Source organism: Esox lucius, chromosome 8, assembly GCF_011004845.1.
Source record: "Esox lucius isolate fEsoLuc1 chromosome 8, fEsoLuc1.pri, whole genome shotgun sequence".
NCBI lineage: Eukaryota > Metazoa > Chordata > Actinopteri > Esociformes > Esocidae > Esox > Esox lucius.
In genome coordinates this window covers 33,908,602-33,969,549 of record NC_047576.1, presented here as the reverse complement: position 1 = coordinate 33,969,549, position 60,948 = coordinate 33,908,602, and the positions used below count along the sequence as shown (strand labels likewise).

The 60,948-nt window shown below is 41.3% G+C and overlaps 3 protein-coding genes across 28 annotated transcripts in view; 2 read left to right on the top strand and 1 right to left on the bottom strand.

Moving 5' to 3' along the window:
- Positions 1-447: 447 nt before the first annotated feature.
- Positions 448-6,794, bottom strand: LOC105030687 (torsin-1A-interacting protein 2-like). 12 transcript variants are annotated; one of them, XM_020044291.2, is made up of 9 exons: positions 6,704-6,794; positions 6,327-6,442; positions 5,301-5,387; positions 4,812-4,874; positions 4,435-4,587; positions 2,456-2,614; positions 2,092-2,154; positions 1,805-1,888; positions 448-1,646 (listed from the first exon to the last, which is right to left on the bottom strand). In XM_020044291.2, the coding sequence occupies exons 2-9, from the start codon at positions 6,385-6,387 to the stop codon at positions 904-906; spliced, it is 1,413 nt and encodes a 470-aa protein (XP_019899850.1). In that variant the 5' UTR covers positions 6,388-6,442; positions 6,704-6,794; the 3' UTR covers positions 448-903. The 12 variants fall into 12 exon arrangements, with proteins under 12 accessions (XP_019899850.1, XP_019899852.1, XP_019899849.1 ...); XM_020044293.2 differs by having other exon boundaries at positions 6,327-6,410; positions 6,704-6,767; XM_020044290.2 differs by having other exon boundaries at positions 6,652-6,760.
- An 8,263-nt stretch (positions 6,795-15,057) lies between these two features.
- Positions 15,058-46,672, top strand: LOC105030685 (torsin-1A-interacting protein 2). Of its 5 annotated transcripts, none has more exons than XM_010904697.5 (9): positions 15,058-15,153; positions 16,119-16,223; positions 18,498-18,665; positions 21,739-21,843; positions 25,204-25,371; positions 43,309-43,440; positions 43,537-43,647; positions 43,740-43,790; positions 43,881-46,672. In XM_010904697.5, exons 1-9 carry the CDS (start codon positions 15,078-15,080, stop codon positions 44,681-44,683), a joined length of 1,719 nt encoding a protein of 572 aa, XP_010902999.1. In that variant the 5' UTR covers positions 15,058-15,077; the 3' UTR covers positions 44,684-46,672. The 5 variants fall into 5 exon arrangements, with proteins under 5 accessions (XP_010902999.1, XP_010902996.1, XP_010903000.1 ...); XM_010904694.5 differs by having other exon boundaries at positions 15,061-15,153; positions 43,525-43,647; positions 43,881-46,445; XM_010904695.5 differs by having other exon boundaries at positions 15,063-15,153; positions 21,742-21,843; positions 43,525-43,647; positions 43,881-46,445.
- Positions 46,673-60,329: 13,657 nt separating this feature from the next.
- Positions 60,330-60,948, top strand: part of LOC105030684 — a 24,187-nt gene continuing 23,568 nt past the window's right edge. For 6 of the 11 annotated variants that reach the window (XM_034293932.1, XM_034293929.1, XM_034293928.1 and 3 more), the window contains exon 1: positions 60,339-60,502. In XM_034293932.1, the coding sequence (XP_034149823.1) occupies positions 60,433-60,502 (70 nt within the window). In that variant the 5' untranslated portion in view covers positions 60,339-60,432. Of the gene's footprint in view, positions 60,503-60,948 lie in introns of all 11 variants that reach the window. The other 5 variants (XM_034293935.1, XM_034293934.1, XM_034293931.1 and 2 more) reach the window with 3 other exon arrangements.

Here is a 60,948-nt window from a genome sequence, read left to right as displayed (position 1 = left end):
AGTCAGGAAGGATAAAGCAATGGTCTGTTGCCACCACCTGCAAAACCATTCCCTTTTTGGGGGTTGGCTTGCCGTTGCCTCTCCAGTACACCGGTTGTCACTTTAATTTGCACCAAAACAGGTGACATTGATTCAAAATCGCTTATGCTTCCTAACTGGACAGATTGATATCCCTGAAGTTTAATTGACTTGGTGTTATACTGTGATGATTACGTGTTCCCCTTTTTTGAGCAGTGTAAATGGAATTTACTTGATGACAGGCAAGTGGAGAGGGTCGAAGGGCTGTCGGATTTCATATTAGCACATGCACTTAAATAAAAAATAAACATTTGATTAAAAGCCTCAGATGACATTGTTAGCACCCATCATTTACAACTTTTCTGAAAAATAAGAATTTGTGGAATTTATATTGAACTTATATTCAATAAAAACAAGAAAATACAAAAATACACAAATAATTATTTATTTCCACTTAAGGCAGGCACATTGTTTGGACCTTGCTATTAAAATGATCAGATAGGCAACCTGTGTAGCTTATTTCTGACCAGAAAAACCCTGGTTATGAAACATGATACACACACTGGTAGGCTGCTGTCTCACATAGTAGTTGTACTCTTTTATAAACATCACCCATAGGAGGAATAATTAAAATAGCATATCATTTTAGAGTGAAAGAAGAGTAAAAATCACTCAGAAACACATCCATGATCAAACCACTTACAATTTACACATACACCGAAGTGTTTTTAAGATTGCAACTGTTGTTAAGTGACAATTATCTGTGGGTAGTCCTAGTGGACTAAATTACAGTGCTCTGCGCCCCAACACAGGGCCGCTCAACCCCAACACCTTAACAGATTTTGTAGTCGGAAGTGAAAAAGTTGGTATGGCCAAAACAGAGTTTTACACACAAACTCCCTTCTCTATACTTTTCTCTGCTGCCACCGGCAGGACAAGGTGGGAAATGCGACTCCACAATCCACTATACTTGTCCCGGTCCATCATGTCATAAGCGGCTGGTTGGCCAGAGGAGACAAACACGTCCTGGAGGTGGTCATCCACCATCTCTTCAACGGCACTCAATTTCAGGCTGGCTGAGAGGTCCTCCTCACCTGCCAGCATGACCGTGAAAATAATCAAAACCTCCTTGTAGGCAGAGTTCTCGTGGTCACAGTAGCGGTAGAATATGATCGTAGAGCTAGGGGGCAGGACTTCGAAGTGATGGATGACTGCAACGAGCTGGTCCCCCTCGAAGGCTTCCCGTAGCTGGCCGTCGATGTCTAGCTTCACCAGGTCGCTGTCCTGGCCGGCTTTGCTGGTTCCGTTAATGTGGAGGACAGAAGCGTTGAGGGCGGAGGCGAAGGCGAAGCCCAGGCGATTGGCCAGACAGTGCAGCGTCCTCTCCCCCCTGCGGCCCGCTGTCAACATCAGACTGACCGGTTCTGTGGGCTGGGCTGTCTGGAGGTGCCTCTCCAGGTGGATTCGGGTCCTCCTCCACAGCTCAGAGCGCTGGCCTGGGAACTTTTCTTTCACCTTCTCCATCTCTCGAAGGAAGATCTCAGTTCGGTTTAATACTTTGTCCTCAGGAGGAGATACTGGGCTGTACCACACTGCTAGCAGAACCACCAGAAATGTGCTGCCCAATACTGTAAAATATATATAGAACAAGCAGAAACAAGCTTAAGCTATTTTTGTTGTTGTAACTCCCAGAGGTTAACAGGTCACAGTAACTGTTCTGATTTAGCCCAGTTCATCACCAAATTAATTTCTATTAAATGTCAGAAGAGAGCAGAAAGGGTCTTACTTAGAAGTGTACTTTTCCCTGTGGTGAGGAATCTCTCACTGATCCCTATATGAATACTGTTGAACATGTTGTTCAATGCCATTTCTGAAACAGTGAGAAAAATAAAAGAATGAAAAGAGTAAACTAAGATTAGTAGTACAATTTCAAAATCTAGGTAGTTTTTTTTTTATTGAGATGACCTTAAGTCTTAATCTCTCCAACCTTGCTGTTATTGTTTGTCTTCACTGGTTGCACATTAATTCATGTTCTACAAGGTGGTTCAAGTTTATCTTCAGAATGCATCTCACCAGCATCTGGTTCACTGACTGGCACTTCTGTCACTGCAACAGAGGGCTTCGTCACCCCTTCTACTACAACAGGAAAAACAAAAACAGAAGATAAATAAATGGATCTGAATTGATGAAGCACAACAAACTAAAATATAAAATTCACTCTTTATTTTCCAATAACAGTCACTTATTTTATGGATAGCAATTTCAAAACCTTATGCTGAATGAACAAGCTAAGAAATCTCTTCATATAAAAATAATGAAACAAAATAATGAAGAGACTAAGCAAAAATCTGAGAATTATATGATTTTGAGTCATTAATACAGTTAAACAATTCCAAATTCGGGTTGTTTTTAGAAATCAGAGGGCCCATTGTCTTACCCTCTCCAATCTCGCTGTCATCATGGGCCTTCACTGGTTGCACATTAGTTAATACTGTGCAAGGTTGTTCAGGTTTATCTCCAGAATCCATCTCACCAGCATGTGGTTCACTGAATGGTACTTCTGTCGCTCCATAAGAGAGCTCTCTCTCCCTTTCTACTTCAACACGAAAAACAAAAACAGAAGATGAAAAAACAGATCAAGTGATGTAACATGTTTGGACCAATACTGATCAATTTCTTAACATGCACTTATATACACTGCTCCAAAAAATGAAGGGAACACGTAATCATCACAGTAAAACAACAAGTCAATGAAATATCAGGGATATCAATCTGTCCAGTTAGGAAGAATAAGCGATTGTGAATCGATATCACCTGTTTTGGTGAAAATTAAAGTGACAACAGGTGCACTGGAGAGGCAACAGTAAGACATTTCCGAAAAAGGGAATGGTTTTGCAGGTGGTGGCCACAGACAATTGCTCTCTCCTTATCCTTCATGACACATTCTTCTCGAGTTTTGCTAGTGTCCTTGTCACTACTAGTAGCATGAGGCAGTACCTGCAGCCCATTCAGGTTGCACAGGCAGTCCAGCTCCTCCAGGATGATACATCCATACGTGCCATCGCAAGGGTTTGCTGTGTCTTCCAGCACAGTCTTAAGGGCATGGAGGAGATACCAGGAGATGAGCCATTACACAAGGACAGCTGGACAGGGCCGTAGAAGGGCATCAACCTAGCAGCAGGACCGGTATGAGCTCCTTTGTGAGGAGGAACAGGAGGAGCAGAGCCAGAGCCCTACAAAATGTCCTTCAGCGGGTTACTGGTATGCATGTTTTCTGACTGTCAGAAACTGACTCCATGAGAGTGGTATGAGGGCCCAACTTCCTTTAGTGGGACCTGTGCTCACAGTCCAGCACTGTGCAGCCTGATTGGCATTAGCCAGAGAACACCAGAATTGGCAGGTCTGCCATTGGCGCTCCGTTCTCTTCAAAGATGAGAGCAGTTTCACAATAAGCACGAGACAAGTGAAAGGGTCTTGAGATGCACTGGTAAACATTATGCTGCCTGTGACATCATCCAGCATGACCGGTTTGGCGGTGGGTCAACACTACTGTTTGCGCCTTGGGGTTTAAGGCCGAGTGTTTCTGTAAAAACACTGTGACAACTAATGTTGTAAAAAGGGCTTTATAAATAAATTTGATTGATTGATGGATGGTCTGGGGAGGCATAGCCTTGGAAGGTCGCAGAAACCCTAACAGTACTCTGACTGCTTTTAGGTTGCGGGATGAAATCCTCAGACCCATCGCCAGATCTTACGCTGGTGCAGTGGGCCCTGGGTTCCTCCAGGTGCAGGACAATGGCCGGTCTCATGTGGCCAGAGTGTGTAGGAAGTTCCTGGATGAAGGCATTGACGCCATTGACTGGCCCTCATGTTCCCCAGATCTGAATCCAATTGAGAACCCCTGGGACTTTATGTATCAGTGCATCCAAAGCTGCCAAGTGGCACCACAGACTGTCCAGGAGCTCACTGGTGCCCTGATTGTGATGGCAATTCCATCGATCAGAACTCTTTAATGAATTTCCACAACATGATCCAGGCCTGGGAGGAGACCCCCGAGGACACCATCCACCGTCTCGTCAGGAGCCTAGACGTTGTCGGAGTGCATACAGGCACAATTTGTTCTCAACAAATTACACAATGTACAATAAAGATTTTGAGCTTTAATATATTCCGTTCATTGAGACCCAATGTGTGATTTAAGTGTTCCCTTAATTTTGTGAGCAGTGTGTATATTACAGTCATTTTCCATCTAGGGACATCATGTCTATATCCTCAAGCTAAATGAAACAAGCTATGCTGTTCATAAAAAAAATCCCCAAAAAAATCTGAGAACTGGACTAATTTTAGTCATTACTAGTTATTTATACAATTTGAAATCTAGGTTGGTTTTTGAATTCAGTTGACCTATAATCTTACCCTCTCCCACCTCACCATCATTATCCGTATTTGTTGGTTCCACATCAGTTAATGCTGTGCAAGGTTGTTCAGATTTATCCCCAGAATGTATCTCACACACTTGACTGACTGGCACTTTTTTCACTGCAACAAGGGGCTCTGTCTCCCCGTCTGCTACAACAGGCAAGAAAAAAAACAGAATATAAATAAATGGATCTGAATTGATGAAACACAAGATAGAAATAAGTCACAATTTATAAGTCATTTTTAATTGAGGGGCAACAATTCTACAGCATTACTCTAAATAAACAAGCTAAGAAAGCTCTTCCTAAAAAATACAAATGCAAAGACTAAACCAAAATCGAAGAATTGTATTCCATAATTATAATCTATCTCACCAGCATCTTGTCCACTGACTGGCAATTCAGTCACTACAAAAGTGAACTCTGCCTCCGCTTTTTCTAGGAAAATAGGAAGAATACAAACAGAAGAAAGCGCTGATGAACTGATAACCGAGACTGGAAGCACCTGCTGTCACTGTTTATAGCTGTGTTTGAATTGTATATCTTCACAATGAAGGCATGAAGACAAAACAATTGTCTGGGTATCCAAATGAATTAATAAAAACGGAAAACCAACTGAAACATGCAAAAACCTTCTGCAAATGTTAAATTGCATGGTCCATTTAAATCAATAAAATGTGCAAAATATTCAAATTTACATACCCCTCCTATCATTTTAAAATACGTCATTACCTCATTTAACAATAAAAATGTAGGACGTTTAGTTTTTTCCGTACATATCAACTCATCAAATCATAAACAAATACAGCTGACATATAATTAGGCACGCCTATACAAAGATCAAAAATAGTATTAGTTCCTCACTCTCACTATAATAGTGACAATCCTCATGTTCCTTGCTAGTTTCGGCTGGGCTTGCAGCAGGGGAGAGGTTATGCCCAGGCTCGGTGTCTGAAAAATTAGATCAACAGTATTTCATTATATTACGGTCAGCACTTACAAAAAAAAATTGTCACTGGCATATGTTATCAGGATGAACCAGGGTCATGTATTAACAGAGTCTAGCTAGGTTTTGGAATGGCTGCCTCATGATAATGACTTTATCGAAATATATTGGTTATGTAACAATACAGAGTGGCCCTGAAAATGTATGCTATAGATTACGGAGATAATGTGTATTCACATCTATAACCTATGATGTTGTAGTATCAACTAACTGCATATCAACTAACTGCATATCTAGACTTGGAAAGTTCTGAAGCATTGGTCAAACTCTCTCGCTCTACAGCAGATAGCTTTTGTTATTCTAAAGGCTGAAATATTTTTGCTTTTACAACCTTTTCTTGATTACAGCAGAAAGTTTGGATATGTCTCTATCATCCTAGTGCATCTGGATTTAAAAATATTATCCCACTCTTCCTTGCAGAAGAGTTCAAGTTAAGTCAGACAAAAAAAATTGTTCTGTGTGTGGATCAAAAAAAGGCTCCTTGCGGGACACGTGAAGGTAAGCCATTTCATGGCAGTGCCTGGGTGATGAGCTTCTACTTCCTGATCGAACTGTGCTCACTGGGATATCGAAATTTTGATATACCATGCCAAATTTATGGCCCAATGGTTAGTGCAATTTCTTTCAACTGTTTAAACTGGGAGGTTCCACAGCACCAGAGTTGAAGACTTTTGGAAGCAAAATATTTACGTTTATTTTTCGTGCAAATATTTCCTAACAAAAGAAAAATGTTGCCTAAGAATAAGTTCAGGTTTTTAAAATATCAAACAGCACGAACTATCAATGTATCATTTGTAATACAGTAGTATGAAATAATTTGTCAGGAGTATCTGAATACTTTTGGAAGGCAATGTAAATAACTCTGAGAGAAACCATTTACCTGCCTGGTCCTGAAAATTGTTGGGCGCTTTCGACTCCATTTCCCGACGTGACATTCACATACATCGAGTTATTGGATTCCAAATGTGCTATTGATGTCCAAGTACAGGAAATATATTAGCTAGTGCACACAAATACATTAACACACCATTACTGTTATTAGCTATGAATTGGCTGGCAAGCTATCAGAACTAGCTAACGTTAGCAATTTGGTGAGCTTCTACAGAATACAGTACATGTAAATAGCTGTATACTCAACCCGTTGAAACTACGATTTTAAATACACTCAAATAATTACTTGTATAAACACTGTAATGTTAGGTAGCGTACCTGGCCACCAACCATACCGAATTCCTCAGCTAAACCCTTGTTTGAAACGTACCTCTCAGTACTAACTAACCAGGAAACGGGGACAGACCATTCGCGTCTTGTCAGCACAACAACAAAGTATTTTATACTCACCAACCTTCAGAATAAATGTCCCCACGTAATATTAGAAAATTATATATAGAATAAAGATCCCGGTTCACTCTAGCGTGGGCCAGTTTCAATTTCCCACAACTAACCTTAAAAAAATAGTACCAAATGCAAAGAAGAGATGAGAAATGGTCAAACAAATGGCGAGGGAGTACTGCAAAGAATCCAAATACTAAAATATTAAAATAACATGAAACTAAATACTGCTAAGAATCCAAAACTGGCATAAAGAATACCCATATATGAAAAACGAATACATACATAAATTGATTGGTTCCAATTCAGATATTTGGAAACAAGAGCAATACAATATATTTTAGGTCAGAATAAATTGAGCAGGGCAATCCACCACTTTACCAAAACTGTACAAAAAGAAACTCGGTCTCAGCATAGAGTATCTCACAAAAGTGAGTACACCCCTCACATTCTTGCAAATATTTGATTATATCTTTTCATGTGGAAATGACACTACAATGTAAAGTAATAAGTGTACAGCTTGTCTAACAGTGTAAATTTGCCCCCCCAAAATAACTCAACACACAGCCATTAATGTCTAAACTGCTGGCAACCATAGTGAGTACACCCCTAAGTGAAAATGTCCAAATTGGGCCCAATTAGCCATTTTCCTTCCCCGGTGTCATGTAACTTGTTAATGTTACAAGGTCTCAGTTGTGAATGGGGAGCAGGTGTGTTCAATTTGGTGTTATCGCTCTCACACTACCTCATACTGGTCACTGGAAGTTCAACATGGCACATCATGGGAAAGAACTCTCTGAGGATCTGAAAAAATTATTGTTGCTCTACATAAAGACGGCCTAGGCTATAAGATTGCCAAGACCCTGAAACTGAGCTGCAGCATGGTGGCCAAGACCATACCGTGGTTTAACAGGACAGGTTCCACTCAGAACAGGCATCGCCATGGTCGACTAAAGAAGTTGAGTCAACATGCTCAGCGTCATATCCAGAGGTAGACGTATGAGTGCTGCCAGCATTGCTGCAGAGGTTGAAGGTGTGAGGGGGTCAGCCTGTCAGTGCTCAGACCATATATTTTCACTTAGGGGTGTACTCACTTTTGTTGCCAGCAGTTTAGACATTAATGGCTGTGTGTTGTGTTATTGAGGGGACAGCAAATTTACACTGTTATACAAGCATTACATTACATTGTAGCAAAGTGTTGTCATATGAAAAGATATAATCAAATATTGACAAAAATGTGAGGGGTGTACTCACTTTTGTGAGTTACTGTATATCTCCAAGTACATCGATGATGTTGTACCGAGGGTAAATGTTCGGACTTTCCCCAACCAAAAGCCCTGGTTTGATGGTAATGACCGTGCTAAGCTCAGAGTACGGTCCTCTGCCTATAGTTCCGGTGACCTACAGGCTTTGAGTAGGTCCAGACCTACGGAAGACCATCAGAGATGCCAAGAGACTACAAGGATACAGCTCTGAGCCGGTACGCATGTGGTGTGGACTGCGACACATCACAGACTATAAAGGGAGAAACAGCAATGATGCCCAGCCTGCCACCTCCCTCCCTGACGAGCTCAACACCTTCTATGCAGGTTGAGGTGACCAACACCATTCCTTCTGGAAGGCTTGCTGAGGACCAAGACGACTGCACGCTGTCCCTAACCAAGTCTGACGTGAGGAGAGCTTTTAAAATAGTGGACCATCAGAAGTCACCAGGGCCAGATGGCATTCCAGGTTTTCACCTACATATTCAACATCTCCCTGTCTGTCTGCAGTCCCTACCTGCTTCAAACAGACCACCATCGTCCCTGTACTGAATAAACCTTCCATCACCTGCCTGGCTGACTACCACCCTTTAGCACTGACCATCATAATAAAGTGCTTTGAGCGGCTGCACCCTTCCTGATATCTGCTCCACCCTTCCTGACATCTTGGACCCCTTTCAGGGTCAGTGCAACCTCACCTCCTCTGCACTGACCCTGAGCATCGGAGCCCCCCAAGTCCCTTCCTGTACTTCCCTGTTTTGGAGCTGCGTGGCCACAGTGAAAATTGCCCAAATATCACAATACTTCCAGAGGAGGCTCAAGAAGTTTGGTATGTCACCATATCACATACTTCTACAGGTGTACCATTGAGAGGATCCTCTCAGGCTGCATTACTGCATGGTATGGCAGCTGCTCCGCTTCGCAAGTCCCTCCAGAGGGTGGTCTGCGGAGCACATCATTGACTGCCATCTCCCCTCCGTGCAAGGAATCTACCATACACAATGCCTTAGGAAAGCACAGAACATCATCATAGACTGCAGCCACCTCAGGCTATGGTCTGTTTACACTGCTGCCATCAGGTAGATGCTACCCAAGTATTGGGGCACGCGTTTCCAAACTCACAGTTTTGTCCCTCAGGCCATAAGGCTCTTCAACCAGCAACACTGATATAAAAACCTTACAATAACCTGGTTGCATAAGTGTGCACACCCTCTTATAACTGCGGATGTGGCTGTGTTCAGAATTAACCAATCACATTCAAACTCATGTTAAATAGAAGTCATTACACACCTGCCATCATTTAAAGTGACTCTGATTAATCACAAATAAAGTTCAGCTGTTCTAGTAGGATTTTCCCTGACATTTTCTTAGTTGCATCTCAGAGCAAAAGCCATGGTCCGCAGAGAGCTTCCAAAGCAGAGGTGGGGGACTCGAGTCACATGACTTGACTCGAGTCTGACTCGAGTCACAATTTTCAGGACTTGTGACTTGCTTGATTAAAGTATGAAAATGACTTGACTTGACTTTGACTTGAGAACAAGTTACTTGAGACTTGACTTGACTTGAAGTGGAAGACTCGACAATGACTTGAACTTATAATAAACAAACAGCAATACAATTATTTTATATGTTGTGACATCAGCAGCACTAATCAGCGTATGTGCCTTTAACGCTGCACAATTCAAACCGCGCCAAACATGGCAGGCATTAACGTTAGTCGAGCTCCACAAATAGTATCGTTTGGATACAAGGACTTTGAACTGGACCGTGTGAATTAAAAAAGATTTGCCAGATGCAAAATATGCAACAACGTCAAATTTCATTCGTCATTTTAAGAACCACAAGGAAAGGTAAGAAAGTAATCTCTTTATATTCAGTTTCACTAGGATCTATAACGATTAAGTAATGGATTAATCTTTTGTTTACCTTAATTTGGCCTTGGTTGCATATTTTATTTTATTTTTTCTTGTTAGAAATGTGTATCATTACAGAATATCTGGTAAATAGATGTAAGGGAATTTGACTATAACACTGGCATAGCCTGAATTTTAATGTTGATGGGCATCTTAAAATGAGCGGGCATGTATATTATTACACGTAGGCCATAATGTCTGTATTAAATGTGCGCATTTTCAAGTGTTTGTGGACTGCGTGTGGAAACTAAAAAGCATTGTGCTTACACCATAACAGTTAACTTTACTGCATGAAAGGCTAACATGGAGGTGCCGATGTGATTAATAGCACCTAAACATTTCGAAGAGTTACAGCGTAATTACATATTAGGCAGTTTTTCAGTCACAATAATTAGTTTATAAGGTTGTTATTATTAGCCCTTATTACATGAATTGGCTGAATTCCAGTGCAGAATGCGTGTTATTTCTTGATAACAGACCGTTGCCATTAAAAACAGCGCGTTGCTATGGACGCAGCAGGATTCTAACCAGAGACGGAACGGACTATTTTCTTTAGAGGAAGCAATACAATCGTTTTAAAATCAATAAATTCCCTTTGAAATCAATATTTTGTGTCAAATTATTGATTTATTTGGTAGGTAGCCATGTAATAAGCGGGATAAGGTATAGCGAGGCGGTTGTTATAGCGAATACAACCCCTTCAGGCTGATTCAAGATCCTTCCGCTTCGTCCCCCCAAAAAATCGCACCAAGCGCACGTCAGAAACAGAGGACAGTGTGTGTGTGTGTTCATCTCTTCTCTGACTTGACTTGAAACTTATAAGGACTCGACTTGACTTGCTTAGGGTGAACCCTTGACTTGACTTGCTTGATTTATCTTAACTGTGACTTGAGACTTGACTCGAGACTTGATGGTTAAGACTTGAGACTTGCTTGGACTTGACCATGTGTGACTTGTCCCCATGTCTGTTCCAAAGCATCAGAAGCATCTCATTGTTGAAAGATATCAGTCAGGAGAAAGGTACAAAGGAATTTCCAAAGCATTAGATATACCATGGAACACAGTGAAGACAGTCATCATCAAGTGGAGAAAATATGGCACAACAGAGACATTACCAAGAACTCGACATCCCTCCAAAATTGATGAAAATACAAGGAGAACTGGTCAAGGAGGCTTCCAAGAGGCCTACAGCAACATTAAAGGAACTTCAGGAATTTCTGGCAAGTTCTGGCTGCGTGCTATATGTGACAACAATCTCCTGTATTCTTCATATGAACGGGCTATGGGGTAGGGTGGCAAGACGGAAGCCGTTTCTTACAAAGAAAAGCATTCAAGAAGTTGGCAAAAACAAACATCAAGTCTCCCAAAAGCATGTGGGAAAATGTGTTATGGTATAATGAAACCAAGGGTGAACTTTTTGGGCATAATTCCAAAAGGTATGTTTGGCGCAAAAACAACACTGCACATCACCCAAAGAACACCATAACCACAGTGAAGCATGGTGGTGGCAGCATCATGCTTTGGGGTTGTTTTTCTTCAGCTGGAACCAGGGCCTTAGTCAGGGTGGAGGGAATTATGAACAGTTCCAAATACCAGACAATTTTTGCACAAAACCTTCAGGCGTCCATTAAAGCTGAAGATGAAGTTCACCTTTCAGCGCAACAACGACCCAAAGCACAATCCAAATCCACAAAAGCATGGCTTCACCAGAAAATGTACGTTTTGGAATGGCCCAGCCAGAGCCCAGACCTGAATCCAATTGAACATCTGGGGGGTGATCTGAGGAGGGCTGTGCACAGGAGATCTGACAGATTTGGAGCGCTTTTGCAAAGAAGAGTGGGCAAATTTTAGGCACAAGCCTAAAATGTTCCCCACTCTCCTTCCCCTCTGGTTGTTTTGTTTTCATGCCTCATACCATGCAATGAGTTGACATGGATAGAAAAGAGAAGCTCTGAACTATTTTATCATTCACGAATGACCTCCCTATCTGTTTTTCTTCTAGTGTTATCCATATCAAAGCATGGTTGGACTGACGCCTTTAGGGTGCATTACAAAACACCATTCCCATTTGCTGCTGTCTTTTTAATACAAGATAGTTGTCAATAAGCCTCAAGATTAGCTAATTCTTTTGAAGGGTCTTTTTACAAAGTGGTCCTTCAAGATGATTGTGGTTTCCTGCTATTTAGATTCAACCTTGTCACAGTACATGTACAGTACAATGAAATGCATTTAGCATCTAATCAGAAGTGCAAATAGATGGCAGAAAAATTACAAGTATCTACAAGTTACCTGCTATTTATATGATGTTGCTCTTCTGGAGTTGCTGCAGAAAATCTGACATCCCACTTTTGGTCCAGAGTAGCCAGTGAACTCTGTCATGCTGCAGCACTGTCACATTGGGATTTCAATTACAGTTGTGCTCATAAGTTTGCATACCCTGGCAGAAATTGTGAAACTTTGGCATTGATTTTGAAAATATGACTGATCATGCAAACAAAAAATAAAAATTATTTTATTCAAAGATAGTGATCACATGAAGCCATTTAATATCACAGTTGTTTAGCTCCTTTTTAAATCATAATGATAACAGAAATCACCCAAATGGCCCTGATCAAAAGTTTACATAACCTTGAATGTTTGGCCTTGTTACAGACAGGTGAAAATGGCAATTAAAGGTGAATTTCCCACACCTGTGGCTGTTTTAATTGCAATTAGTGTCTGTGAATAAACAGTCAATGAGTTTGTTAGGTCTCCAGTGGGTGCACTGAGCAGGTACTGAGCCTCGAGGAGCAGAAAATAACTGTCAAAAGACCTGCGTAACAAGTAATGGAACTTGGATATAAAAAGATATCGAAAGTGTTGCAAATGCCAATCAGTACTGTGCACTCATTAAGAAGTGGACAATTCAGGGATCTCTTGATACCAAGGTCAGGTAGACCAAGAAAGATTTTAGCCAAAGCTGCCAGAAGAATTGTTTGGGATACAAGGAAAAACCCACAGGTAACCTCCGGTGAAATACAGACTGCTCTGGAAAAAGATGCCGTGGTTGTTTCAAGGAGCACAATGATAACACTTGAACAAAAATGAGCTGCATGGTCGAGTTGCCAGAAAGAAGCATTTACTGCACGCCAATGCCACAAAAAAGCCTGTTACAATATACCTGACAAAACATTGACACGCCTCACAGCTTCCTTTAGAGCCTAGAGTGAACTGTGAAGCATGGTGGTGGCTCACTGATGTTTTGGGGGTGTGTGAGCTCTAAAGGCACAGGGAATCTTGTGAAAATTGATGGCAAGATGAATGCAACATGTAAACAGAAAATACTGGGAGACAATTTACATTTGTTTGCACAAAAGCTGTGCATGGGATGCTCTTGGACTTTCTTGCTCGATAATGACCCTAAGCACAAGGCCAAGTTCACCCTCCAGCAGTTACAGCAGAAGGTTCTGGAGTGGCCATCAGTCTGACCATGATATCATCAAGCCATTCTGGAGTGATCTCAAACGTGATCTCAAAAAACCAGACTTTGCATGACCTGGAGGAATTTTGCTAAGACGAATGGCCAGCTATACCACCTGCAAGAATTCAGGGGGCTCATAGACAACTATTACAAAAGGCTACAGAGTTAAGAACTAAGGGTATGCAGACTTCTGAACAGGGGTCAGTTCATGGTGCCATTCAGTTATGACCTACAGTTGAATTTGAATCCCACAATAAATAAAATACATGTTTTGCCTGCTCACTCATGTTTATTTATTTTTTTACAAATGGTACACATATTACCAATTCTCAAAGGGTATGCAAACTTTTGAGCACAAGTGTCCAAAGCAAGCATTTGTCTGCTCAAATAGTTTACTGATGAGTTATTGATTTTTATTGTTTAATTATTTTCTTGATAGAGAAAACCTATTGTATTATAGCATTCTATCAAACTATTTAACATAGAATTGTATTCTTTTTTTATCATTTAGGTTATGTTTATAATGGCTATAAATCTTAGAGAAGTGGACAAAAGTACAAACATTTTAGATGTAAAATACATGTTTTGCCTGCTCACTCCAGTGTTTTTTAAATTATTTTTTTCACAAATGGTACATATTTACCAATTCTCAAAGGGTATGCAAACTTTTGAGCACAACTGTACACTCACTCTCTGCAGCCTGTTGTAGTGCTATGCCTTTTAACATTATGTAATGAACTCTGGGTGAGACACACAGCTTTTAAAAAATTAAGAGACCACTGCAAAATTCAGTTTCTCTGGTTTTACTTTTCATAGGTATGTGTTTGAGAAAAATTAACTGTTTTGTTTTGTTCTGTAACATCATTGTTTTGTTCTGTTTTGTTCTACACATCATTACTCACAAATTCCAAATTAAAGTAGTCAGTATTTATTTGTAGAAAATAACTGGTCAAAATAACCAAAAAAAAGATGTCCCTAGGAGCCTGTTTCAAGCCAATGTATGTTGCTTGACCTTGTTCTTATGAACCATCGTCTTTTCAGGATGGAAGCAACTTGACGCGCACTGTATCCCTCGCCAGTAAAGCCAGAATTGAACCCTTCTTTTCCTCACTCAAAGCTTTTCTTTTCAACTCTTTTGTCATGCTGAATAGTTTTTTTTTTAATTCAAATTACCTTTGAGGTACTACTTGCACTGTTTTTGCCATCAAGCTGGTCCTATTGCAGGAGGGTAGTGATGACCACAGCAGTGATTCTTATACTTTTCCTAGTTAAATTAGATTTGGTTCAGTTAATAATGTAATCAGTACCTCATTAAGTAAAATGAGGTGTGCCTGTGTTGGAATTTAACTGGAATGGAAGCCATACATGTAGAGATGCCGATTTAAGAAAAGTTAGGAGTGGCCTCTTAATTTTTTCCAGAGCTGTATAAATAGCCACTGTCATGCATAGCATAATACATAAAATGACTGCACTTTTCAGAATACTAACAAACAAATTCATTAGAAAAAGTTTTCAACAATTTATTAAGAGTAAAAAATGGCTTTGGTCTAATGTAGATACAGGATAGTCCCTCAAATACAGCGCAAATGTATATTTATTTCCAAAGATAAATTAACTGTGGTTAAGTATGTTATCATACATTCCTACACTATTGCTGATTTGTGAGCAATGTTTCCGACCTCCATTGTACCGTTCATCCTTTTTCTGGATCAAATTGATGCTCCACAAAATACCATCACGACTAGTAAGTGGCTTGACTTTTCCGACCTGGTCCCAGGTAAGATGGCGGCGCTATTGAGACGTCAGATAGAACTATTTATGTCCCATCTACGCTTTATATCTACCCTTTTGACATAGTGGAAGCGAAACTGTGTGGGCTGCGCGGTGCATTATGGTAAATAGTTATAGGGGGATCTCTGAATTACTGCGCTCTTCAGGGAAGTCCCGGTGCTCTAAATACAGAACTCCACTCATGCGCGTGGATCTCCTAGTGGACCAGTCTTTAGCTGGATAGCTAATTAACGACGACATTCCCGTTACAGTACCGGGTGTAGTATATACGGCAATCATGAATTCTGAGGTTTTACCAAACAACGCTGTACAACCAGCGAGAATGTTAACCAGGCAAACGAAAGGTTTGTCAGCCACAACGTCCCTCTTATCTTGCTAACTTAGTTACAGTTAGCTAGCTAACAGAATGTTAGCTCGATAACGTCGTGTTTTGACATGTTGCTAGCCAAGTATTAGCAATGTTATTATTCATATGGTACATATTCATTAGGTTGTTGAAGTTATATTTTTAGCTTTCACGTTTCATTAGTTCTTCACTAAGGAAAGGCACATTCAGCTTGGATTTAATACTAGCTAGCTAGCTAAAGTTTGGCTTACGTTAAACCTGGAGAGGTGTTCTAGCTAACTGTATTAATCAGTAGATAGATATAAAAGCATAGACATCGGCAATATCAACAATTTACTTCCATGTTTTGAGGCAATAGCACCGTTGTTTACATTTCTATTGTTTAGGTAAACAAGGTTATAATGTGGGATATGATGGTTGCCCTCAACTCATGAGGCCTTTGTACTAAAAACTACATTTTTCAAAAATCAATGGGTATATATCATTGATGTGTAAATGTACAGTTTGTAGCAACTAGGGATTTAAGCATTACTATTGTCACTAGTTGAACTTATTTTGTTTTCCTTCGCAAGCAATTGCATTTGAGGTAACACACCGAGCGCCACTGAAGAGGAGAAGGGAAAAGATCGTGTCTGTCAATGGCTCCGGAGAGAGAGCGGAATCATCAGAGAACCATGGTAAAAGTCTTTAGTAGGAGTGTCACTAATGATATTTTGGTAATCGAGTATATTGATCATTGTCAATAACACCTCTCTTTAAAACTCTGTTTTTAAAACTCTATTCCATAAAATGGTATAATACACTCACCTAAAGGATTATTAGGAACACCATACTAATACTGTGTTTGACCCCCTTTCGCCTTCGGAACTGCCTTAATTCTACGTGGCATTGATTCAACAAGGTGCTGAAAGCATTCTTTAGAAATGTTGGCCCATATTGATAAGATGGCATCTTGCAGTTGGAGATTTGTGGGAAGCACATCCAGGGCACGAAGCTCCCGTTCCACCACATCTCAAAGCTGCTCTATTGGGTTGAGATATGGTGACTGTGGGGGCCATTTCAGTATAGTGAACTCATTGTCATGTTCAAGAAACCAATTTGAAATGATTCAAGCTTTGTGACATGGTGCATTATCCTGCTGGAAGTAGCCATCAGAGGATGGGTACATGGTGGTCATATAAAGGGATGGACATGGTCAGAAACAATGCTCAGGTAGGCCGTGGCATTTAAACGATGCCCAATTGGCACTAAGGGGCCTAAAGTGTGCCAAGAAAACCTCCCCCACACCATTCTCCTCTGACCTCTTGGATCAACAAGGCATTTTCGCCCACAGGACTGCCGCATACTGGATGTTTTTCCCTTTTCACACCATTCTTTGTAAACCCTAGAAATGGTTGTGCGTGAAAATCCCAGTAACTGAGCAGATTGTGAAATACTCGGACCGGCCCGTCTGGAACCAACAACCATGCCACGCACAGAATTGCTTAAATCTCCTTTCTTTCCTATTCTGACATTGAGTTTGGACTTCAGGAGATTGCCTTGACCAGGACCACACCCCTAAATGCATTGAAGCAACTGCCATGTGATTGGTTGATTAGATAATTGCATTAATGAGAAATTGAACAGGTGTTCCTAATAATCCTTTAGGTGAGTGTATATCCTTTAAAACTTATTTCTGATGATGTAGTTAGTATCAAAACAAAATTTTTGTCTTTGCATAAATTTGTATTTAACACTGGTCATAAATGCAATTTCCATTTATTTATTTTTTATATGGCCCCAAGAAAAATATTTTTATACAAAATGTTACTTTTTATTTTCCAGGTGTAAAAGTGATAGTTCCAGCTATGTACATATTTGGGTGAAATGCAGCTTTTGTGGCTCGGGTCACATAGTTTCAATTTATGAATTTGGATGATGCTAATAATGAGGTGAATAATAACTTGTGGTGAAAAATAACTCCATGGGCCTTTAAGAACAATTAAAGGTAAGTGTTATTTCACCCAAATATGAATCTAGTGCAAACTTTCCCATTAAATATGAGTATCATAAAAAGTAAGGTGGTCTGATTTGGACAGCAACCAGGTTTTACGTTAGCCAGCTTTTCGCTGTTATCACGTGTAGTTGTCGGGCAGTTGAAAATATCAGCGGCCAAAATGTCCAGTGGGAAATATGCCAAATAAATAGATAAATAGCATATTAAATAGCCTACTATTGTGTGACCTTCATAATATGTTGCCAATAAAATAGCAAGCCTCCCTCCGCTCACTGTTTCAGTAAAACATTAATGAGTGTTTGGTGATGTGACTAAGTGAACGGTTGGAAATGACAAAATTCGACTTTCAGTATTAGTCAAAATATTTGACACATGCTTGAGTGTTTTTCCCTGTTTTCCAATCAGAGTTGATGTGACAAATAAGCAACTGCTAGACATCATATGGAAACGGATATAACTCACATGGTATTTGTTCATCCCTTATTCAGATTGGGAACATGATTTTGGAATCAAAAAGTTATCAGAAAGATAGTTGTCAAAATATTTGTGATCTGGCTCAAATTGTTGCAATCAGGCAATTAGGCTGTGTAATAAGCGCTTGCCTGTATAGGCTACTTAGTTAGCAAAGACTGTGAAGAGTTCATTCTGCTGACTAATAATACAAACAAAAACATTTGTTGGATCATAGCGTTTGTGTTTCATTGCTGTTTAAATGTAGGCTATTATATATAGCTATTTAAAATATATGTCCAGTAGCTGTTCAGTATGGGCAAATTGGCCGTCAAAAAAAAGAATAGCAAACTCTGACACCAACATACCTAGTTGTTAGTGCACTGCAATTGTCTGACTGTTGTTACCATACAAAGTTACTCCCATGTTTGTTCCATGCAATAGTGCCATGGTTTATTACAGAGGTTTGTTAATTTTCCCTGCTTGTTTTATTTTCCCAACTTAGATTCCCGCAACAAGAAGAATAAGCCTGATAAGGAATTGGCATGGCATTGCAGTGGCAATGAGGAGGAGATGGATGTCCATGAAAAAGATGAGGATGAGCATAGGGACCAGGAGCAGAATAACCCCCAACAGATGTGTCCAGAGCCAGACCTTGTATCAAAGCAAAAACGTGAGTTTAGGTGGACTGTCCTACCTTTCACCCCATTCTCTTAACCACATGCTTTGATTTTTGTGCTGATGCAATGTGGGAATCAATCCAAAAGTGCCAAGCTCTATAAACTTTGGTACGCAATACTTAATTAGGCCTTGAAGCCCAAGGCCTGAAACAATCGTCAAAACAGAGACCAAGTACAAAGCAGTATCATAGCAATAGTTATCATACATTATTGCTTTCTCCTCTTTATAACCCTCCTTGTCAGCCCCCCAAAATATTATCTCTTATGCTATAAGATACAAACAAAAACAAGTCGTCATACTAGTAGGAAAACAAGATAGGAGCCTACACTGTCATGGCAACCATAGTTCTAGGTCAGAGTTAACAGACCTCCTGATCTCAGCTACCCCTAGTCTATGTCCTGCAGAAAATAGAAGAAACAGAGCCAAAACAGGTAACTTCACCTTGGAGCTATCTGTAACTGGGCCATAGATAAGAGAGGTTGAGGCCTGGTGCTTTCGGGTGTTGGTTAAATCACTTCAAAGAATAAGGCATGCTGACCTAGGTTTTCTCCTATCCTTGACATCCGTGAACAGTCTAAAACAAATTTATGCCTAGTCTAAAACAGTCAATTTATTACATTTAATTTGCAGAATAATAGATAAATAAGGATATGGTAATAAATTATTTTTCCACATATACAGTGATATCAGCATTTAAAAGTTACGTAGTTGGAAAGTAGTTAAAACAAACTGCACTATCAAATTAAACGTTAAAAAACATACCATGTTCAACTAAGTTAAGAGTTTTCCATAAAAAAGATGTCTGGATGGCAGCGTATGTTGCTCTAAAACCTGTGTATATTGTTCAGCATTAATGGAGCCTTCACAAATGTGCAAGTCACCCATTCCATTTGCCCTAAGGCATCCCCATACCATCACAGATGCTGGCTTTTAAACTGTGTGCTGATAACAAGGCGGGTGGTCCCTCTCCTATTTAGTCCTGAGGACGCAGCATCCATGATTCCCAAATATTATTTCCAATTTTGTTTTGTCAGACCACAGGACATATTTCCACTTCACCTCAGTCCATCTTAAATGAGCTCGGGCCCAGAGGAGGCAGCAGCGGTTCTGGATGTTGTTTATATATGGTTTCTTCTTTGCATGGTAAAGTTTTTTACTTGCATGTGTGGATGCAGTGAAGTACTGTGTTCACGGACAATGGTTTTCAGAAGTGTCAGTAAGCCCATGGAGTGATTTCCACTACAGAATCGTGTCTGTTTTTAGTGCAGTGCTGCCTGAGGGTCCAAAGATCACAGCTGTCCGATATTAGTTTTTGGCCTTGTCCCTTGCTTATAGTGATTTCTCTGAATCTTTTAATGATATTATGTACCGTACATAATGAGATCCCCAAACTCTTGGTGATTTTAAAGACATTGTATTCTTAAATTGTTGCTCTATTTGCCTGTGCAGTCTTTCACAGAGTTGTGAAACCCTCCCCATTTTCACTTCTGACAGACCCATTCTCTCTGGAATGATCTTTTATTACTCAATCATGTCACTGACCTGTTGCCAATTGACCTAATTAGTTGTGTGATATTCCTCCAGATTAGTTTTTTTGCATTACACAAATTTTCCAGTCTTTTTTTGCCCCTGCCCCAACTTTTTTGAAATGTGTTGCTGGCAACAAATTCAAAGTGGGCATATATTTTTTAAGAAACAACAAAATGTCTCAGTTTCAACATTTGAAGTGTTGTCTGTACTATTTTCTATGGAATATAGAGTTTAAATTATTTGCACATTGCAATCTGTTTTTATTTACATTTTACACAGAGTCCCAACTGTTTTTGGAAACTGGGTTGTACACAACTGGTCAAGGGTTTTACAAATGCTGTCAACCTACAGCTGTTCTGCAGCAATTGAAGTAAATTAAGCCTTGAAAGTTAATGCTAACAATATCTACAGGTTTCCCTACATTTGCAGATTATCTGCAGTGTTGGGACAGACTGTATTACTACACCCTCTTAAGCATTATTTGGAAGGCATTGCACTCCAGGATGTAGTATATTGCTATTACAATGGCGAGAGAATCAATTAACAAAGATTAACAGACCACTATAACCCTCAATAGTGTCGTTTCTTACGTTTAGAGGAATTGCAAAGAAAGCCAAGGTGTCTGTAAGTACAGTGTCCTACAGTACTCCATCAGAAGGCACTTGGAAACTGGAAGAAACTGACAGGAAAAGGTCTGGCAGAACCCAAAGACTCAATAGAATAAGAAGACACATTTCTGAGAGTAAACAGCGTGCGTGATAGGTGGCTCACAGGAAAACAGCTTCAAGCACAGCTTAACAGTGGTTGAAGTAAGCAAGTCTCGGTTTCAACTGTGAAGAGAATGATGAATGCTTTGTGAGCCACACCGTTAATCTTATCTTGCTAACTTAGTTACAGTTAGCTATCTAACTAACAGAATGTTAGCTTGATCATCAAATCAAAATCAAATCAAATGTATTTATGAAGCCCTTTTTACAACAGCAGTTGTCACAAAGTGCTTTACAGAGAGACCCGGCCTTAAACCCCAAGGAGCAAACGTCAGTAGTGTTGGATAACATCGTGTTTTGACATGTATTGCTAGCCAAGTATTAGCAATGTTATTATTCATATGGTACATATTTATATTTTTTGCTTTCACATTTCATTAGGCAAGGAAAGGCACATTCAGCTTGGTTTTAATACACTAGCTAGTTAGCTAACGTTTGACTTATGTTAAACCTGGAGAAGTGTTCCAGCTAACTACTCTATTAATCAGTAGATAAATATAAAAGCATAGACATCAGCAATATCAACAATTTACTTCCATGTTTTGAGGCAATAGCACCTCTGTTTACATTTCTATTGTTTAGGTAAACAAGGTTATAATGTGGGATATGGTGGTTGTCCTCAAATCATGAGGTATTTGTACTAAAAACAACATTCTTCAAGAATCAATGGGTATATATTATTGATGTGTAAATGTACAGTTTGTAGCAACTAAGGATTTAAGCATTACTATTGTCACTAGTTGAACTTATTTTCTTTCACTTCGCAAGCAGTTGCATTTGAGTTAACACACAGAGGGCCACTGAAGAGGAGAAGGGAAAAGATCGCGTCGGTCAATGGCTCTGGAGACATAGAGGACTCATCAGAGAACGATGGTAAAAGTCTTTAGTAGGGCTGTCACTAATGATATTTTGGTAATCGAGTATATTGATCATTGTCAATAACACCTCTCTTTAAAACTCTGTTTTTAAAACTCTATTCCATAAAATTGTAGAATATATCCTTTAAAACTTATTTTTGATGATGTAGTTAGTATCAGAACTTTTTGTCTTTGAATAAACTTGTGTATAACACTGGTCATAAAAACTGGTTTAAAATCCCATATTCAGATTGGAAACATGATTTTGGAATCAAAAAAGTTGGCAAAAAGATTATTGCGATCTGGCTGAAATTGTTGCGATCAGACAATTAGGCTGTGTAATTATTGTGACAGCCCTAGTTTGTAGCCTATATATAGCAAAGATTGGGAGGAGTTAATTGTGCTGACTAATTAAAAAAAATTATCATAGCATTTGTGTTTTATTGCTGTTTAAATGTATGCTATTATATGGCTATTTAAAGCATACAGTGGGGAGAACAAGTATTTGATACACTGCCGATTTTGCAGGATTTCCTGCTTACAAAGCATGTAGTGGTCTGTCATTTTTATCATAGGTACATTTCAACTGTGAGAGACGGAATCTAAAATAAAAATCCAGAAAATCACATTTTATGATTTTCAAATAATTAATTAGCATTTTATTGCATGACATAAGTATTTGATCACCTACCAACCAGTAAGAATTCCGGCTCTCACAGACCTGTTAGTTTTTCTTTAAGAAGCCCTCCTGTTCTCCACTCATTACCTGTATTAACTGCACCTGTTTTAACGCGTTACCTGTATAAAAGACACCTGTCCACACACTCAATCATACAGACTCCAACCTCTCCACAATGGCCAAGACCAGAGAGCTGTGTAAGGACATCAGGGATAAAATCAGGGACCTGCACAAGGCTGGGATGGCTACAGGACAATAGGCAAGCAGCTTGGTGAGAAGGCAACAACTGTTGGCGCAATTACTAGAAAATGGAAGAAGTTCAAGATGACGGTCAATCTCCCTTGGTCTGGGGCTCCATGCAAGATCTCACCTCGTGGGGCATCAATGATCGTGAGGAAGGTGAGGGATCAGCCCAGAACTACACGGCAGGACCTGGCCAATGACCTGAAGAGAGCTGGGACCACAGTCTCAAAGAAAACCATTAGTAACACAATACGCCGTCATGGATTAAAATCCTGTGGTGCACGCATGTCCAGGCCCGTCTGAAGTTTGCCAATGACCATCTGGATGATCCAGAGGAGGAATGGGAGAAGGTCATGTGGTCTGATGAGACAAAAATAGAGCTTTTTGGTCTAAACTCCACTCGCCGTGTTTGGAGGAAGAAGTAGGATGAGTACAACTCCAAGAACACCATCCCAACATTGAAGCATGGAGGTGGAAACCTCATTCTTTGGGGATGCTTTTCGGCAAAGGGGACAGGACGATTGCACCGTATTGAGGGGAGGATGGATGGGGCCATGTATCTTGAGATCTTGGCCAACAACCTCCTTCCCTCAGTAAGAGCATTGAAGATGGGTTGTGGCTGGGTCTTCCAGCATGACAACAACCGAAACACACAGCCAGGGCAACTAAGGAGTGGCTCCGTAAGAAGCATCTCAAGGTCCTGGAGTGGCCTAGCCAGTCTCCAGACCTGAACCCAATAGAAAATCTTTGGAAGGAACTCAAAGTCCGTATTTCCCAGCAACAGCCCCGAAACCTGAAGGATCTGGAGAATGTCTGGATGGAAGAGTGGGCCAAAATCCCTGCTTCAGTGTGCGCAAACCTGATCTCTGTAATTACAAATAAAGGTTTCTGTACCAAATATTAAGTTCTGCTTTTCTGATGTATCATACTAATGACATTCAATAAAATGCTAATTAATTTAAAATCATACAATGTGATTTTCTGGATTTTTGGATTTTTTATCATAGAAAAATTTAATTGAAAATGTCTTTTGTCACATTTGAAGATTACCTATGATAAAAATGACAGACTTCTACATGCTTTGTAAGTGGGAAAACCTGCAAAATCAGCAGTGTATATAATACTTGTTCTCCCCGCTGTATGTCCAGTAGCTGTTTTATATGGCTGGAATTCTGGGGCCGTATTCACAACACATCTTAAGGCTAAACGTAGCTCCTGACTTGCTGATTTAGGAGTAACTCTTAAAAAAAAAAATACATTTTTGGCACAAGAGTATTTTCCAAAGTGTTTTAGTACCAAAACCAGGTCCTAAATCAGGGAAATGTTTGGATTACTCGAGGACTCCTAAGTCAGTAAGACCAAGTCACAATGTCCCTAAAAGGGCTACTGCTGGCAATTCGCCTCATAATCTGGTCAACGTTTTAGAAACATTGAATGATTCTGAGCTTTTAAAAAGGTGTTTCCTTAATCACGAAGTTATGATCATTAGAGGTTGTCATTGATGCAGTCACTTCACCAACAAACAGAAACAACCCAATAACATCGGACATCAAGGTTGTGACAACTCTGCTTGGCCACAGGGAAAATGCAGATGTGCAGACAGACTTCGCATATCTCAGTCATCTGTCAGTAGAATATTACATCAAACAATAAATGCCCTCCCCAGACCCCATATCGTCCGACAAATCACTCGGTTTTCTAATTCTCCAACTACAAAGAAACAAAGCCCACTTCATGGCCGTATCTGGACCACCCAGTGTAGTTGGTGCTATCGAAGGGACACACAATTGCACAAATTATTGCACCATCAAAAGATGAATGGGCATTTCTTTACCAGACATGTAAGAGGCTGACAATTAGCTGGTCATGTCTTGATTACTCAGTATATCATTATTGGTTTTATGTTTAATCAGTGACACTTGGCCTACATTTTTTATTTTACTATCCTAATTTTAATATGGCAACAACACATCGTTCCACAGTATTGCTATAATGAATTCACTGATAGAGACCATCCCTTATTAGCCAATCACTGTGGGCATGTAGTATATTGCTTAAGGAAGCTTGTTCGTTAGCAATGGGGTCAACCCCACCCTTTCACTAAACTTAAGACTTCTCCCAAATCCTTAGTAAAAGTTGGTCTTAGCAGCTTTGTGAATAGGTTTTAAGAGGAAACTCTTAGCTAGGAATTTTAAGAGCTGTTTAGGAGTCCTCCTAGTGGTAAGATTAAATATTTTGTGAATATGGCCCCTGGAATTTTAACGGCCATATTGGCCGTCCAAATAAAAGTTATAGCGAACTCTGACGCCAACATACCTACCTGTTAGTGCGCTGCAATTGTCTGACTGTTGTTACCATACAAAGTTACTCCCATGTTTGTTCCAGTGCAATAGTGCCATGGTTTATTACAGAGGTTTGATCATTTTCCCTGCTTGTTTTATTTTCCCAACTTAGATTCCCACAACAAGAAGAATAAGCCTGATAAGGAATTGGCATGGCATTGCAGTGGCAATGAGGAGGAGATGGATGTCCATGAAAAAGATGAGGATGAGCATAGGGACCAGGAGCAGAATAACCCCCAACAGATGTGTCCAGAGCCAGACCTTGTATCAAAGCAAAAACGTGAGTTTAGGTGGACTGTCCTACCTTTCACCCCATTCTCTTAACCACATGCTTTGATTTTTGTGCTGATGCAATGTGGGAATCAATCCAAAAGTGCCAAGCTCTATATACTTTGGTACGCAATACTTAATTAGGCCCTGAAGCCCAAGGCCTGAAACCTTCCTCCAAATACTAAGAATGTTTGTGCTAAGAACCAGGAGCCTTATTTGATTTACTTATTTATTTAGAATCTTTTTTTTTTTTTTTAATCTTTTTTCATTGCAAATGTACAAATAAGTACATTTGTTTATATAATACAAAAATTAAACGTGTGTATACTGGTTAAGTATTAATGTTAGAAAGTCAATATCTGCATTTTAAAGTTACATTGTTGGAAAATTGTTAAATCAAACTGCACTATCAATTTAAATGTTAAAAAACATACCATGTTCAACTAGGTTAAAATAAGTTTCCCTGAAAAAGACGTTGTCTGGATGGCAGCATTTGTTGCTCCAAAACCTGTGTATATTGTTCAGCGTTAATGGCTCCTTCACAGATTTGTGTGCATTTTACACTAAGGCATCCCAATATCACGGATGATGGCTTTTGAACTGTGCGCTGATAACAAGCCAGATGGTCCCTCTCCTATTTAGTCCTGTGAACACGGTGTCCATGATTCCAAAATATAATTTCACATTTTGTTTTGTCTGACCATAGGACAGCTTTCCACTTCACCTCAGTCCATCTTAAATGAGCTCTGGCCCAGAGAAGGCAGCCGTGGTTCTGGATGTTATTTGTATGTAGTTTATTTTTTGCATGGACATGTTTTTTACTTGCATTTGTGGATGCAGTGAAGTACTGTATTCACCGACAATGATTTTCAGAAGTGTCTGTCCCTTGTCCCTTGTATACAGAGATTTCTCTGAATCTTTTAATGAGTTCCCCAAACTCTTTGCAATTTTAGAGAAAAGTTATTCTTAAACTGTTGCACTATTTGCCTGTGCTGTCTTTCACATAGTTTTTTCACAGGCGTTACATTTTTTTTGTTGTTGAAATATTTGGAAAACATTTGAGCAGTTGTGTACAACCCATTTTCCAAAAAAGGTTGGGACAAATCCTCTCTGGAATGTTCTTTTAAAATTCAATCGTGTTACTGACCTGTTGCCAATTGACCTAATTAGTTTTGTGATATTCCACTAGGTTTAGTTATTTAGCATCACACAACTTTTTCAGTCTTTTTTGGCCCCTGCCATACATTTTTTGAAACATGTTGCTGGATTCAATTTCAAAGTGGGCATATATAGGTGCTGGACATATAATTGGAATATCATCAAAAAGTTGATTTATTTCAGTAATTCCATTCAAAAAGTGAATCTTGTATAATGTATACATTCATTCCACACAGACTGATATATTTCAAGTGTTTTTTTCTTTTAATTTTGATGATTATAACTGACAACTAAATGAAAACCCCAAATTCAGTATCTCAGAAAATTTGAATATTGTGAAAAGGTTCAATATTGAAGACACCTGGTGCCACTCTAATCAGCTAATTAACGCAAAACACCTTCAAAGGCCTTTAAATGGTCTCCCAGTCTAGTTCTGTACGCTACACAATCATGGGGAAGACTGCTGACTTGACAGCTGTCCAAAAGACGACCATTGACACCTTGCACAAGGAGGGCAAGACACAAAAGGTCATTGCTAAATGAGGCTGGCTGTTCACAGAGCTCTATGTCCAAGCACATTAATAGAGAGGCGAAGGGAAGGAAAAGATGTGGTAGAAAAGTGTACAAGCAATAGGGATAACCGCACCCTGGAGAGGATTGTGAAACAAAACCCATTCAAAAATGTGGGGGAGATTCACAAAGAGTGGACTGCAGCTGGAGTCAGTGCTTCAAGAACCACCACGCACAGACGTATGCAAAACATGGGTTTCAGCTGTCGCATTCCTTGTGTCAAGCCACTCTTGAACAAGACCGAAGCGTCTCGCCTGGGCTAAAGACTAAAAGGACTGGACTGCTGCTGAGTTGTCCAAAGTTATGTTCTCTCATGAAAGTAAATTTAGCATTACCTTTGGAAATCGAGGTCCCAGAGTCTGGAGGAAGAGAGGAGAGGCACAGAATCCACGTTGCTTGAAGTCCTGTGTAAAGTTTCCACAGTCAGTGATGGTTTGAGGTGCCATGTCATCTGTTGGTGTTGGTCCACTTTGTTTTCTGAGGTCCAAGGTCAATGCAGCCGTCTACCAGGAGGTTTTAGAGCACTTCATGCTTCCTGCTGTTGACAAACTTTATGGAGATGCAGATTTCATTTTCCAAAGGACTTGGCACCTGCACACAGTGCCAAAGCTACCAGTACCTGGTTTAAGGACCATGGTATCCCTGTTCTTAATTGGCCAGCAAACTCGCCTTACCATAACCCTATAGAAAGTCTATGGGGTATTGTGAAGAGGAAGATGCGATACGCCAGTCCAAACAATGCAGAAGAGCTGAAGGCCACTATCAGAGCAACCTGGGCTCTCATAACACCTGAGCAGTGCCACAGACTGATCGACTCCATGCCACGCCGCATTGCTGCAGTAATTCAGGCAAAAGGAGCCCCAACTAAGTATTGAGTGCTGTACATGCTCATACTTTTCAGTTGGCCAACATTTCTAAAAATATTTTTTTTGTATTGGTCTTAAGTAATATTCAAATTTAATATTTTTTTGGGATTTTCATTAGTTGTCAGTTATAATCATCACAATTAAAAGAAAAAACACTTAAAATATATCTGTCTGTGTGGAATGAATGTATACATTATACACTCACCTAATGGATTATTAGGAACACCTGTTCAATTTCTCATTAATGCAATTATCTAATCAACCAATCACATGGCAGTTGCTTCAATGCATTTAGGGGTGTGGTCCTGGTCAAGACAATCTCCTGAAGTCCAAACTGAATGTCAGAATGGGAAAGCAATTTTGAGCGTGGCATGGTTGTTGGTTCCAGACGGGCCGGTCTGAGTATTTCACAATCTGCTCAGTTACTGGGATTTTCACGCACAACCATTTCTAGGGTTTACAAAGAATGGTGTGAAAAGGGAAAAACATCCAGTATGCGGCAGTCCTGTGAGGGCGAAAATGCCTTGTTGATGCTAGAGGTCAGTGGAGAATGGGCCGACTGATTCAAGCTGCTAGAAGAGCAACTTTGACTGAAATAACCACTCGTTAGGTATGCAGCAAAGCATTTGTGAAGCCACAACACGCACAACCTTAAGGCGGATGGGCTACAACAGCAGAAGACCCCACCGGGTACCCCTCATCTCCACTACAAAAAGGAAAAAGAGGCTACAATTTGCACGAGCTCACCAAAATTGGACAGTTGAAGACCGGAAGAATGTTGCCTGGTCTGATGAGTCTTGATTTCTGTTGAGACATTGAGATGGTAGAATCAGAATTTTGCATAAACAGAATGAGAACATGGATCCATCATGCCTTGTTACCACTGTGCAGGCTGGTGGTGTAATGGTGTGGGGGATGTTTTCTTGGTACACTTTTAGGCCCCTTAGTGCCAATTGGGCATCGTTTAAATGCCACGGCCTACCTGAGCATTGTTTCTGACCATGTCCATCCCTTTATGACCACCATGTACCCATCCTCTGATGGCTACTTCCAGCAGGATAATGCACCATGTCACAAAGCTCGAATCATTTCAAATTGGTTTCTTGAACTTGACAATGAGTTCACTGTACTGAAATGGCCCCCACAGTCACCAGATCTCAACCCAATAGAGCATCTTTGGGATGTGGTGGAACGGGAGCTTCGTGTCCTGGAAGTGCATCCCACAAATCTCCATCAACTGCAAGATGCTATCCTATCAATATGGGTCAACATTTCTAAAGAATGCTTTCAGCACCTTGTTGAATCAATGCCACATAGAATTAAGGCAGTTCTGAAGGCGAAAGGGGGTCAAACACAGTATTAGTATGGTGTTCCTACTAATCCTTTAGGTGAGTGTTACAAGTTTCACTTTTTGAATGGAATTACTGAAATAAATCAACCTTTTGATGATATTCAAATTATATGACCAGCACCTGTATTTTTCAAGAAACAATTTCTTAGTTTTCAACATGTGATGTTGTCTGTACTATTTTCTATGGAATATAGAGTATAAATTATTTGCACATCATTGCAATCTGTTTTTATTTACATTTTACACAGTGTCCCAACCTTTTCTGGGAACTGGGTTGTACACAACTGGTCAAAAGTTTTCCAAATGTTTATTTTTTTGTGAACAAGTAATGGGTTGACAACTTACAGCTGTTCTGCAGCAACTGAAGTAAATTAAGCCTTGAAAGTTAATGCTAACAATTCCTACAGCATTTCCTACTTTTGCTTATTAAACACAGTGTTGGGATAGACTGTGTTACTACACACTCTTAAGCATTATTTGGAAGGCATTGTACTACAGGATGTAGTGTATTGCTATTACAATTGCGAGAGAATCAATTAACAGACCACTACAACCCTCAATAGTGTAGTTTCTCTCTTTTAGAGGAATTGCAAATAAAGCCAAGTTGTCTGTGAGTACAGTTTTCTACAGTACTCCATCAGAAGGCACTTGGAAACTGGAAGAAACTGACAGGAAAAGGTCTGGCAGAACCCAAATACTCATTTCTGGGAGGCAACAGCTTCAATGACAGCTTAACAGTGGCCAAAGTAAGCAAGTCTCAGTTTCAACTGTGAAGAGAAGACTTGAAGCTGTAGGTTTGAAAGGTCGAGTGGCAGTTAGAAAGACATTGCTAGAAAAAGATGCTTACCTGGTCCATGAAGCACTGCCAGTGAACTACTGAAGACTGGACATCTTCAGCAGTATAATGCAAGTTTTTTGTTCCTCAGTGTGTGCGACACCAACTGTCAAACATGAAGGAGGAAGCATGATGGTCTGGGCCACTTTTGCCAGAGATGGCGACTTACACAGAGTTAATGGCACCCTCAACCGAACCAGCTACTGCTGTGTTTTTCAGAGCCTTATTACGAGAAACAATAACTCATTACATGAAAACAAGAAAAATGTACATGTACATAAATGCATTTAGTTCCTTTCTTCTGTATCAACTGCCGGCCTCTATTGATGATGTCATGGTAGTGCTATTTGTCATCATCATCTTCCGCTTATCCGGGGCTGGGTCGCAGGTGCAGCAGTCTAAGCAGAGGTGCCCAGACTTCCCTCTCCCTAGACACTTCCTCTAGCTCTTCCGGGGGGACACGAGGCGTTCCCAGGCCAGCCGGGAGACATAGTCCCTCGAGCGTGTCCTAGGTCTTCCCCGGGGTCTCCTCCCGGTGGGACGGGCCCGGAACACCTTCCCGGGAAGGCGTTCATGAGGCATCCGGAACAGATGCCCAAGCCACCTCAGCTGACCCCTCTCGATGTGGAAGAGCAGCGGCTCTACTCTGAGCTCCTCCCGGGTGACTGAGCTTCTCACCCTATCTCTAAGGGATCGCCTGGCCACCCTGCGGAGAAAGCTCATTTCGGCCGCCTGTATCCGGGATCTTGTCCTTTCGGTCATGACCCAAAGCTCATGACCATAGGTGAGAGTAGGAACGTAGATCTAATATTTAGGAGTCCCATTTTGAGATGCGAAGTGATACAATAATTTTTATTTTTGACCGAGGTGGAGGAAGGCTTTATCTTAATAAGGTTGTTTTTGTCAGCACTACCTTGTTTAACTTTTCTCAGCCTGGAACAAGTCACAGTGACAATAGGTAAAGCTGTACTAACTACTCTGGCTATGCTATTGACAGACTCCACTATGCTAGCAGGCTGGCTAACAGCCTGCAGCCTGACCTGCACCCTATCTCATGTTAAAGCTTTAGGAGTGAGACTCCTGTCAATGTTCCTAGACAAAAGAAGAGCACCACTCCAGCTAGGATGGAGTCCGTCGCTCCTCAGCAGATCAGGCCTGGCCCTATTTCTGGGAGAGTCCCAAAAAGAAGGCCAGTTATCTACAAACTCTACCTCCTGCGACGGGCAGAACTCCGTTTTCAGCCAGCGATTGAGTTGCGCAAGTCTGCTGTAGAGCTCGTCACCACCCCTAGCTGGGAGGGGGCCAGAGACAATTACTCGATGCCGACACATCTTTCTAGCTAATTTACACGCTGATGCTATGTTCTGCTTCGTAACCTCTGACTGTTTCATCCTAACATCGTTGGTGCCAACGTGGATAACAATATCTCTGTACTCTCTATACTTGCCAGTTTTAGACTTCGCTAGCACCAACCCCAGATTTGCGGCTACGTCGGTGGCTCTGCCCCCCGGTAAACAATGTACGATCGCCGGCTGATTCTTTAGTCTAATACTGCGTGTGATGGAATCGCCAATGACTAAAGTTTTCAGTTTTTCAAGTCCACCGGTAGAACATGCCTGCCGACCATTCCCCTCCGAAGACGGCTCGGGCCTTGACTCCGACTCCAGTGGGGAAAACCTGTTCAAAGTCTCAGTTGGTTTTAGCAACGATTCAGGTTTAACTGGTCGACGGCATTTCTTCCCAGTGACCAAGAGAAAGTTATTGCCCGGCTGCAGGAGCTGTGCCGGGGGGCTAACAAAACTATCGTTTCTACCTGGTGGCACTGACGCAGATTTTTCTATTTCTACACTAGCATAATCCTTGCCTGGCATTTGCGTCAGAAGCCGAGCCTCTAACTCTGCTATCTTTAACTTAAAACGAACATTCTCCTCCGTGTTGTTGCTACAACAATTACAGTGAAAAGGCATTGTAATGATACTTAGCCTCCGGTGTTCAGGGGTGAGTAGTTCTGTTAATTATGTCCAAAAAGAGTCCCGGTGTAGAAAAGTTGGGTAAGAGGTCAACAGATAAATATTGCGTTGGTAAAACTCTAAAATAGAATTTTTACCAATTAGTTTATATCGAGTAAATTCGAAAAAGTTTGGCAGGTAGCCAGGTAGGTAACAGCAGGCAGAGTACAGCACGTCAATAATCCCACAATGCAGTTCGTCTGATTGCAGTTGGCCAGTTTCAGTTTCAACTGTAAAGAGAACACTTCAAGCTCAGTTCAACATTGATTGGTTCTGGGCCCATTACTTTTCTCACTATACATGCTCCCTCTGGGCGATGTAATCCGAAATCACAATATTAACTTTCACTGTTATCGCAAAAATTAGAAACTTTCTATCAAAAACTGATGCAGAAAAATTAATTCATGCTTTCGTTACTTCTAGATTAGATTACTGCAATGCTCTTCTCTCTGGTTATCCAGACAAATTAATAAATAAACTTCAATTAGTGCTGCACACAGCTGCTAGAATCCTAACTAGAACAAAAATGTTTTAACACATTACTCCTGTCCTGGCATCCTTACATTGGCTGCCTGTTAGGGTTAGGGCTGATTTTAAGGTTTTACTCTTAACCTATAAATCAATACATGGACTTGCTCCTACTTACCTTGCTGAAATGATCCAGCCATACATACCTACACGTAACCTTAGATCGCAAGATGCTGGCCTTTTAATTGTACCTAGAATTTCTAAACAAACAGTTGGCGGCAGGGCCTTTTCTCATAGAGCTCCACTCCTGTGGAATGATCTGCCAATTAAGGTTAGAAATGCAAACTCAGTGCAAACTTTCAAGTGTCTACTAAAAACTCATCTCTACAGCACGGTTTATAATTAGGTGTAGCCTGGCCCGGGGGCGTGTAGGTGACCAGTAGGCTTGATACTGTCCACCCTTGCTGTCTTGCCAGGTGGGCTCTCGTCGCCACTGGGATGCCCTAGCTCCAATGCCCTTCGGGGGAAGAGTCACTGGCTTGTTGTTGACTCTTTATTGTGCACTTGTGCAGTTGGGCTGTACGCTGCTAGCAATACTCGGCCCTCATTCAGGGGGGTTGCGGTTGGTGGGTGTCCCTTTGGTTGATGCCTGGCAATGTGGTTGGATTGATTTCCTGCCTGTTGGGCCCTGTCCGGGGCCTCCCCCGGGTAGGGCCACAGTGTCACCGGATCCCCCCGTCTCAGTTTCCAAGGTGTTACGCTGCTATATTATTGTGCTGGGGGACATGAGGGATGTACTACTAACTTTTCTCAGTTTCCTCCAATTTTAAATTTTAGAAGGAGATGAGGTCCTGGTCCACACCTGCGGATTACCTGGTTTGGGGGGACCGTTGCTGTTCCTGTCCTTGTCCACCTGGTCTTACTTCTGACCTAGTCTAAAATCGAATATACTCTGGATTTAGCCAAGAGAAATGTATTTATTATTCCAATTGGACTCTTAATATCTCACCCGGCACAGCCAGAAGAGGACTGGTCACCCCTCTGAGCCTGGGTCCTCTCTAGGTTTCTTCCTAAAATTCGACCTTCTTAGGGAGTTTTTCCTAGCCACTGAAATTCAACACTGCTGTTGTTTGCTCCTTGGGGTTTAAGGCCGGGTGTCTCTGTAAAGCACTTTGTGACAACTGCTGTTGTAAAAAGCGCTTTATAAATACATTTTGATTGATTTGATTTTTTGATAGATTGACCGGTAAATCGAGAGCTTCGCCTTGCGGCTCAGCTCTTTCTTCACCACGACAGACCGATACATTGACCGCATTACTGCAGAAGCTGCACCAATCCGTCTGTCAATCTCCCTTTCCATCCTTCCCTCACTCGTGAACAAGACCCCTTGATAATTAAACTCCTCCACTTGAGGCAAGAACTCTCCACCAACCTGAAGTGGGCAAGTCACCCTTTTCCGACTGAGGACCAGTGCTATTTGTGGTGTGTATATATATTTTTTTTCTTCATTAAGATCACAGATTGTGTCCGGAGAGTAAAAGGGCCTTTCACACAGCAGAGGAGCCGATAAAACGATTGTATCAAATCTAAGAGAGGTAGGACCTTCATTTAACTGTAAAAAACTAATCAAAATTATCAGTTTCTCTTGTTTTACTATTCATAGGTATGTGTTTGAGTAAAATGAACAGTTTTCTTTTATTCTATAACTACTGGCAACATTACTTCCAAATTCCATATTTATTTGTAGAAAGCAACAACTGGTCAAAGTAACGAAATACAGATGAATTATTTTCCGTCCTCAAATACTTTAAAGAAAACAAATTCATATTCATTTTTCAACAACAAAATACTAATGTTTTAACTTGGGATAAGTTCAGAATTCAATATTTGGTGGAATAACCCAGATTTTTTATCACTGCATTAATGTGTCTTGGCATGCTCTCCACCAGTCTGTCACATTGCTGATGGGTGACTTTATGCCACTCCTGGCACAAACATTCAATTAGCTCATCTTTGTTTGATGGCTTGTGACCATCCGTCTTCCTCTTGATCAAATTCCGGAGGTTTTCAATGGGGTTCAGGTCTGGAAATTGGGCTGGCCATGACAGGGTCTTGATCTCCATCCACGCCTTGATTGACCTGGCTGTTTGGCATGGAGCATTGTCCTGCTGGATTAACCAATTCTCAGAATTGGGGAACATTGTCAGAGCAGAATGAAGCTGGTGTTCTTCCAAGATTACCTTGTACTTGGTTTGATTCATGCATCCTTCACAAAGACAAATCTGTCCGATTCCAGCCTTGCTGAAGCATCCCCAGATCATCACTGATCTGCCACCAAATTTAACTGTGGGTGCGAGACACTGTGGCTTGTAGGTCTCTCCAGGTCTCCGTCTAATATTTGGAGGATGGAGTGTTGGGCAAACATGAAAATTTGACTCGTCAGAGAAGATGGTCTTTTGCAAACTTCAGCCTGCTTCTCATTGATGCCCTGCCCCTAGGAGCCTGTTTCGAACCGTCCTCGCCGTGCACTTCACCCCAGCTGCTGTTTGCCATTCTTTTTGTAGGTCACTTGATTTCATCCTACGGTTGTTGAGTGACATTCGAATGAGTTGACAGTCATCTCGGTCAGTGGACAGTCGTTTTTGCCCTCTGCCAGTCTGTAGCTTTGTTATCCCCAATGTCTGTTGCTTGAACTTGTTCTTATGAACTGCCATCTTTGAAATATTCAGGATGGAAGCAACCTGACACTCACTGTATCCCTTTGCTAGTTAAGCCAGAATTGAACCCTTCTTTTCCTCACTCAGTCTTCTTTTCAAGTCTTTTGTCATGCTGAATAGTTATTTTTTTATTCAAATTACCTTTGAGGTACTATTTGCACAGTTTTTGACATCCATCTGGTCCTATTGCAAGAGAAAAGGCATGACTACAGCAGTGGTTTTTATACCTTGTTAAATTAAATTTGGTTCAGGTAATCACCTAATCATTACCTCATTAAGTAAAATGAGGTATGCCTGTGTTGGAATTTAACAGACACTGGAATGGAATGTTAATTTAAGAAAAGTTAGGAGTGGTCTCTTAATTTTTTTCAGAGCTGGATATCATACGTGTGGTGGCATTGATGAAGCTGCTTTGCGTTGGCAGTTTCAAACACATTAAATTTACCCATGCAGGCTGCTCTCAAACGTCCAGCGATCGCATGTTTGCTTGGTTGGGTGAGGTACATTGCAATCTTTTTCCACTGTAGCAGTACATCTGGCCAAAAAAAGCAGATGTTGCCAAAACTGCCTCTACGCAAGCTGCTGATTGACTTGGTGGTCTGGTAGAATAGTGTAATGGAGATCCTAGAAAGGTTCCTGTGGCCGAAATCAAAAAAAATTACTCACACATCCCTGTACTATGCGAGAGTGGGCTGGCCACCACTAGCTCTACACAGACTATCCCATTGGTACATTTTTATTCACAAGGCCTTTCTTGAAAAGCTCCTAGGTTATTTATGATCTTCCATTGTCCAATAGACTAATGAGAAATATTGCTTGCGCTCTCAGTACTGTATTTTGTGGGACACATACTGAAGTAGAGGGGGGAAAATGATACCTTCCACCTGGAATAAGCTTTAAAAGATTTTAAAACAAAAAAAAAATTATCGACTGTGATTGATTTTAAGTCCAAAATCAAAACCATGATCAATATTGAAATGGGTTGGTGTAAATGGTTTTGTGTGCTGCTAAACCGAACCTGATTAAATAAAGGTTAAATAAAAATAAACAATAAACCAGGCAAGCCTAGTTCAGCCGGACCGCAATAGAAAGTATTGCCCTGAGATTTGAACCTGAAAGGCTGTGTTGCTAACCACTACACCACAGAGCTCTACCTTCCCAAGCTTGTCAATATAGCCTCTATCCTGAACAAATCCTTGTTTGCCACTGGCCGTTTTAACAGCTTATTAGCCAGTATTAGGCTTTACCAGTATCTACTAACTTACTGGAATAGTCATAGAAATTGAGCAATTGCTAGCAAGTCTGCCAAAACTTTCATTTCATGGCATAAGAACGTATTTTTTTTCTTTCATGGTTTAACAACTTTTTTCTTTCATTCGTGAATGACATTGAAACAGTAACTATCAAGAAAGGTGACGATAACTAACTTTTTCAAGTGAAACGACGAGAGATTTTAACTTGAGTCTTGAGAGGCACTGTCTTTAACCATAAAGCCACGGCATTACACATTTCACCAGTCGCTAAACACTATTGAGCATTGTGTTAAACTGACTAACTTTTCTTATTAAGTTTACCTCCATCACAAATGGTGTCTATGAGCTGTTAGCTTTTGCCACTGGCCGTTTGAACAGCTTATTAGCCAGTAATAGCCTTACTGGTGTCTACTAACTTCCTAGGAATAATAATAAGAATTTAGCAATTGACTAACATTTCTTAAGTTTACCTCATCCACAAATAGCATCTTTGAACTGTATGGCTTTTGCCACTGGTTGTTTTAACATCTTATTAGCCATTCGTGAATGACATTTATACAGTAACTATCAATATAGGTGATAATAACTGACTTTTGTCAAGTGAAAAGATGAGAGAATCTGGTCAAAAGGCAAAATAAAGAAGCCAGCAGTCTTGGCAGCTCTGCTGTCGCTAGTGATCTCCAATTCGAGAACGATTAATTATTTTTGAAACCACTTTTTACTGACTCAATAGTAACTTTATAGAAACTAGTTTTTTAATGACTAACTTAACTTTATTGTTCAGTTGAATGGTTTGTGGCAGATTTTGACATTGGTTTCATATGTGGTCCTCCAGCTAAGTGCTCAAGCCAATGGCTTTTTTGTTTACAGAGATAAATACATCAAGCCTGGCAGAATTATACATATAGTTGGAAGTCGGATGTTTACGTACACCGTAGCTAAATATATTATAATTTTATTTTACAATTTCTGACAATCCTAATACAAAGTCCCTGTCTTAGGTCAATTAGGACCAATAAAATGCAAATGGATGGATGGACAATGTGATTTTCTGCATTTTTGTTTTAGATTCCGTCACTCACAGTTGAAGAGTACCTATGATAAAAATTACAGACATCTACATGCTTTGTAAGTGGGAAAACCTGCAAAATCGGCAGTGTATCAAATACTTGTTCTCCCCACTGTGGATACTTTTGTACCTGTTTCCTCCAACATCTTCACAAGGTCATTTGCTGTTGTTCTGGGATTGATTTGCACTTTTCGCACCAACGTACATTCATCTCTATGGGGACCAAACATACGGCTGTGGTCCCATGGTGTTTTTACTTGTGTACTATTGTTTGTACAGATGAATGTTGTACCTTCAGGCATTTGGATATTACTCCCAAGGATCAACCAGACATTGTGGAAGTCTGCAGTTTTTTTCTGAGGTCTTGGCTGATTTATTTTTATTTTCCCATAATGTCAAGAAAAGAGGCACTGCATTTGAAGGTAGGCCTTCAAATACATCCACAGGTACACTCCAATTGACTAAGATGATGTCAGCCTTTCAGAAGCTTCTTATCCAATCTGTTTAAATGCAGTCAGCCTTTTGTATGTGCACTTCTGACCCACTGGAATTGTTAAATAATTATAAGTGAAAGAATCTGTCTGATAACATTACTTGGCATGCACAAAGTAGATGTCCTACCTAACTTGCCAAAACAATAGTTGGTGAACATGAAATATGTGGAGTGGTTGAAAAGTGAGTTTGAATAACTTAAATCTAAGTGCATGTAAACTTCTGACTTCAACTGTACATGCTTATAACTGATAATTGGACGCAGGGTACAGTCATGAATGCAGAAAATGTATTATGATATACACATTTATATGCAAACATACACTGAGGTCTTGTTAACATGACTCCTGAATGACTGACTCAATTACATTTTATCATTTATTTGAACAAATGACCCCCTTAATGATGAATCAAATTTTGAGTACCGTGACGTCGCCCGGTATGGCGCAGCCGGGGCCCCACCCTGGAGCCAGGCCCGGGGTTGGGGCTCGTGTGGGAGCGCGTGGTGCCGCCCGAACGGGCGACGTGGGGGGGACCATAAGGGGCCGGTGCGAAGAGGATCGGGCGGCAGTCGAAGGCAGGGGCCTAGACAACCCGATCTCTGGACACGGAAACTGGCTCTAGGGACGTGGAATGTCACCTCGCTGGCGGGGAAGGAGCCTGAGTTAGTGCGTGAGGTTGAGAGGTTCCGATTAGAGGTAGTCGGGATCACCTCTACGCACGGCTTGGGCTCTGGAACCACACTCCTTGAGAGAGGATGGACTCTTCACCACTCTGGAGTTGCACATGGTGAGAGGCGGCGGGCTGGTGTGGGTTTGCTTATAGCTCCCCAGCTCTGCCGCCATGTGTTGGAGTTTACCCCGGTGAACGAGAGGGTCGTTTCCCTGCGCCTACGGGTCGGGGATAGGTCTCTCACTGTTGTTCGTGCCTACGGGCCGAACGGCAGTGCAGAGTACCCGACCTTCTTGGAGTCTCTGGGAGGGGTGCTGGAAAGTGCTCCGACTGGGGACTCTATTGTTCTACTGGGGGACTTCAACGCCCACGTGGGCAACGACAGTGACACCTGGAGGGGCGTGATTGGGAGGAACGGCCCCCCTGATCTGAACCCGAGCGGTGTTCAATTATTGGACTTCTGTGCTAGTCAGTTTGTCCATAACGAACACCATGTTCAAGCATAAGGGTGTCCATCAGTGCACGTGGCACCAGGACACCCTAGGCCGCAGGTCGATGATCGACTTTGTTGTTGTCTCATCTGACCTGCGGCCGTATGTCTTGGACAGTCGGGTGAAGAGAGGGGCGGAGCTGTCAACTGATCACCACCTGGTGGTGAGTTGGATCCGATGGCGGGGGAGGAAGCTGGACAGACTCGGCAGGCCCAAGCGTACTGTAAGGGTCTGCTGGGAACGTCTGGCCGAGTCTCCTGTCAGAGAGATCTTTAACTCCCACCTCCGGCAGAGCTTCGACTGGATCCCGAGGGAGGCGGGAGATATTGAGTCCGAGTGGACCATGTTCTCCACCGCCATTGTCGAAGCGGCCGCTCTGAGCTGTGGCCGTAAGGTCTCCAGTGCCTGTCGAGGCGGCAATCCCCGAACCCGGTGGTGGACACTGGAAGTAAGGGATGCCGTCAAGCTGAAGAAGGAGTCCTATCAGGCCTGGTTGGCTTGTGGGACTCCTGACGCAGCTGACGGGTACCGACAGGCCAAGCGGGCTGCAGCCCGGGTGGTTGTGGAGGCAAAAACTTGGGCCTGGGAGGACTTCGGTGAGGCCATGGAGAAGGACTATCGGCTGGCCTCGAAGAGATTCTGGCAAACCATCCGGCGCCTCAGGAGAGGGAAACAGTGCCCTACCAACGCTGCTTACAGTAGAGGTGGGCAGCTGTTGACCTCAACTGAGGATGTCGACGGGCGGTGGAAGGAGTACTTCGAGGATCTCCTCAATCCCGCTGTCACTTCTTCCATTGAGGAAGCAGAGGATTAGGGCTCAGAGGTGGAGTCGTCCATCACCCGGGCTGAAGTCACTGAGGTGGTCAAGAAACTCCTCGGTGGCAAGGCACCGGGGGTGGATGAGATCCGCCCTGAGTACCTGAAGTCTCTGGATGTTGTGGGGCTGTCTTGGTTGACACGCCTGTGCAACATCGCGTGGCGGTTGGGGACAGTGCCTCTGGGATGGCAGACCGGGGTGGTGGTCCCTCTTTTTAAGAAGGGGGACCGGAGGGTGTGTTCCAACTATAGGGGGATCACACTTCTCAGCCTCCCCGGGAAAGTCTATGCCAGGGTTCTGGAGAGGAGAATACGGCCGATAGTAGAACCTCGGATTCAGGAGGAACAGTGTGGTTTTCGTCTGGGCCGTGGAACACTGGACCAGCTCTATACCCTCTACGGGGTGTTGGAGGGTTCATGGGAGTTTGCCCAACCAATCCACATGTGTTTTGTGGATTTGGAGAAGGCATTCGACTGTGTCCCTCGCGGCATCTTGTGGAGGGTGCTTGGGGAATATGGGGTCCTGGGTCCTTTGCTAAGGGCTGTCAGGTCCCTGTACAACCGAAGCAGGAGCTTGGACCGCATTGCCGGCAGTAAGTCAGACTTGTTCCCAGTGCATGTTGGACTCCAGCAGGGCTGCCCTTTGTCACCGGTTCTGTTCGTAATTTTTATGGACAGAATTTCTAGGCGCAGTCAGTGGCCGGAGGGTGTCAGGTTTGGGGACCACACAATTTCGTCTCTGCTCTTTGCAGATGATGTTGTCGTGTTGGCCCCTTCTAACCAGGACCTTCAGCATGCACTGGGACGGTTTGCAGCCGAGTGTGAAGCGGTGGGGATGAAAATCAGTACCTCCAAATCCGAGGCCATGGTCCTCAGTCGGAAAAGGGTGGCTTGCCCACTTCAGGTTGGTGGAGAGTGCCTGCCTCAAGTGGAGGAGTTTAAGTATCTAGGGGTCTTGTTCACGAGTCTGGGAAGGATGGAACGGGAGATTGACAGACGGATCGGTGCAGCTTCTGCAGTAATGCAGTCGATGTATCGGTCTGTCGTGGTGAAGAAAGAGCTGAGCCGCAAGGCGAAGCTCTCGATTTACCAGTCAATCTACGTTCCTACTCTCACCTATGGTGATGAGCTTTGGGTCATGACCGAAAGGACAAGATCCCGGATACAGGCGTCCGAAATGAGCTTTCTCCGCAGGGTGGCAGGGCGATCCCTTAGAGATCGGGTGAGAAGCTCGGTCACCCGGGAGGAGCTCAGAGTAGAGCCGCTGCTCCTCCACATCGAGAGGGGTCAGCTGAGGTGGCTTGGGCATCTTTTTCGGATGCCTCCGGAACGCCTTCCTGGGAAGGTGTTCCGGTCCCGTCCCACCGGGAGGAGACCCCGGGGAAGACCTAGGACACGCTGGAGGGACTATGTCTCCCGGCTGACCTGGGAACGCCTCGGTGTCCCCCCGGAAGAGCTAGAGGAAGTGTCTGGGGAGAGGGAAGTCTGGGCATCCCTGCTTAGACTGCTGCCCCCGCGACCCGGCCCCGGATAAGCAGAAGAAGATGGATGGATTTGAACAAATGTTTTGTTCATTTGAACAGATAGCAGTGGAGCTCAACAATATCACTCTGATCATACACAATACAAATTATTTGTATTTATTGTTATTGAAGTGCACTTTTCTGGTCAGAGCCTTAGCTAATTTGACATTATCTCAGGGTTGTTTATAAATGAGGGACTGTTTATTTTTCATTATGGATATAGCATAAAGGTGGAATATATAAAGGGTTGGGTCTTTATCTTGATTGCTCCAAATATAATGATAATGGCTCCCTTTGAATCATTGTGACATCTCATAATTTAGTGAGCTTTTAAAGCATCAGACAAGTTCATAAAGTTACTTTTCTTAAAATATATTATTTATGGAAACCTTAACATGTTTGAATGTTTACCAAATGATTGATGTACAGAACTGTTGTCTATTTAAAAAACAAAAAACAGTATTAGTATCACTATACTGCAAAGGACCAAGGAGAAGTTGCAGATGCTTACAGGTTATATATTGACTGACAATAGGGTTCAAGAAAGAAAACCTTGCTGCTCCCTATACCACTGTTAAGATAATGAACACTATTATCTTGTCAGAAGTAAAATAATCTTTAGACATTCCCAAGATTTCTAGTCCATCTCATAGAATCTTGGTATTCCTGTTACCGTAGTCAGCAGTGTTATCAAGATGTTTTCTGTGCATCGATCTGTGGTCAACTACCTAGGACTTGGTTACTCAACCTCAGCCAGCAGTTTTGCCTAACGCAACCCATATTACTTGTTTGATCTGTGGGTTTGTTTTGATATGCAAGTGGCCTAAGGGTGGTGAAATTATAATTTTGTGTTTTGTAAAGTGCATAAAGGTTGTAAGGTGCTAAAATCCACAGTATAGTGCTCATTCAATGTGTTTAAAGTGCAGTATTTTGCTAAATAACTAGAATTTAAATAAGACTGTTACCTCTGGACCCCTAAGACACTAGATATATTTCTCTAGTGATACAATGTCTGAGCTGTACTCCAGACAACTTCAGTTGTTTGTTTTGGGTTATGTTTGTCTTAAGTCTTGTGTTAAGCAAATTGAATGTAAGTTCAATTGGTTTTAAATTTGGAAATTGACTTGGTCAATCAATTACGTTTTGGCCCTGAAGAATGAACTACAGTGGATATAAAAAGTCTACACAACCCTGTTAAAATGCCAGGTTCTTGTGATTTAAAAGAATGAGACAAAGATAAATAATGTCAGAACTTTTTCCACTTTTAATTTGACGTGATATAACGTGAACAATTCAAGTGAAAAACAAACTGACATTTTTGAGGGGGAAAAATAAAAAACTCACTCTTGTGCGTTTCCTTTGTTCTCTACACTATTTTCTATTTTCATCACTCTAGTACATATCAACTTTTCTCATCTCTCCCCGACACCCTTTTCCAGAACTCTGCTGCCGTATTTAGGTACTGTAACCTGGTCACCTGATTTCAATCTTTTTAGTGCTTTGCACTTTGCAGTGTTGTCTTTTTTTTACCGCATACCTCCTGGGGATTGGTTAATTCACACAGTGGAAGAGCTGAACACCGATCAAATCTGAGATCGGACCTTGAATTTAACTCAAACTGTAGAAATGAAACACCTAATCCACATTTTTGTTGCAGAGGAAACTTCAAGAAGATTTGATTCTAGTACCAAGTCTGCATTCCAACACCGACCACTGGAGAACTATACAGAATTTTTTACGTACAAGACCAGGGGCATGGCAGAGTACCTGGGAAAACCCAAAAGCACAGGTAAGATGCCGGTGCAAATGTTTAAAACTTGTCGCCTTACTTTTTCATTCTGAATTGTGCACACTTCTGTTTGACACTTTGTAGGATTTCCCCTAGCTAACCACCAGATTATGAAAGTGTGTCCTACTTCTAAAGTATCCAACTTAACAAGCCATCGGGTGAACAATATTACTACTCTGAAAAAAACCACCCAACCTCAAAAACAAGGTACCCTCATATTTGTAGTGCATTTATGAGTTATAAAGTGTTTGAGACCATTTTAGTTCAATGTTTTACCATGAGTATTTTTATTTTTAAAGATATTAAGAAACCTGCTGTTACCAAGACAAATCCTGGGAAATCTTCTGGAGGTGAATATTTGTTGTCTTGATTTATCTCAATAGGAGTCATAATTGCATGTATTACTGGTCTAAAACATGGTTATCCTCTTATCCTTACAGGGTGCATGTGGCGGCTGTGTCAGGTTGTTCTGGTCCTAGTTGTTTCTGTTGTTGTGGGTCTCCTGGCCTTCCAGAACTTCCCACTGCCCCACAGGCCTTCAGGTGGTAGAGACCATCCAGACTGGCCTGTGAGAGAGGCTGAGTTTGTGGCTACATTGTCTACCTTGGTAGCCATGTTCCCAGGCCAACATTCTGAGCTGTGGAGGAGGACCAGAATCCACCTGGAGAGGCACCTCCAGACAGCCCAGCCCACAGAACCGGTCAGTCTGATGTTGACAGCGGGCCGCAGGGGGGAGAGGACGCTGCACTGTCTGGCCAATCGCCTGGGCTTCGCCTTTGCCTCCGCCCTCAACACTTCCGTCCTCCAAATCGACGGAGCCAGCAAGGCTGACCAGGACAGTGATCTGGTCAAGCTGGAGGTCGACAACCAGCTGCGGGAAGCATTTGAGGGTGACCAGTCTGTGGCTGTCATCCACCGCTTTGAGGAGCTGCCACCGGGTTCCACGCTTATTTTCTACAGGTACTGTGACCATGAGAATGCTGCCTTCAAGCGGGTATTCCTGGCCTTCACTGTGCTGCTGCCTGAGGAAGACCTGGAGAAGCAGCTCACTCTGAATGCAGTCGAAGAGAGGGTGCAGGATTTTATAAAGGACAAGTTTGTGGGAAGTAAAAGTTTAGATAACCATGCTTTCTTTAACAAGATGGACCTGGACAAGCTGAGTGGATTGTGGAGCCGCATATCTCACCTCGTCCTGCCGGTGGCAGCAGAGGAAAGCATAGAACATGGAGGATGCACAAACTGAACAGTAGAGCACAGGATACATCTAGTCTGAAAGACTAAAGGAGCAGGCTTGCTGAGGTGGGCTACTCCCATCTACCCCTCTGCAGTGAATAGCTTGGGTTGTATAGCTGAGAGATATTGACATAAACCCATATCAAGCCACTCTTGAGTCTCTCAGTTTTGGGAATTTCTGTACCTGAGGTAAAACCCTTTCTGAGTGTGCTTTTTATTGAGATAAAAAACCGATGGATTTAGACCAACGTGATGATCCAGCCCAACTGCACTGTTTGGTTTCCACTGACCTTTCCTCTGTTTCTGGGTAAAGGTTGGGAACTGCTGTAAAAAACTTAACTTAAGCTTTGTATAAATAAAAGGGCAGTTATGTGAAATAACAAATTATGCATTCAGTTTAATTGTTTTACCACAGAACAATATGCTGGTATTATACTGACTGAAAATGTTATCTTCACATTTAGGGTAAATAACATTTTGAATGGAAATAATTTTCCTACTACAATGGTAAAACCAAAATTGTATTATATTAATTAAAATTATTATTAGTATCGAATGGTTGTACATAGGGGATATTTTTTGAAGCGCCATTCTGTGGTAGAGCTATATTTTCTTAACAACAGCTGATCAGAGATCAACAAATGTTTTAAAGGCAATTATTTTAGTTTTTCAAATTCTTACTGCTATTACACTTAACATTCGTGTTCAGCAATTCCTATTAAATATGCTTGAGTATTTTAAGTAAAAAGGTTCTTGATAATTGCTCTTGGTAGCCAGTGCTGGTGAGCTTTCTCCTTGTACCTTTTTGATTTTGGAGGAACATTGTGATCTTTACAATGCCCTGGTGGTGCCATTTGGCCTCAATTCCTTAATGATGGTCTTTTCAGTGTTCTGTCAAATTGAATGCCTTCAAAACCATTTGATATTTCTCTCCTGATCTGTACCTTTCAAAAATAAGATCCCAATGATCTTTTGTTATTTCCTTGTAGACCATTTCTGCAAGAAACCTTCAAGGAAGTCCTTCAAGAACAGCTGATGTAATGTCAGTTAACAGCAAGTTACCTTTATACATTAAATGGGATTGGTAACTCTGAACCTGATTACAATTATAATGGGTGTGCCTTGAAAGTTTGTAGATTTTTTTATGATTTTGCTAGGACATTATACATTTGTTTTTCACTTAAATATTGTTGATTATTGGTGGAAAAGTCAGACATTATTTATCTTGATCAAGATCACAAACCAGAAGGTTGGTCTTCATGGTCATAAACCAGAAGGTGTTTAATATACACTTCTTGATACATTACATTTACATTACATTTACAGTACAATCTGCACTAGTAAAAAATTCTAAATCAAAAATACAGTACATTGCTGGTATTGTCAGTCAGAGATTGTGCCTTACAGGTTATTTTAATATATGGGGAGGATGTTGTTGATATGTTTTACCTCAATGATCGACGTTATTGTTAAAAGACTATCCAAGCACAAATGTTTTTCCACTCAGCAATTTTTCAAACATATGCTCTGGTGTTGTAATGAAGTTTTGTTTTGTGTTGCTATCACCAAATAAGTGTGACCTTTCTTGGGATTTGTTTTGGTTTTCTTAAATAATTTTAAAAAAATATATAATGTTGTGGGTTGACTTAATCAAACAGTACACCATATTTTTGATGGCTAGAAAGCCAGTTATATTTTGTATTGATTTACTTATTTCTTTCTGCAGCTAGAATTCTCAATCAAATGTATTTTATAAAGCCCTTTTGACATCAGTAGTTGCCATTCTCCTGCTTTACTAAATGTTTAAGTGAAACATTTTGCTAGTCCGACAATACTTAAGTACAGTGCCTTAGTGCAACAGTATTCTTCCCCCTTGGTGTCTTTTCTATGTTGTTGCAGTACAACCTGTTGGATTTGGATTTCTTGTCATGGACATACACAAAATAGTCCAAATTGGTGACGTGAAATAAAAATAACAAAAATTCAAAAACATTTAAAACAGAAAATTGGTGCATAAATATGTATTCACCCCCTTTGCTATGAAGGTCTAAAGATCTGGTGCAGTCAATTACCTTAAGAAGTCACATAATTAGTTAAAGGAAGTCCATCTGTGTGCAATCGAAGTATCACATGATCTCAGTATGTATACACCTCTTCTGAAAGGACCCAGAATCTGTAACACCACCAAGCAAGGGGCACCATGAAGACCAAGTAGCTCTCCAAACAGGTCAGGGACAAAGTTGTGGAGAAGTACAGATCAGAGTTGGGTTATTAAAAAAAATCCTAAATTTTTAACATCCCATGGAGTACCATTAAATCCATTATAAAGAAATGGAAAGAATATGGCACCACAACATACAAACCTGCCCAGAGAGTGCTGCCCACCAAAACCCACAGAGGCAAGGAGGGCATTAAACAGAGGCAACGAAGAGACCAAAGATCATCCTGAAGGAGCTGCAAAGCTCCACAGCGGAGATTGGAGTATCTGTCCATAGGATCACTTTAAGCCGTACATTCCACAGAGCTGGGCTTTATGGAAAAGAGGCCAAAACAAAGCCATTGCTTAAAGGATGGAAATAAGCAAACGTTTGGCATAAAGGCATGTGGGAGACTCCCCAAACATGAGGAAAAAGGTACTCTGGTCAGATGAGACTAAAATTGAGCTTTTTGGCCATCAAGGAAAATACATGGTCAAGGAAAATAACTATGTTAGGCGCAAACCCATCACCTCTCATCACCACGAGAACACCATCCCCACAATGAAGCATGGTAGTGGCAGCATCATGCTGTGGGGATGTTTTTCATAGGCAGGGACTGGTAAACTGCTAAGAATTGAAAGAATGCTGGAAAATAAATATTATTTTAAAAATGCTCAAATGTTTTCATTTGACACTTTGATAACGTAATCAAATGGGTACCAAATAATGCCTTCCTGAGTTAGCCAGAAGAATCAGAATGCATTTGACCTGTGCATATCCCACACTTCAATGGCCAAATTGATACCAGGATAAGGATCATTATGGTACCTCAGGACACACCATTTCTCCTAATTACATAACTTACATTGCATATTACCTACAATGCAACTGATGTTTTTTTTTAGTTAAATGTAATATTATTGTTGATTATATGTATTTGTTAACCCTGTTACCATTAAAATGGTAACAGGGTTGATGATTTAGGCCTCAACTAGCTGTTGCTAGCCATTTGATAAAGGTAATGAGACCACATGGTCAGCACTAATGACAGGTTTTTAATACATTTAAACAATTCTTTTGTAATGTAACATTAAATGATTTACTATGTGAAGGTAACAGGGTTGACATGTTAAGCATGTCCAACTCTGTCAAACATAAAGACCTGGGGAATAAATGGGAAACACTTCCACTCAGGTCATAATATTCCAGTGAGAGAGTTGATATCACTTCCTGAATGTCATATTACTTGTGGAATAGCCTGTTAATATTTTTTATTTTTATTAAGGTAACAGGATGTATGGAAGAGTAGTAACACAACTAAAAATATATTTTTAAATACATTATTAATTATACCAGTCTTGAAGTATACAGTACCAAACAAAAGTTAGCACACACTTATTAATTCAAGGGTATTTATTTAGTTTTACTAATTTCACATTGTAGAATAATAGTGAAAACATCAAAACTATGAAATTGCATGTGGAATTATTTAGCAAAACAAGAGTTAAGCAGATCAAAATAAATGTTATATTGTACATTCTTCAAAGTAACCAAGCTTGGCCTTGATGACAGCTTTGCACATTGCATTCTCTCAACCTGCTTCATGAACTGGTCACCAGTAATGCATTTTAATTAACAGTGTGGAATTTCTATTATTCGTAATGTGTTAGGGTGGGTATACAGAAGAACATTAAATATGTCTGAACTGTAGTAGTCCATATTATCCTATTATAACAACTCAAATAAATAAAGACATTCGACAGTCCATTATTAATTGAATGGATTGGACAATGATGAAATGGGCTTTAATGAGGACCGCCAAAGGAAAGGAAGACCCAGTGTTACCTCTACTGCCTTTGATAAATTAGAGTTTCCAGCATTTAACTGTGCCCTTTAGATTGCAAACCAAATAAATGCTTCACAAAGCAACAGATGCATAACAATGTCAACGGCTCAGAGGAGACTATGTAAATCTGGCCTTTGTCAAATTACTGCAATGAAACCACTACTGAAGGACACAAGTAAAAAGTAGAGACATTCGCAAGTGCAACTGCTAAGCTATGGCCATGGGTTCGAGCCCTGGTCATGCCACTGCCGATTGGGCCAGGGGGCTGGTAGGATGGTGCGCATTTGGGCTGGTGTCGTCCAAGGGCAGGGGGGAGATAATCAGCATAGGGGATTTCCTTGTGCTCCTCCGTTCCAGCAACGTCTTTGGCGGGGCGGGCTTCTCTAGCTTGGGATAAGACAATGTGATTGAGCGTTTCCTCCAACGTGTTGGCTCACATTGACTTCCTGGTTAAGGGAAGGGGTGTAAAGAAGCAGGAGAGAGGTATCAAAGCTTACAGAGCAAACCGTGAGACATCTCAAAAGTAACACAGGACAATCAGATTAAGTACGGAAAAACGGGTGTGGTACAATACTGCACAGCTGTCCTATGTCAACAATACTTGTTCCCTTTGTTCCATCCAATCCTAGCTTTTACCCAAAAGGACAGGCTGTCTCCCCACCTTACCCAAGGGGACTAAGGACACTGTAGGCAACCTTTTCAACTCAGAAGGGCCACAAACTATCTGGAAAAAGAACAGATACACTGATGGTTTAACAGATTAACTGATTGAAGGAGGACCCAATGATCTGCTGATGCCATTCAATGGTGACCATAAACAAATAAACAGAAACCAAATCCCCTCTCCCACATTCTTGACACTATCTAACATTATTTTTCTTGTCTAAACATGGGGACTCAGTACTTTCCCATTTACTCAATACTTGAACCAGTAAGTCCTTAATTTATTTGTAGAATCCAATAATACATCAGTTCAGGAAATTCCACAACAGGTACATAATATCATTAAAAAATTAAGAGAATCTGGAGTAATATCTGTACGCAGGGGACAAGGGTGAAAACCAATATTGGATGGTCATGATCTCTGAGTCCTCAGGCAGCACTGCATTAAAAACAGACACGATTCTATAGTGACGTCACTGCATGGTTACAGGAACACTTCTGAAAACCATTGTTAACAACAGTATGTCACAGCATCCACAAATGCAAGTTAAAACTCTACGTTGCAAAGAAAAACCATACATAAACATCCAGAAATATTAGCACCATCTCTGGGCCTGAGCTAATTTTAGATGAATTGAGGCGAAATGGAAAACTGTCCTGTGGTCTGACGAATCAAAATTGGAAATTATTCTTGGGAATCATTGATGCCACGTCCTCCAGGCTAAAGAGGAGAGGGACCATCCGGCTTGTTATTAGGGCGTTGTGCAAAAGTCAGCATCCAGAATGGTATGGGGGTGCATTAGTATACATGGCGTGGTTGACCATTAATTCTGAACAATATACAGTTACGTCCGGAAATAATTGGGCACTAACACAAGTGTTGTTATTTTGGCTGTTTACCAAAATATATTCAAGTTACAGTAAAATATGAATATGGTCTTGAAGTGCAATCTTTCAGCTTTAATTTAAAGTATTCTCATCCAAATTGGAGGAAGGGTTTAGGAATCACAGCTCTTCATTATGTAGCTCCCCCCTTTTCAAGGGACTAAAAGTAATTGGAAAATTGATTCAAAAGCTGTTTCATGGACAGGTGTGGCCTATTCCTTCGCTATTTCGTCATCAATTAAGCAGGTAAAAGATTTGATTCCAGGTGACAACATGCGGTCAAAGGATCTCTCAGTGCAAGTGCAACAGGCCTTCCTTAGGCTGCAAAAAAAAAGTATCCATCAGAGAGATGGCAGGAACATTAGGAGTGGCCAAATCAACAGTTTGGTACATTCTGAGAAATAAAGAATGCAATGGTGAGCTCTGCAACACAAAATGGCCTGGACATCCATGTAAGACAACAATGGCTGGATGATTGTAGGATCCTTTTCATGGTAAAGAAAACAACATCCAGCCAAGTGAAGAACACTCTACGAGGTAGGTGTATCATATCCAAGTCTTCCATAAAGAGAAGACTACATGAGAGCAAATACAGAGGGTTCATCACAAGGTGCAAACCATTCATTAACCGCAAGAATAAAAAGGCCAGATTAGACTTTGCCAAAAAACATAATGCCGCATTTCCTCTGGTGCTTTACCCTAGTACCAGGGCTACACCGGTGATTCATGCTAGCTGGTTTAAGACTTAAGGAGGGGCTCACGTGGGGAGGGAGGAGTAAACTATCAACGCAATTTGGTTTTCCGGTTACGAAAAATACAAAGCTATATTTTTCTGGTAGTAAAATAAACAATAACTCCATGCTCAGTTTGTTTACAATACAGCATTTGAACTTAAGTAATAAAATTAATTTATTCCTCAAACTCCAGGGCTCGGCTCCTTCTCCACCTACACACCTGACAGTGCAACTAAATCAGTTTAGTAAGTATTTTATCAAAACTATCTACCTTTAATAGAACGCCTGTGTCAGTGGAAACCGAAAAAGTGTTATGCACCAGTGGAAACGCGGCAAAAAGCCAACCCAGTTCTGGAACATCATTCTTTGGACAGATACTGATACAGAAACTAAGATCAACCTGTACCAGAATGAGGGGAAGAAAAAAATATGGAGAAGGCTTGGAATGGCTCATGATCCCAAGCATACCACATCATGTGTAAAACACAGTGGAGGCAGTGTGATGCATGCATGGCTTCCAATGGCACTGGGTCACTAGAGTTTATTGATGATGTGACAGAAGGCAGAAGCAGCCGGATGAATTATGAAGTGTATAGGGATATATTGTCTGCTCAGATTCCACCAAATTCAGCAAAGGTGATTGGACACGCTTCACTTTAGAGATGGACAATGACCCAAAACACTGCAATAGAAACCCAGGAGTTTTTTAAGGCAAAGAAGTGGAATATTCTGCAATGGCCGAGTCAATCACCTGATCTCAACCTGATTGAGCATGCATTTCAATTGTTGAAGACAAAACAAACAACAACTGAAGATAGCTGCAGTAAAGGCCTGGCAAAGCATCACAAAGGAGGAAACACAGCGTTTGGTGATGTCCATGCGTACCAGACTTCCAGGGTTACCAGTTACCATTCCAGGATTCCCGACAAAGTATTAAAAATAAGCATTATATTTATGATTGTGTTCATTTGTCCAATTTACATTTTAGCCCCTGAAATAAGGGGAATATGTAACAAAATTATTGCAATTCCTAAATGTTTCATACAATATTCTTGTACAACCCCTTGAATTTAAGCTGAATGTCTGCACTTCAATTACATCTCGGTTGTTTTCAAATCCATTGTGGTGGCATACAGAGCCAAAATTATGAAAACTGTGTCAGTGTCCAAATATTTCCGGACCTAAATGTATACATGTTTAAGAGCAACATATGATGTCCCATTCCTCACATCCATCATTAACTCATCCCTAACCACTGGCAGCATTGCCACTAACTTCAGGATGGCCAGAGTTGCTTCCCTCAAAAAACACTTGACCACATGGATGTTAACATGAAACCAGGCAAGCCTAGTTCAGCTGGCCCGCAATAGAATGTTTTGCCCTCTTGAGAGTCAAACCTGGTTCACCAACATGAAAGGCTGTGTCATAACAATAACTAACAATAAAGGCGACAATAACTAACTTCTTCATCAAGTGAAATGACGAGAGAATCGTGGAAATAAAATAAATAAATGGCATTGTTCACAATAGATTCGAACTTGAGTCTTCCATGCGAGAGGCACTGTGTTTAACCACAATGCTACAGCATTACGCATTTCACTAGTCGCTAAACACTATTGAGCATTGTGTTAAACTGACTAACGTTTCTTATTAAGTTTACCTCCACCACAAATAGCATCTATGAACTGTTAGCTTTTGCCACTGGCCGTTTTAACAGCTTATTAGCCAGTAACAGGCTTACTAGTATCTACTAACTTTTTCTTAGGAATACTCATAAGAATTGAACAATTGCTAGCGAGACTGAAGATGAACGTTTCCATGCCAGAAACAGTCAATATAACCGTATACAGTTTTAGGCTCACTGTAAACATAACTACTGTATGTTGTAGCCAGAAAATGTGCTTGTCTATCCTGACCCAAAATGCATGCACGGATGTGTACTTTGAAAATCCACAGGCTTACTATAATGTAGATACTGACGGTTTTAGCTAGTGAAGTTTTCATCTATACAAAATAATTCATAATGCTTTGCCTGTGAGGATATATGAACTCTGGATCTATAGTTTGCATGTCTGGTTCTCTAACCACTACACTAGTTAACAAGGTGTACTCAGTCTGTCACTTAGTCAGTCAGTCAGTCACTCACTCACTCACTCAGTAAGAGACATTCGCTTTTCTTGCCCGGTTCCGCTTACGCGGTCCGGCAAAAACTACTTTTGAGGAAAGAATTTTTAAGAGAATGAGTAGTGATGTAGTACTTTATCTTCATCGTGATTTGCGCATTAATTGCATTCATGCCAATTAGACTTTGTTAGAATAGTATTCTGTTTATTAATTACAAACCTGCTAAAGTGCTATACAAAATTCAGTGTAATAAATGGACTGTGTTAGACTAGACTGAAATAGTACTCAGACTGTAAAATCTGAATACATTGATGCCAGATGGAGCAGAAGCCCATGGGGTCAGCAACCACTGTTCCTAGATGTAATTGTGGCCACAACATAAATCACGGGGCTTCAAACTATCTTATTCAAGGGCACAGCAAAAGATTGGTCCAAGGTAAAGTTGCCTGTATGTTTCTTTTCTGGTGTTTACATTGGTGCTAAACAGAGACAAATAGTAGCACAGTCAGTCCTGTGTTACTGTTAACTCTGATCTAGAAGTATGGTATCTATAACAGCATAGAATTCTAGCTTATATTCATGTTTGTGTGACAACTTGTTTTCCTTGTTTGTACCTTGAGCAGAAGACATAATATTTTGGGAAATTACCAGGGAGGTATTTAAGGTGAATAGCAACCATGTGAAATTACAACAATCCATGGTATTTTGTTTCGACCCTGTGCATAATCAAAACTAATCTCTAGAGACCCTTCTGTCTTTCCTTTCTACAACAGTTGATTGTGCTGTTTTCTCTCAGAACAATTCCCTCAAGGCGTCTTACTGCCCAAGCTGACTCCATTTCCTCTCCACCCTCTCAGGGCTATGTGTCTCAGGCACTTCACATTCTGCTTTTTTTTGGATGACATGGGTCCTTATATTGCTTTTGATAATATTTCGCAACTAATATTTTAAGGTGCACTCTGGTAAATTGTTAGTCTATAAGACAAAACATGAGTGACATCCATTACTAGCCCATTAAAATGAGAGAGCAGTAAATCCCCCAGCCCAAATAACTTGCTGTATACCTGAACCTAATTTTGATTAGGATTTTGATTGGTGGTGATATGTATGAGACAAGCTTAGTTCAGTGTGCTTTTGAAGGAGTGTTGCAATTTCACTCGGCTGATCATGCAATGATTGTTGTTTTTTGATATCAGTAAATTCCTGCCAGTTTTTAAAGTTTGTATTTAGATTAGAGTATCCGTTGTATATACAAGCAGAAAACTATTGTGCATACGTTTTGTTGGATCTGGCAGAACACACAGGTCTCACTGTTAAAGGAGAATTTCACCTTATTTGAACTTGATAGAATGTTCCTTACCCTGGACCAAGAGAAATGGTTTTACATGTTTAATTTCCCCTTATCAGCCATTACAAGCTTTAGCCAAAAAAGCAGAATATCACAGGTCATGTGAGCATGTTTAAATGGGAATTTCACCATTGCTAACCTACTTATTTCACCATAGCTAGTATACTAATCACCAGGGGCGACTGGTCATTAGGGGCAGGTGGGGCACAGAAAGAACTGCAACAAAATTGTTATTTTTATTTCTCGAAGATTACTTCCTATAATTTATTATCTATGAATAGAGCATCTTCCTAAATTGTATATCATTTGTGTTAAGATTTTATTTAATGTTCATTGGTCCCTGCCTTGCTGCTTCAGACTGCTTTCTGCCAATTCGAGTTCGCAGTAGTAGGCCAATAGGCTAAGCGTGAATGTGTGGCTACCCCCTCTCTCACAATGCAATGTACATTGTACGATACGCATGCTCAGAATGTTAGTGTGATCAATGTAGATCACACAAATTTGATGCTAAGTGGGACTGACAGCCAGTAGCCCCACTACGGCGTCATTTCGTATTTCAGACCTGGTTGTCTGTCTGTCTGGCGCCAACATTAGTCATCAAGAAGAGCGAGGAGTGTAGATTGTCTTAGCTAGCTTGTTAGCTTCACAAACGCCAGCTAACTTGAGAAAATGAATTAAGTGGATTTTGAAACCCCTAATTTGGAGGAGAAACTTGAAGTAAAGCGACTTGGTGCCCATCAGCCACAGGATATTGTCATCACTCAAACTGCTGGTAAAAGTAACCGCGGGTTTAACGTGGAGTGGTTCTTGAAGTACAAGTGGCTAACGGTTAGCATACAAAAGAAAGCACTCTTCTGTTTTCCATGTCTGCTATTTGGTGGAGTTGGTACTTGGTCAAGGATGGGTTACAAAGATTTGAAACATCTTTCTGAGAGGATTGTAAAACATGAGAACAGCACAATTAATCTGGAAAATGCTGTGAATTTGGGCTTACTTGGAAGGGTGAATGTGGCAGCCCAAGTTGACAGTGCATACAGGCGCTCCATTGAGCAGCATAACAAACAGGTGGAGGAAAACAGGTGGAGGAAAACAGGTACGTTCTGAATCGGATCATAACATGTGTGGAAAATGTGAAACCGCACTGTGGGGAAAGACAAGTCTGTGGACTCCCTGAATCCTGGAATATTCAGATGCATTTTCGAGACTGTGTGAGGGAGATTCGAGACTTCAGAGGCACTATGATGCTCAGCCCATCTTCAAAAGGACACTGTACAAAACGAACTGTTAGACTGTATGAATGAAGTGTACAGGGAGGAGATAGCCAAGCAAATGGACGAGACATCATTTGTTGCCATACAGGCAGATGAGACAACTAATGTCTCCTGTAAATCACAAATGGTGGTTGTGTTGCGATACATGTTGCCTGACAGTACAGTGACAGAGAGGTTTTGGAGTTTGTGGAAGTCAGAGATAAAACTGGACTTGGCCTCTCTATAGCATCAAAGAGTGTGCTGAAACCCCTGAAGCTGGGAGAAAAGCTGATCGCTCAGATTTATGATGGTGCGGCTGTAATGAGTGGAAACATCCGAGGGGTACAGACGCTAATGAAAGAGACATACCCACATGCCCAGTTTGTTCACTGCTATGCTCACCAGCTGAACCTGATCTTGCAGCAACTTTGTTAAGCAAGGATGAGCATCCTGAAAGTGTTTTTTGCAGATTTAACTGCTTTTGCCACTTTTTCCTCTGGCACTCAAAAACATGTTGCGGCACTTGCTGAGGCAACACAGAGACGCAATCCAAGAACACCCGCTGTAAGATGACATTTTAAAAGTAGAACTGTCAATGCAGTTTGGGAAAACCACTCTGCGCTGCTCCTGTGTATGGAGGACATAAGCACACAACCAGGATGGGATGAGGCCACCATAAGTGAGGCATAGGGCCTGTCAAATAAAACTCTGGGACCAAGCCTTTTCTGCAGCTGTAGGATTTTTTTCTTCCTTATGCCAGAAGTTTATGCTTTATACAACACTGCAAAAATGTAGCATCGGTGCATCTGGGATTAGCAGTGCGCTCACCCGTTTCAAAGAGAATGTCCAGAATATGCGGAAGCAAACTGATGAATGGGCTACCACCATTCACGATGGAACAGACAAGCCAGGCCGATAAAGTAACCAACACAGCGCCGGTGATGAAGGAGGCATGCGACACAGTCATCTCCCAGGTGGAGCAGAGGTTTTCAAAAAGTGAACACCTGATTGCTGCCAAGCTGGTTGACAGCTCGTTCTTCCCACAATTTGTCCTGTCATTCCCTACATCTGAGCTTGACTGTGCGGTAAAACTATGGCCTCTAGGAAACAAGGAAAAGTTGAAGTCTGAGCTGACCACTGTACCACCACACTGAGCTTCACACTGGTAAGAAACTTTTCTACCTTGAAGAGGGTAAAAACCTTCACTCGCAATACCATGGGACAGCCACGACTCAACGCATTGGCCATGTTGTCCATCGAAAGCAAGCTGATTCAGCAGCTACATGACTTCATTCCCAAAGTCATCGAAAAGTTTGCCCAGAGGAAGATCCGCTGCGCCACCTTTCTCTTCAAGTGAGCCCTCAGCCTTGGTGAGTGAAAGCATATTTTATTATCCTGCCTTTGTGGTGCTGGTCTGTGCATTGGTCATATTTTTGTTCTGGATCGATTGATATAGATGGTGATGAGTGTCAGTGTGTCCATGCTTATCTATTAAGGTTGTTGTCATAGAATGGATCTGTATCCCTAAAAAGTTGTCTTTCCGCTTCATTGTGGCCTTCAGTGGTGTTGAGCTCATTGCTGTTCAAGTATGGCCCTGTAGGCACATTGGCTCTGACCTTGGTTGCATTCCTAATTTAGGTTTGTAAATGTGACAGTGTTTTTACATGTGTGTGAGAGAGAAGAAGAGCAATTACACATGAAGTTCTCTCTCTCTCCAGTATGTGTACTACGACACCTGGTAAAAGTGTTTTGTGGAGTCACACTGTTTGTTGATGTGTTAAATAAACATTGTATGATTTTTAAGTAATTAATTTTCATTTTATTGCATGACATAATTATTTGATAAATCAGAAAAGCAGAACTTAATATTTGGTACAGAAACCTTTGTTTGCAATTACAGAGATCATACATTTCCTGTAGTTCTTGACCAGGTTTGCACACACTGCAGCAGGGATTTTGGCCCACTCCTTCATACAGACCTTCTCCAAATACTTCAGGTTTCGGGGCTGTCGCTGGGCACTACAGACTTTCAGCTCCCTCCAAAGATTTTCTACTGGGTTCAGGTCTGGAGACTGGCTAGGCCACTCCAGGACCTTGAGATGCTTCTTACGGAGCCACTCCTTAGTTGCCCTGGCTGTGTGTTTTGGGTCGTTGTCATGCTGGAAGACCCAGCAACAACACATCTTCAATGTTCTTACTGAGGGAAGGAGGTTGTTGGCCAAGATCTCGCGATAAATGGCCCCATCCATCCTCCCCTCAATACAGTGCAGTCGTCCTGTCCCCTTTGCAGAAAAGCTTTAGACCTATTTTTGTCTCATCAGACCACATGACCGTCTCCCATTCCTCCTCTGGATCATCCAGATGGTCACTGGCAAACTTCAGACGGGCCTGGATTTGTGCTGGCTTGAGCAGGGGGACCTTGCGTGCGCTGCAGGATTTTAATCTCTGACGGCGTAGTGTGTTACTAATGGTTTTCTTTGAGACTGTGGTCCCAACTCTCTTCAGGTCATTGACCAGGTCCTGCTGTGTAGTTCTGGGCTGATCCCTCACCTTCCTCATGATCATTGATGCCCCACGAGGTGAGATCTTGCATGGAGCCCCAGACCGAGGGAGATTGACGTCATCTTGAACTTCTTCCATTTTCTAGTAATTGCGCCAACAGTTGTTGCCTTCTCACCAAGCTGCTTGCCTATTGTCCTGTAGCCATCCCAGCCTTGTGCAGGTCCCTGATTTTATCCCTGATGTCCTTACACAGCTCTCTGGTCTTGGCCATTGTGGAGAGGTTTGAGTCTGTTTGATTGAGTGTGTGGACATGTCTTTTATACAGGTAACGAGTTCAAACAGGTGCAGTTAATACAGGTAATGAGTGGAGAACAGGAGGGCTTCTTAAAGAAAAACTAACAGGTCTGTGAGAGACGGAATTCTTACTGGTTGGTAGGTGATCAAATACTTAAGTCATGCAATAAAATGCAAATTAATTATTTAAAAATCATACAATGTGAATTTTGATTCCGTCTCTCACAGTTGAAGTGTACCTATGATAAAAATTACAGACCTCTAGATGCTTTGTAAGTAGGAAAACCTGCAAAATCAGCAGTGTATGAAATACTTGTTCTCCCCACTGTATATTTTGAAATGGTTTGTGCCCTACACGCCACTGCTAATCACTAACAATTATTTTCTTTTTAAAACACCAATATTCATCATGCCACTGTGATATTCAGTGCCTCACTTTAGTAAATACACACAAGTGCTTTTCCACTATGTTTGCCTAGTGGAGATGTACCCCTGATGCATAGGTTACTATTGCCTTTCTATCAGCTCAAACCAGTCTGGGCATTCTCCTCTGACCTCCTCCATCAACAAGGCATTTTCGCCCAGAGAACTGCCACTCACTGGATAGTTTCTCTTCTGACCATTCTCTGTTAACCCTAGAGATGGTTATGCAGGAAAATCCAAGTAGATCAGCACTTTCTGAAATACTCAAACCAACCCACCTGGCGTGGCACCGACAACCATGCCACATTCAAAGTCATTTAAATTGTTTTTCTCATTCTGCAGATGTCTAAATGCCTAAATGCATTGAGTTGCTACCTGGTGATTGGCTGATTAGATATTTGTGTTAACAAGCAGCTGAAAAGGTACACCTAATGAAGTGGCTGGTGAGTGTATCTGTTTGAACCAGAAAATACTGAAGAGCATCTTAGATAGGGATCTACTGCAGCAGTGGCATTTTTGTAGATTTCCTCTTGGTAAATGCTGTGAAAAAACACTTGTTCTGAGCTTGCATGCTCCAGGGACATGATGGGTTATAACAAAGTTATTTCTAGTTATTTCTGCTAGAAAATGTGTTAATGTGTTTGTTTGCAACTTTGGTATAAATGCTTCAGTAATGCATCAGGTGTGTAATAGTGTGGGGGATATTTTCTTGGCACACTTTGGGCCCCTTAGTACCAACTGAGCCTTGTTTAAATGCCACAGCCTACCTGAGTATTGTTGCTGACCATGTCCATCCCTTTATAACCACAGTGTACCCATCTTCTAATTGCTACTTCCAGCAGGATAACGCGCCATGTCATGAAGCTCACATGATCTCACGCTGCTTTCTTGAACATGACGATGAGTTCACTGTATTCAAATGGCCTCCACAGATTTCAATCCAATAGAGCACTTTTGGGAGGTGGTGGAACGTAAGATTTGCATCATGGATGTGCAGCTGACAAATCTGTAGCAACTGCGTGATGAAACAATGTATATGGACCAAAATCTCTGATGAATGTTTCTAGCACCTTGTTGAATCAATGCCATGAAGAATTAAGACATTTCTGAAGGCAAAGGCAAGGCAAAGGCAAGTTGTACCTAATGAAGTGGCTGGTGAGTGTGTGGTCCAACTCTCGGTCTGGATGAAAAGCTATTGTGTTAAGTAAAGGTTAACAATAAAAACAGACAGTTTGAAAAAAGCTACCTTATGGGCAGGACTGGCAGGTTTATTGGCCCATAAACGTAATTCAGGGTGAGGAACTAACTAACATCAAATTAAAAAAGTGAAATTCTCCTTTAATGGTCTTGGGTTAATGAGTGAAGTTTTTTGTCAGGCCAGTGAAGTTCGGAAAAAGAAAAGCTGCTCAGCAGGGAAGCCAATAACTCCTTGGCACCCCTCCTCTCATTCCTCAGTTTGATCATAGGTCTAAAAGACTATAGACAGAAGACAATGAAGAGGAATATGAAGCACCTGCAATACTATCAATTTCTATTCTGCTACCTTCTGCTGACTATCAAAGGTACCCAAACTCTTTTTATGCTTAAATACATTGCAAACTTAGATTTATTAATGGCAGTTGAAATTATGATATATCATTTTACTTTTTATTGAACCTGGTAAACAGATTAAGAACAAATTCTCATTTACCATGATAACCTGGCCAAAGGGTACAATTGCAATACTTACACATAAATAACATGATGTGCAATAGAATAGAATATGCGAGAGATCTATAAATGACCTCAAAGTCACACCATTGATACCTCAAACTCAACTCTGGACCTGGAAGCCAGTTCCACTTCCACACTGTTTTTTCATTGCAACCCTCTACTCAGGTATTTATTTAGATACAAATACACAGATGGGTCAATGACATGCAGCTTTTTGTGTCCAAGTGCATTACTTTTGTTTAAACATTTTTAAAGGATCCTTACAAGCATCATTTTATTCTATAAAACCTGTATA

Coding starts and splice junctions, on each gene's coding strand:
- LOC105030685 (XM_010904694.5), top strand. CDS start 15,078: ATGTTTCCGACCTCCATTGTACCGTTCATCCTTTTTCTGGATCAAATT. Junction 16,224..18,497: donor GGAATCATCAGAGAACCATG/GTAAAAGTCTTT, acceptor TTCCCAACTTAG/ATTCCCGCAACAAGAAGAAT. Junction 43,791..43,880: donor TCCTGGGAAATCTTCTGGAG/GTGAATATTTGT, acceptor TTATCCTTACAG/GGTGCATGTGGCGGCTGTGT.
- LOC105030687 (XM_020044291.2), bottom strand. CDS start 6,387: ATGTATGTGAATGTCACGTCGGGAAATGGAGTCGAAAGCGCCCAACAA. Junction 4,875..5,300: donor TTGTCACTATTATAGTGAGA/GTGAGGAACTAA, acceptor CTATTTTCCTAG/AAAAAGCGGAGGCAGAGTTC. Junction 1,889..2,091: donor AGTCAGTGAACCAGATGCTG/GTGAGATGCATT, acceptor TCACTGTTTCAG/AAATGGCATTGAACAACATG.